Source organism: Alosa pseudoharengus, unplaced genomic scaffold (assembly GCF_046254945.1).
Source record: "Alosa pseudoharengus isolate Yale_2024_CS ecotype anadromous, Long Island Sound unplaced genomic scaffold, YU_APseudo_1.1 YU_APseudo_1.1_scf_6, whole genome shotgun sequence".
Classification (NCBI taxonomy): Eukaryota; Metazoa; Chordata; class Actinopteri; order Clupeiformes; family Clupeidae; genus Alosa; species Alosa pseudoharengus.
Genome location: NW_027468848.1, coordinates 12,865,511 through 12,933,028, shown reverse-complemented (window position 1 = coordinate 12,933,028; position 67,518 = coordinate 12,865,511). Strand labels below are relative to the sequence as shown.

Sequence of the window (67,518 nt, the reverse complement as noted above, 5' to 3'; positions counted from 1 at the left end):
GCTTTGGTGGGGACACATGACCCCCCCCCCACCACCACCACCGCCACTAATTAACTAAAGGTAATTAACAGTCAGTGACCTAGTAAACTGCGATCATATTCTATCATATCACGACTCCCGTGCTGCACTTCCCTGACTCCCTAACCTTGGTTGAAAGATTACAGAAGCTACGTTTAGCTGTAACAATATCTTGTCGTCGACACACCTGCTCACCCCGTCCTTCGGAGGAGACGTTAAACCGAGGTTCTGACTCACTGTGGTCATTAAAGATTCCATGGCACTCATCGCAAAGAGTATAGGGGATTCCCCAGTGTCCTGGCTAAATTTCCAACCTGGCTCATTCAATCTGGCCCCCTAATCATCCCCCAATGTAATTGGCTCATTCACTCCCTCACTCTCCACCTCAAGCTGGTGTGTGGTGAGCGTTCTGGCGCATAATGGCTGCCGTGCATCACCCAGGTGGGTGCTACACATTGGTGGTGGTTAGTGAAGTCCCCCCTTCCATGTGATGCGTTTGGAGTGCTGAGAAAAGCGCTAAATGTAACGTGTTGTTGTCACTTGTCTGCCAGTGCCACCACAAAGCGAAGTAGCCTATGCTTTGACACCCTCACATGCATGTCAGAGAATGCCCCCTTCAGTTTCAGCTAATCAAATGACAGTGTTTCTTTCACTGTCGTCCTGGCCATCAGAATCGGTCCAAATAAGACAAACGAGCTAAAATATTGGTGGGGACAATTTTGTCATCTCAAATTATTGATGGGGACTAGTCACTGTGGTCCCCATCTAAACCTGCGCCCATGATGCTTTATAATGCAGTGGTATGGTATATGACAGATACCCATTTCAGCAACAGAACATCACTCTACTGAGAAAACCCAGTGCTTTAGCTAGAGAGAGGCAGGATGTGTCCTTCAAAGACGGCCTCTTCAAAGCCCAAAACAGACCAAACAGACCGCCACTATTTTCATTCCATTCAGGAAAAACAATTAGGCTGAGAACATGCTTAGCATTTGACTGATGGAAATTTACATTTCACACACTGTCTGTGATGTGAAAGACACACACACACACACACACACACACACACACACACACACACACACACACACACAAATTTACAAATAATGTATTATACATTGAGAGCACTGCACACACACACACTCACAGAGAGAGATACATACATAAACTCTAAAGGCCAAAACAATACTGCATGTCAAAATATGAGTTGCACAGTTACAGGCACAATTCTCTCTCTTTCCCTCTCTCCCTCTCTTTCACTTTCTCTCTCAGTCTCACATACACACACACACACACACACACACACACAGACATACTATCTCTCTCTCTCTCTCTCTCTCTCTCTCTCTCTCTCTCATAAACACACACACACAGACCTCCAAATTAATAAAGTCTACTGTTTAACACAGAAGACACCCTCATTGTCCCATGTGAATGACACGCAAATTAAACATGTATCTATAGATGATCAGTGTGACACTGACACTCAAGGTCTGACCATTTACCCATTACAATCATAAGCTGCAACACAAGGACATGCCACTTAACCCCAAAGTGAGCTCTCAACCATGTCGGAGCCAATCATAGTGTGTCATGAGGTGCTCATTCATGTTTGTTGTATTGGACACACAGAATCATCAAAAGGTCATCACTCAATAGCGCTACAAACAAACCCGGGGCTGCTTTAGCTGTAAGGGTCTCTCAACGCAGACCTGTGCTCTCTCCTGCCTCTGAGTGTTGTTGTAGCCTACACTGTACACTGAATTCCATGCATTTAGGCTACAGAGTTATGAACATAAACTGAGTGCCCACTGACTTACCGACATATATCACTGACATATATTCCAGACGAGTCAGCCAGTAGCCTAATGTAGTAAAATACGTGATATAGAGTAAACATGGTGGCATCGACATGACATCTATTAGATGCAACCATCAGGTTCTAGTACAACAATCAGGGCCTGGAACCAGTTTCCATCTATTTTTTATGACACTATGTTTACTACCTGTAGCACTGCATTTATACAGCTTCCTGTTTTCATGTAATTACACAAGAACGTGCCGAACAGCACCTAGATTGAAGTTTAGGTTTGAGTATTTTTATTCGGTGGTGAAAGAGATCAACAGAGGCCTACCTGTCCAAAAAGGGAGTTAAGAATTGGACGCAAATTAAAGTCAGATTCAGAGGATGCTGCGCTGGATCTCCCGGATCGGCGAGAGGACCTGCTGGAGGATGCGGGGACCGGTGATGATGACGCCGAAGACTGCGCGCATATCTCCACGCTTGAGGACGAACTTGGTCGGGTGTGTTGGCGTGAATCAAAGAAAAACGCCGCCTCATCCGAACCCTCGGTAAAGGACTGGGTCCGACTGGGCATTCGAGGCGAATTAGAGTACTTGGGTCGCTGCTCCGAAGGCGGGTCATCCCGCGCACCTCTGTGATGGTGGTGATGATGGTGATGGTGGTGGTGGTGGTGGCGATGCGAGTGTCTGGATGTCTTGTTGTGCTCCCTCCCTCCTCCTCGGCTGGCATCCTGCCTCTCCGGGAAGTCCTCTTGGCTGTGCGCTGTGAGCAGGGGAGCGTGGGAATTGCGATGGTGTTGAGACTGGTTCTTCGTCCCACGCCTTGCTGAGCTATCCCGATTACCGATGACTGAGGGGTGACACAGGGGTCTTCGCGAACTAGCATCGCATTCAGCCGACCAGAACGACTCCTCCGCGGCAGCGCTGCCAGCTACCTGGACCGTAGGGGAACGATGCTGAGCCCGCCGGGCTCCGCCAGGCTCGGGGAGATGTGTGGATCTTCGGTTTGCGGCAGATGATCTCAGCAAGGAGGTTGTCGATTCGCTTTTAGGGAGCGAGAAGCTCATCCTTGCTCAGTTGATCAGATTCGTCAGCGTTTACACGGAGGCTGATGAGTCGTCTCTTTGAAGACATATCATTGTACTTCAACGATTAAGTCGAATGAACTAGATTGCAGTGCCGTGGCAGTCCAATATAGTCTCGCTCTGACATTTTTGGCGGAGCATGATGCGACCAAAGAAGCCTTTTAAAAGTTGGCCTCTGCCACCTGATAGCTCGGCAACGCTGGACCGCTATTCTTGTACAGGTCGCGTAGAGATGTGTGTGGGTACAGCATTTTTGTGAGAATGAGGAGAGGAAGGGAGGGTAGTGAGAGTGAGGCGGGGTGAGGGGGTGAAAAGAGAGCGTCATTTTTTCTTCGCATGGCATCACTTAATGAATGTCTACATTCTAGGCGCACTCCTGAGCGTGCGTGCGTGTCTCCTATTGCGCAGGAGACGCTTGTCGTGACCTCGAATATGCTGCAGGGTCAGCAAAAATAACGCTTTGTACGGACATAGCAGCACAATAGGGACGCGGAGAATGACCTGTAGTTAATTGACAAGAGTTCATTCAACATTATCAGGCATTATGCTTGTGTGATGATCAAACACAGAGGTACAGATAGTGTACTTTATTTCGAATTAACTCATGCTGCCTTGAACTGTGCTAAACCATTTGATATGAATAAATGTAGAATTTGACAATAATAAACCAATTCTCGAAGCAGGACTATTACTTCATGTTTTGTTTTGCTATGTTGTCTTCAGTTCATTGGAGTTATAGGGTAAACATTGAACAGTATGTGGAAGATTTTGGGGCAGAGTGGAATAAACAGTTTTAAACGTATCTTTTGAAATTGAAGTAGATAAGGATTTGGCCTATCATAATTTGTAATGTCAACTTCACCTTGCTTATCACCATAGGCACCAGAACAAGCATTCTTTGCTCGCCTGTGTGAACAAGCAAGTCTTTGCTTAACTAACCAGTTTCTTTGTTGTATTTTAAACACTAATGACAATAATTAGACTGCAAACTATCTCATTGCCATCCATCCACTTCAAACACTTTGTAGAAATCATTTTCCGCCCAAACAACTCTGCTTTGCAGTAATGTCTCTCATGCTGCAACACTCCCACTCCCCCTCTACGGCCATGACATCCCCACTCCCCCTCTTCCGCCTTGATTCCTGCATCTCCAGAGGTGACGTCAATCCACAAGCAAATCTCCCCCATACACACACACACACACACACTCACTCACACACACACACACACACACACACACACACACTCACTCACACACACATACACACACACATACATGCACACACACACACACACACACTCACACACATATACACACGCACAAGCACTTCGCAGTTGACCCTGCAGCGGTGTTTTTTTTCTGAATGCAAATGCATCAAGCATAAAGTTCCTCTGCAATACCGACCCCCCCACCCCACCCCAACACACACTACCACATCTCTCTCTCTCTCTCTCCCTCTCTCTCTCCCTCTCTCCCTCTCTCTCTGCCTCTTTGGCGCCCACAGACTTCTGCTTCATTAACTTTAGCTCTCTGACTCGGGACAGCTGTGCTCTGGGCTCTCGGCGTCCAGTCTCCTCCTCGACTTGGCCTCGCATAAAATGTGACATGTGAGCAGAAACTTCACTGCTTGCTTGACTGAGCCTGTGACGCTGGTGAAGGAGGTGAGCCGTGTGTCAGTGTGTGTGTGTGTCTGTGTGTGTGTGGTGTGAGTGTGTGTATCTGTGTATGTGTGAGTGCAAGTGTGTGTGTGTGTGTGTGTGTGTGTGTGTGTCTGTGTGTGAGTGTGTGTGTGTGTGTGTGTGTGTGTACGTATATACTGTATGTGTGTGTGAGCGCATGTGTGTGTGAGTGCTTGTGTGTGTGTGTGTGTGTGTGTGTGTGTGTGGTCCCCTCCATGCTAACATTCTGGTATTACACAAACTGATTGAAGATTGCAGATGATGGGCTGGCAGGCCTGTGGTTGTTCTGAGAGTCTTGGCCTGGCTGACATCCCTCATCACGTCTGCACTGTGCTCACTCAGCAGCCTGAGAGGGCCCACAGGAGCGCAAAGTAAGGGTTTACAATCAAATGATTATGTGTGTGGGTCTGAGAAAGAATGTGTGTGTGCTGAGTGTGTGTGTGTGTGTGTGTGTGTGTGTGTGTGTGTGATGGAGAGACAGAGAGAGAGAGAGATTTGGTGAGTGAGTGAGTGAGTAAATGTGTGTGTGTGTGTGTGTGTCTGAAATAAGATGACTGAATATGTATGTGTGTGTGATATAAGTATAGTATAGTATATGTAGTCTTTTGATCCTGTGAGGGAAATTTGGTCTCTGCATTTATCCCAATCCGTGAATTAGTGAAACACACACAGCACACAGTGTACACACAGTGAGGTGAAGCACACACTAATCCCGGCGCAGTGAGCTGCCTGCATCAACAGCGGCGCTCGGGGAGCAGTGAGGGGTTAGGTACCTTGCTCAAGGGCACTTCAGCCGTGCCTACTGGTCGGGGTTTGAACCGGCAACCCTCCGGTTACAGGGCCGAAGTGCTAACCAGCCACGGCTGCCCCCTATATAGGGATATAGGGATAGAGACAGAGAGAGAGAGAGACAGAGAGAGAGAGAGAGAGAGAGAGAGAGAGAGAGAGAGAGAGAGAGAGAGAGAGAGAGACAGAGAGAGAGAGAGAGAGAGAGAGAGAGAGTGTAAGCGAGCAGAGCCTGTGTGTATTTTTGAGTCTGTTTTAAGGGACATACAAATGCACATTTCTCTCTGCAGGTCCAGTCCTGTCAAACCCAATTTGCCATTCTGGAGAGGGCCAGTGATGAACCAGCGGCAGGGACAACGCGTCTCTGCTCACTTCCCTGGCAGCATTACTTCAAAGTGACAGACTGTGCCCAGGACTCTTGATGAGTCTGACGCTGTCCCTAAATTTTGCATCAGACACCATTTTCTTCCTCCTAGGAAGGCAAGCATGCTGTGATTCGGCCTTTCTCAGACAGAGAACATTCTAGAAGCAGACATGTAAGCTACAGGGGTAGACTAAAACGGAACCCAATCTCCTGGGGTTATAATTACTCTTAATAAGATCTCTATTGATTCTGATGTGATCAAGTTTATTAAGGGCCGAGGGCAGGAGTGTATTTGTTTGTGTCCTGCTTTTAAGGGCTTTTAAAGCAACATGATGCAAGAATCTGGTATTTATACCCCTTGTCATAAATTTCCACTGTTGCCATGGTGGATACACATTTCAGTATGGCACAACAAAGTTATTTAGTGCAATACCAAGCATTTTGGGCGTGTGTCAGCATCCGTATAATATTTTTTTATAGTTTTATATTAAAACCGCTATTTTGAGATAAAAGTACTACATAGTTTCTTGCTTTCAGGAGGACTTCTTCTGGCAGCTTATGTTCTGAGGAGGACCAAACCTTGGTAGAGGGCTACGGGATGGTTGTGGCCTGAAACTAGAAATTACAATCCCTAATCCCAACCACAAGTGGGCAATCCCTAATCCCAACCACAAGTGGGCAATCCCTAATCCCACTTGTGAAGAAGGGTATTCAGCCCGAAACGTCACATGTGGTGATTAAAATATTTTAAAACGGAGTTCTCAGTGTGCGGACTAACGTCATTTTTTATTTCTGAAATATTCTGGTCCAGCACCTGTTTGAATCTGGATGTGCGCGTTCTTCTTTTTTGTAATCCCTAATCCCAACCACAAGTGGGCAATATTCATCACAAAGAGCCACATGCTCTTTTAAACTTCTGAGGACAAAGTAAACATCAAAGTAATTCAGTGGAAATTACGAAAGATTCTGGTTTCTTTTTTTTAAAGTATATTTTTTGGGCTTTTTATGCCTTTAATTAGATAGGATAGTGGAGATTGACAGGAAGTGAGTGGGAGAGAGAGTCGAGGTGGGATCCGGAAAGGACCACGGGGCGGGAATCAAACCCGGGTCGCCGGCGTACGGTGCAGGAGCCCCAGCCAGTCGCGCCACTGCTGGGGCCAAGGTTCTGGTTTCTAATGTCCTAGTGACAACATGTGTAAATACATGTGTTGTATTGTGCAAATAGTCGAGTCCAGCACTAAGCCATATTTTCTTTCCAGGGAATTTCTTGTTTGATAGTTAAAAAAAACTCTCATGGAATAATATAGTAAAAAAGTAAGGAACATTTATTCATAAAGCACATTGAAACACAGCTTACACAGTACACATACTAGAGTACCTAAAACAGATAATACACATTATTTACAGTAGACCTCCATACACATTATTTACAGTAGACCTCCATACACATTATTTACAGTAGACCTCCATACACATTATTTACAGATAATACACATTATTTACAGTAGACCTCCATACACATTATTTACAGTAGACCTCCATACACATTATTTACAGTAGACCTCCATACACATTATTTACAGATAATACACATTATTTACAGTAGACCTCCATACACATTATTTACAGTAGACCTCCATACACATTATTTACAGTAGACCTCCATACACATTATTTACAGTACACCTCCATACACATTATTTACAGTAGACCTCCATACACATTATTTACAGTAGACCTCCATACACATTCAAAGACTTTGTGAACTATTTGCATAAGAAAAACATGGGTGGGGGATTGTTACTGTAAAAATCCTTTTCTTTAAATTATCCCTTCCTTGATCATTGTAATTTCTTTTTGATAATTCCATGATCGCTCATTTGTTTATGCCATGTAACGCAGATGAGATAATTTGGGAACCGCCCATTCTCACGCTCTCATTCTATAGTAGAAGCTCTTAATGATGATTACACCTTTTCATAATTACTGTGACTTCAATGTCAAGGCTCAGTGTAAACATGGTCTCCTAAAAACCATGATCATCTTTCTGTGCTGGAGACACTGTATACAGAACAGGGGTGGAGCAAGGGTTTTGTTTGGAGCAAAGGTTTTATTTATCAATATTAGGCTTATTTACACTTATATACTTTCTATTTGATTGGATGTTGGTGTTGGCAGCCATTTTGAAGGACGAACCAATTGGCAAATATTAGTATATGGGTCTACCAAATTTCACAGTTTAAGATGTTGACATGTAGCAGTTGAAGCACACCCTATGGATGGAATTTTACAAAAGAATAATTACAAACTATTTCTGAATTTTTTTTTAAAAGAAATATAATTTTGAAATGGAGCGAGGGATCAAAAATAAAAATGTGAATTTTGTCGACATGGTCTGTAGATGATGGGTAGCAAGATTCGGAAGTGCTCACAGAATCAGAGGGGAAAAAAATATGGAGCCTGAGATATTACCCAAATGTGCTTATTGTAGCTCTGTTTGGACCCCTAAGGAAAGTGTTTTGATCATCAAAGGGCCCCCTAGAAGGTGCCTCCCTGCCCCCAAGCCCTGCCCATGATACAAAATGAAAAAAACTGTAGGCCTTCCTGAACAATTGATCTCTATGCTATGACATGGCAAGTAGCGGAAATGATCATGAATGCTATTTGTCATTGGTTTAAGCGCTGAGTGGGCTCAACTGTTTCAGATGATGTGAAATGTACATTGTATATGTGGGGACTTTTCTCTGTAAAAATCTGTGTTTGCCTTCGGCCCTAAGCCTTTCATATTCCTCCAACATACACTTTTCTTGTTATTTTGAAATGGCCTAACTCTCACCTTTAGTTCCACATCCTGATGTCATCTGAAAGTACTCCTCCAAGCCATTTTTCAATTTAAAAACAGTCAAGCGTTTAAAATCCAAAGTGGAAATGAGGTTTCTTCCCACAGCCCAAAGATGTCTTCTGCGTTTTTAGAAAAACGTTGATGGATTTTCAGATCTAGCGTCATGTGGGTTAAGTTTTGGTTTTTGTGCCTTGTCTACTTGCCATTATGCTATTTGAAAAGTAAAGTACCGTTTAAATAAATTATTCATTATTATTAGAAATCATTATTAGGACTTAACATCTATCTCTATATCTGCTGCTATCTAGAAGGGTATGCATCCACTTACATTTGCTATGGCACTGTGAATTTGAGATTTCTAAACAAACAGATGTGATGGTGAAACTACTTGCAGTAATTCAAACCTAAGGGGTGAAAGCGCCTCTATTCCTAAAGAGGGTCTTTTGGACAAGGTAATTACTGGATTCCAGGTTTAAGATTTCATCATGAAAATGATCTTCAAACAAAAATGACAAAAAGTCTAATTCAAAACTGCCAATGGCAAACATGGCTCCTGAGTCCCATGGGGGATGTTATGAATATTACCTAGAGAGAGGATAGTCATGCCCTAATTTACACGTTGTCCTCTTGGGTTTCTTGCGAACCTGTTTTAACCATGTGAGGCACAGGGTGACAATGCAACAGAGGAGTCTAATTATGGGGATGATAGTGGAGGGAGGAGGGTGTGGCACAAGGGGGCAGTGTTGTGATGGTTGTTGTGCACTAAACCGAACACACTGACGGACAGGTGGAGTGTAATATGAGGGAGAGGATGTGGTGGTGAAACTAGTAAATTGTGCAGGTATTACACTCTCTTACTATACTATACTATAATTTTTTGGAAAACAAGCTTTATTTGTCATCTACCCTGGAGTTAGATAAGAGGAAACATATCCATAAACATAAAATAAATAAATAAATAAATAAAGCCTATAGACGGGGAGGTCAGTCCCATGTCAAGAATATTAGGCATGGGTCAGGCGTTATTCCTAGTGTCTCTCCTTCCCCATAACAAATTATGTAATAAAAAAGATCTGTTTTCAACTGGAACCTGTGGCTATTTAAAAAATGGAGCAGCAAAAGCCATAATAATTTCCTAAAGGCTCCAGAGCAACCTTTGAGAGACAAATTTGAATACCAAATAGGTTCAGTCAAATGAAATGTGACATTTCCACGGTCCAAAATGCTTCTCACGCCTGGAATACAAAGAGGAAAGGGAGAGAGTGTATTTATGGAGAAAACAACTCGCTGTACCCTTACATTTAGTATGAGATCATATGTGGCATGCTATCTATTCCATGGTTATTCGAGGAAAGAATTATGTCTTATCTACACAGATGCTTCTCTCATCCTTTCACATCAAACCGATTCATCAACTCATATCATATTTTTTTTTATTACATTTTTCATGCAGAAAAAATATGGCCATGTATTTGATGAAGAGTATCTTTCCCACTGAATAACATACACGTCACCTCTGAGCAACTCTACCTTGCCTATACTCCATTCTCCAGTTTAGGTTGCAGTGCAGTTTGTCTACATGAGGCAAAAGTGATTCCTAATGCTGTGAGGTAGCCTACTGTTAACTTACCAAGTCTTTTTGGTCTTGGCTTACTTTTTCCAACTCTTGAAATAAATCCCTAATTTGAAATGTATTAACATTTATTATAAACATGGAGGATTTGAAGTCCCTGATCACACATTTGTTGTCATGCACCCAAATTGACTTACTGGTCCCCCCCCCCCCAATGTGCTAAATCCAACCACGCTATCCTGTAAAGTACCATTTGAATGCCATGTTTTGGTCTTGAAGAAGTAGTTCATTCATCAGTTGAACTCGCCTGTCATAAAATGTACCACTGGATCACCTGCTCTAGTGTTCTGCAAATTATTTTTTATTTACTGCTTACAAAAGGAACCAGACAACAGCTAATTTGCACCAATCATTTCTGTACAAACAGGTCAGCACTGTTGAGCTGTGTCGCTTCTCTGGGTTTACTAAAGGTATACCACAGGGCAGATGAAAAAACTTTTTTTTGATTGGTCAATCTGCTAACATTTACATTCAGTACAAAATGTTTGTTCCGAAAAGCCAAAGGGATGGACACAGCAGGTGGGTGTGTATATCATGTCAGAGAAGGATACTTTATGTACACTTGCAGTATAAACAGTGGGGGTGAGGTGGGTGGTGGGACTACGCACAACAAACATAACCCTTCAAACTGGCCTCATTTTCACAACTTCCCTACAATCTCTCCTAACCCTTCTCTTTTTGACCTCTATAAATGCTTTTTTGGCTTTCTCACAGGTTTTATAGTTTCTCACCCATACATGAGGCACCAAGGCTTTTACACCATCTCTTTCATTCTTTCTCACCTTCTCTCTCTACTTTTCTTTCTCACACTCTTGCCCGCCCGCTCTCTCTCTCTCTCTCTCTCTCTCTCTCTCTCTCTCTGAAGACTGAAGATGTAGTCCAGGGCCTGCCTCTCAGCAGCTGGCACATTTGGTTTGGGTGCCAGAGGTACACCATGAAGACCACCCTTGGGCCGTCCTCTGCGGTGCCTGAAATAAATATTGGGTTAAGGGGCAATTGATCATGAAAAAGAATAGATGACATATGTTCAATGTCAAACCATTAGAAAAGAGGAAAAATACACATACATACATAGAAACAAAACAAGGAAAAAGTCATTTTCATTCAACTGACAAGCTTAACTCTATGTTATAAACAAGTATGTTTTTCGACGATAAACATTTTGTCTGATAAAAATCAATGATGAAGCATGTGATGCTTTCTATAACTGATTCACTTCCAGATCTATCTGAGAACCGTCATCATCATTTGGTACTTTCACTTCCCTGTCTCTGTCACGCTCAAACAAATCATGTACATGATCTTTCTGGTACAGTTACCAAAGAATAATTAAGAATTTGTTAGATGCTGTCCCTCTCTCCACCTCTAGCGTGTTCCAATACCACTACCATGTAGCTGTACTGGTATGGTGAGATGATCTCAGTACTTCAACAGCTAGAGTGTGTGTGTGGGCACAGGGGGAACTGAAATGTGGCTATATGTCCCTCTTGAGCTACTAATGTAACACAAAATAGTTCAGTATGGTGTGTGTGTGTGTGTGTGTGTAAGTGAGCGTGCTTCTGTGCTTGTATGTTTATGAAACGTGTGTGTTTATGAAAGTATTATGTGAATGTGTGTGTGAGTGAGACAGAGAGAGAGGGATAGTGTGTGACTGTGTGTGTGAATGTGTCTTACCCTCATGAAAGGCTGTTGCCCTCCGACCAGCATTGCGGCTCTCCCCCAACCACCAGCTCACAACCAGCGGGCAACGATTGTTGGCAACGAAGGTGCGCAGCTGTCCCAGGACCCTCCAGGCGCGCGGGCACCGTCGGGCGTTCACGGCCAGAGGCGTGCCCTGGTTCACCAGGTAGAAGGTCCACCATTGGCCCCGTGGCGTGCTATTGGCCTTCCATCCCGGTGGCAGTGAGGAGGACGTGGCGGTGGGGGGCAGCCGGTAGACGCTCTCGAACTCTGCTAGCAGCGCAGGGAAGCTCCGTTCAAGCAGCTCAACGTCGTGCTTCTGTGCGTCGCGCAAGAAGAAGGGCGCCGAGGGCAGGTCTGGCAGGAAGAAGACCTCCGGCTTCTGGATGGAGGGCCGCCCCGAGAGCAGGTAGCGGCCCTGGTCGCGCGACGCCCTTGTGCACGCGGCCCATGCCCGCCCAGGTGTAGCGCTTGGCGTAGTCCTGCAGGCTGTGGTAGAGCCTCTGGTTGAGCCCTTCAACAGCGTGCGTGCAGCGGAAGCAGGGGACTGGCAGTAGGCGAAGCCGTTCAGCTCCTCATCGGAGCACTATACTGCCCCTTGGTGCCCCTACCCAGGCCAGCTCCGTAGGCGCCGCGCAGGCTGGGCATGCTCTGTTCCCGCCCGACGCGGTAGCAGTACCACACGAAGAGCAGCGCCAGGCACAGGGCAGTGCCCAGCACGCTGGACTCACACTCACGCATTGCCTGCATGCCGCCGGCCACAAGTTCACGCATCCTCTCCATCCTCTCGAGTGATTCATGCTGAGATTTTTCGCTGGCTCTACCTCACCTGTGCACACACACACACACACACGCACACACACACAAGCTGAAAAGGTTGCCACAGCCTCAGCCGCAGGCACGCTACGAATGCCTATCAAATGCGTCTGTACGTAGCTCATAACGGCTTCGGTGTGTCGTCATCGTCTTGCTGCCCTCCCTCCGTTCTATGATTGGTCCCCTAACTGAGGCGAAAATTTGCTCCATGGAATCCAGGCTGCCTAGTAGCGTGAATAAAATCCTGCGCGTAAGGCAGCATGGGAAAACCCAGGCTACTCTCTTGCACTTTCAGACCACACAACAGAAGAACCTTCTAGGGTGATATAACCACCTGAAAGGAAGACGAGAAGCTCCAATCTTCCCTAACAATGGGAAGCACTTCAGGTAGATGTTATTGGATCCAGTTGAGGAAAGTCCTCAAATGGAACCGTTCAACAGAGTCTCTCAGGTTCTCAGATTTTCCTAAATAGCTGATGCAAATGACAGTTTTCAAGTCATCAACCGTTAGAGTATAATTCGAATTTTATTGAACAAACCTCCCAATGATAACAGTATTTTTTTCAAAAATAAAAAAACTCAAAATGCACTGTTCCGAATTATTATGCACAACACAGTTTCAAGACATTGTATATGTTGTTAAGAACTAAAAATGGTCATTTGTTGAATTTGCAGCATTAGGAGGTCATATAAATTATATCAAAAGTTATTTGAATCAAAAACATCTTAACAGGCCAAGTTACATGTTCACATAGGACCCCTTCATTGATATCACCTTCGCAATTCTTGCATCCATTGAACTTGTGAGTTCTTGGAGAGTTTCTGCTTTAATGTCTTTGCAGGATGTCAGAATAGCCTCCCAGAGCTGCTGCTTGGATGTGAACTGCCTCCCACCCTCATAGATCTTTTGCTTGATGATGCTCCAAAGGTTCTTAATAGGGTTGAGGTCAGGGGAAGATGGGGGCCACACCATGAGTTTCTCTCCTTTTATGCCCATAGCAGCCAATGACCTAGAGGTATTCTTTGCAGCATGAGATGGTGCATTGTCATGCATAAAGATGATTTTGCTATGGAAGGCACAGTTCATAATTTTGTACCACGGAAGAAAGTGGTCAGTCAGAAACTCTACATACTTTGCCGAGGTCATTTTCACACCGTCAGGGACCCTAAAGGGGCCTACCAGCTCTCTCCCCATGATTCCGGCCCAAAACATGACTCCGCCATCTCCTTGCTGGCCATTCGCCAACCATCCATTACTCCATCCATCTGTACCATCTACGGTTGCACGGCACTCATCCGTAAACAAAACTGTTTGAAAATTAGTCTTCATGTATTCCTGAGCCCACTGCAACCGTTTCTGCTTGTGAGCATTGTTTAAGGGTGGCCGAATAGTAGGTTTATGCACACTTGCAAACTTCTTGAGGATCCTATACCTTGAGGTTCGCGGGACTCCAGAAGCACCAGCGGCTTCAAAAACCTGTTTGCTGCTTTGCAATGGCATTTTAGCAGCTGCTCTCTTAATCCTATGAATTTGTCTGGCAGAAACCTTCCTTATTATGCCTTTGTCTGCTCGATCCCGCCTGTGCTCTGAATCAGCGACAAATGTCTTCACAGTACGATGATCACGCATAAGTTTTCGGGAAATATCCAATGTTTTCATACCTTGTCCAAGGTAGTGCACAATTTCACGCTTTTCATCAGCAGAGAGATCCTTTTTCTTTCCCATATTGCTTTATCACAGGTGTCTGAGATTGATTTCAATGATCCAAAGAGCCCTGAGACACAATACCATCCATGAGCTTAATTGAAACATGGTGTACACATAAACTATTTGTAACTCACACCTATACACCCATACGCGGTGTGGCTGCTCACATCAGAAGAGGGTTGATTCCAAACAGAGTCAGATGAAGAAGAGTGTATTAGATGCCTTCAGTCGAACAGGAGGAGAATGTGACCCATCGGCAGGAAGACGGGACACATAGGAGAGTTAGAGTCCAGGAGGGTCCGAAGTGTCAGGCAGGGAACTACTGTGGCAATTCAGCTGTTCCCGTTTAGACAAATGTGCGGGGACAGCAGACCACAGGGCATCAAACTCTGCATGAGAGAGAGACAGAGAGAGAGAGAGAAAGAAAGAGAGACAGAGAGAGAGAGAGGGAGAGGGAGAGATGTTGGAGTAAGGAAGCGGGAGAAAACAAGAGGGTTGAGGGAGAGAGAGTGAGTGTCTGTTAGTGAGCGAAAGGAGAAAGAGGAGTGTGTGTGGGGGGGGGGGAAGAAGGTGAGAAACAGAGAGAGAAATATAGAGTTGAGTAGGAGGAAGAGCGAAAGAGTGAGTGGGGGAGAGAAAAAAAGAGAGATTTAAGAAAACAGCACACAAAAGAGCTCTTGAGGTGTACTAAAAAGAGGGAGATAGGCCCACACACACACACATATGCGCCGCACACCTACAGACAAGCTACCACTGATACTCACCCACACACACTCCCCCCTCTCTCCTTTGGCAGTCAAAATGCTCAGCAGTTTATATATGTGACTGAGACAAGGACTGCATGCAGCACAGTCTGGCATTACATTTGAAAATCAGTTGCCTCCACACTGCACAGTACAAAATCATCAGTCACCCGACTACCATTGCTGCAGTTTAAAACACAACCTGACATTAAAAAAAACACACACACGAATGAAACGTAGCAAATTGGCAAAGATCCAAACCCAACATTGGACAAGACCTAAAGCAAATAGACTGACACAAAAAGGCACCATCCATAACACCTACAGATTTGTGGGTTTACAGGGTTGTAGGTTATAGCTGATTGTAGGTTAATGAACGCAAATCGCTACAAAGCCATCGACAGATAGACGGAATGGCTAATCGATATAGTGACGTCTTCTTCCTGGGAAGCATATCACACTAATGGCAAGTCAACAGAGACAAACTCGATCTAACTTTACAGTAAAAATGGATTCTAAGCCAACATCAACATGGCAACCATTGAGTGTACCCTGCCCATACTGGCTAGTAGCAACGTTCAAGACACCTTTATACAACACGCTTTTATACAACTTCCACGGCTGTGCGGTGCGGCATTCAAAAGAGCCAAGCGGAAAGCCGCGATTGCAGAACCCAATGCCACGCACAAGCCAACTCAGAGAGGCGTTACGATAAAATCAGACAATGCGTCTCACCTCACCGAACAGATCGACTTTCATAAACAAAAACGAATGGTTTCTGCATAAACCTCCTTGTCTTTACACGTTTTCCTCTCCACTGGAACATGCAGCTCTCGCAATCTCTATAGTAAACGCTGTCATTCGTCGTCCATTGTGTCGATGAAATCAAAAAACACAATCCCACAACATTACACTATGTGATAGGCTGTGATAGGTGTGATAATATATCAAAATCTGTTTGTATGCCATTATATTTAATCTAATAATAATGATGATTAATCTAATAATAATAATAATAAATAATAATAATAATAATAATAATAATAATACATTAATTATTATTAATTTAATTAATTATTTAAATTAATTAATTTGAATAATTATTAAAATAATAGTATAATAATAATAATACTGCCCGATTAAAAATGAGCTAGTAATTAAAAAGGTGATAGCTTTAGTGAATATGTCAGAAAACTAATTTTAAAAATGCTCCCCAGCTTACTGGGTCACCCACACTGTCAGTCATGTCCTTACCACCCACCTGTGTTGCTGGCCACTAGTGTTGCGGGAAGTTACTTTTAAAAAGTAGTGTTTGCTCGTTACTAGTTACTTCTTTAAAAAGTAACCCCTTACTTTGCTTAGTTATCCTCTATGGAAAGTAACTTTTCACATTACTTGTTATTTTTACGTTACTTTTATGTTGCTCGACTTTGGGCAGAACCAAATATCTGTTCCTAAATGTGTAGGCCTACATAAAGTTCTACTATGGAGGACATAACAGGTAGGGCCTATTTTTTGTGCTCTTTATTATAAAAAAAATGCCACAAACAGAGCACTTGACAAGAAAACAATTGGCTTTATAGGCTTCAACACCACCACTAAAGCCCTATGAAACAATATCAAATAACATAGCCTCGATACATCTTAAGGGCATATAGGTGAACACAAAATACATGAGGGCTTATTAAACAGGTGCTCCTCCGAAATTTGGTGCAAAGCTAGTGCAAATCATATCAATAGGCTGGCAGTTGAGTGGACAAAAGTTTCTCACCATGGCACAGTGTAGGCTACAACTTACACTCACATTCCTCCCCTTAGTTTCAACCAGTTCAAACTTCAAAGTAATGTGAATACATCCATCCCTCAGAAGTTAGCGTTGGCTGCGTCTCGCTTGCTATAATTGCTCTTTATTGCCACCAGCCTCTGTCACGTACTGTGTGGAGCTAAGATTGCACTTCATGCTACCAGCGTCACTGCCGTGTGACTTGGCCTACGTTGTCCCAAATTGTCTCATTCTTTTTCTGATGGGCTGCATGTGGTGAGCTTATACAACAGGGCTAAGGGTCAATTTACAATGAACTTACACTTTAATGCGCAAGCCTGCAGCTAAGAAAGTAGTGTCGCTGTCAAATCTGTCCCTGAGAAAAGTAACGTTGCGCCGATTTGAAAAAGGAACTACGTTACGTTACCAAATTTTCAGTAGTAGCATGACACTTTTTACCCGAAAAAGTAGTTATGTTACTGTAACACGTAACAAATTACACACAACACTGCTAGCCACATACTGCAATGCCTAGTAAGTGCCGCAGTGCAACATAAGACGCGGGGAATGATCCCCGTACAGGGGTCTGCCCAATCTGACATTAGTGCAAACTCATTTTAACTGCCGAACCAGATTGTGTATTACCAAAGTCCTTTTAGGCAAGTCCCTCCACTTGGCGTCCATATTGCAACGCTTTTTGGGCACTTATTGGGCATCTATTTCGGCAGAAATGCGCACGCACAAGGCTTCACAACACCAACCTTGCTCCAGCAGCGAGATCACAACACATGATTGGCACGATGTCTTCAGAACACACCACATGATTGGCTCAATGTATTCACGTGTCGATGTTTTGCTGCGGAAGGGGTGGGATGTGTGTAGACAACTGCCATTTTGGCGTTACAAACTAATTTGTAACCATAACCCCATGCATTTCAATGGAGGATTTTTTGAGTGCTGTGTCTCCTCATTAGAAAGTCTCTGCTAACCCCATGCATTTCTATGGAGGATTTTTTGAGTGTTGTGTCTCCTCATTAGAAAGTCTCTGGTATTACTTAGCTTGCTGGTTTGTTTCTAGGCTACATTTAACCCATTTTACTACGCAGTAGCCTACGGTATCATTCCGACGAATTTGGTCACAATTACACATGGACGGCGTACAATGTAACAAGTGACAATTGCAACAATTGTAAGCTACTTGAAATAAGGATCTTGTGATGCTTTGCGAGCGGCAGCGAGGAAAACCTGGGAAAACCCAGTTGGAAAACCCTTTAGTGATTGTTACGTCCCTCCACTACCTTTGGTGGTGCTGTTTCCTTCACTGTTGCTGTCTCCTTAACCTGTTGAGGAGTACGGTCACAAATATGTGATTAGAATGTTCGCAATCCGAGAGTTCCGTATTATGATGCGACAATTACCCTCAGAGATTTTCCCCATAGACTGTATAAAGAACACTGAAACTATAGATTGTTTGCGTAGAATTCTAGAAGGAACCAGGGAAATAATTCACTCCTCAACAGGTTAATTGTTTGCAGGTGTGACCTGTTAGGAGTGGGCCTAGCCACCCCTTTAAATATCTGTGCAGCCGTGCAGTCGAGGAAGACTTGTGTTCCGATACCACGCCTATTGTTGGTCTTCCTGTGTTGGTCCTATTCTGTTATAGTTAAACTCCCTTTTTCTGTTGTTTTGTAATTTACCCCATTGTTTAAATAAACCCCTAGACAAAACGAGCCCAATTGACATTTTTGTCATTCTATGTTGTGGCCAGTGCGCCAACATGATAGGCCTACATGAGGAAACTTTTTGAGAAATATGTTGAAGGTCCAACACATAACTGTTCCCATGTGTTCCGATTGGATGATTAAAGTTCTCAAGAAAAAACGGATAATTTTGTGGTAAAGTTCTCAAGAAACTTGAAATTGGTGTGAGAGAGGGAGTTCATTGGGTCTTTGTGAGCAACCTACTCATCTTTTTCAAGTCAAGTCACTTTTAATTATATAGCGCGTTTCTCATCTTGCATCTTGCACATATTGCACAATCTCATCAGTGATGGGCAAAATGTAGTGAGCTAAGCTACAAGCTACTCTATGAGCTACTTTTAAAGGAGAAATCTGGTGATTCTTCATTTAGATCTAAGTTTCTTGATGTCACGAGTTCTGTCGGTACGAAACCCCCCCGAAAACAATCGGTTTTACCTAGCTCGAGTTACTGCAGCTAATAGTTAGAGCTTCCAGGCAGCTACAGTGCTACTCTCTGGGGTCATGTTCATGAGCCCCCATGTTCAAGCCCCCAGAGTGTAGTGGTGCCTGGCTGTTCTAACTGAAGCCAGTTGGTACTGGTACTGGTTCTGCTCTGACACATTGGTATCAGAAGTGGGAAGGAGATGATGACACTTTGACAGATTGAAGATCTTATTGAAAAGCTACAGCTGGAAGAGTTCATTGCTCACCTAAAGTGGAAAAAGCATGGCCAAAGATTTCTATTCAAAGAGGCTGGATGAGGCAAGCTGTACAGTATGTTTAAGGAGGCTCATCCACTTTGTCTCCACTTCGGATAACAGCTCCGTCAAGAGCTTCCCCCTTGGGTGACTGGTCATTATAACACTTCTAAAACAACAAATCCAATGGCAGAACAGGTAGGCAGAACAATAGTATCAGAACAAAAACTACATTTCATTTAAATGTAGTTAATTCTATTTAAATACTGTGTACATAATTCCTGTGTTCCCTAATCATATTTTAATTATGAGTGAGAGTGATAAATAAACAATATGGCATTACTGAAGCAAAACATGTAAGGTGCCTAAGACTTTTGCACAATACTTTTTTAAATTACCGGATTTCTCCTTAAAGCTTAATTTAAGCTACATTTTTGGTAACACTTTACAGTAAGGGTTCATGAATTCATCATGCATAAATGAATTCATGATTTATGTATTTCATCCCTTATATCTCATGAATCATCAGAAATTGACATAAGTTCATAGTCTGTCATTCGTGACCTCATACAACAACATATCAACTTAAGCATTAGGTACATCATTATGAATTAGGAACCAAGTCATTCATAAATAATGAATGAATTCATGATAACTCATGTCCCCTTACCGTAAAAAAAGTGTTACCACATTTTCTAAGTAGCTTGCCCATCACTGCATACTCATCTTCGTGAATCTCAATATTCTGATCACAACACGTCTGGGGACATTACTAAATCAGCACCAGACAGAGGCTACATTCATTGTTTTGCACATTTATGATGTCATCACGTCATGATAGTATTGGTTTTACTTTAATATGTTGGTAAATACACACCTATAAAGTATTTTGATACAAAATATGAAGCCATTTTCTTCAACCCAATAAAATACAAATTACAAAATACTATTTTGTATTTGAAATACCTATCTTAAATACATATATCATAAGTACTGCCTATCCCTGTGAATACACACACACTGGGGAAACTCCTCAATCAAACAGAAAGTACATTTGAGTAATCAGAGAGAGTGAGACACTGTGTTCTGAATTATTATTTTATGTCAGTACACTTCGTTATAAAGCACATCACATTGTGGGGCATGTTTGTGCTTCTTTTGTCTAGCTACATACCCCAGCATGTGTACCCCAAGGGTGGGGTAGGCTAGGTTGTAACAAAGGAACACCCTGGATGTAACATCAGATCACAAGGTCTGCGGTGTTCTTGCAGAGGTGTCATTATTAGTGTCATTTGTTCAGGTTCTGGTGCTAAACCAAGAAGGGTTCCAACCAAAGATTCTAGAACAGCTCTGTTCTAGAATCTTTGGTTCCAACTATCCCTTCATGTGGAGCCTGCATTGTGCTTGCAATTACATTAATTATACATTTAAGTTATATATAACATGAGTTTAAATAAATGCAAAACTCCAAAATGTTAATAGAATATACAAAACAGACAAATGCAAATGTTGTAAATTGCATAATGCCCCTTTGTCAAACTTGTGGTCAGTACAATAGTGACCTTTTGTGAATATGAGCTTCTAGTTCATGATTTACATTTCAGGATCTGTTTATGACTTTATGCAGCTGTCTTTGTGCACTGTACCGTGCATTTTATTTTTTATTACAAAGTCTTGTTACTTCTTGTGCTGAAGTAGGCCTGTCCTATCTGAATACTGTGCCTGATGCCGCTTAAGAAATACTCAACCCTGAGTTGCTCTGTGGGGGGGGGGGGGCACACCTGAATGAGCAAGTTCAGAGGAAGCTTCTTTTCTGCGGCTGTCACCCTACTGAACTCTAGCTCTGCATCCCGGTGACATCAAACGAACTAAGCCCCCATCACCCCCGCCCCCGCCTGATGCCTCCTTGCCTGTGCCTGTTGTCCACGACCATGGCAACAAGGAGGCGGACATCCCCCAGCCCCCCCACAACTGCAATACACTATACCACCCATAGTGTGTATTTATTTACAAATGTACATACTGTAATCACACTTATACATAGCCATATTCTACTGTTCTTCATCCTGCACATACACTCTTATTCTTAATACTATTATAATGTTACTGTTTCTGCACTACAATTGTACTGCTACCACACTGCACATAGCTGTACATACTGTACATATCTGTCTATGTGGTTCATACTAAATATCCATATTTATTCCGTTTTTCTGTAATATATTCTGTACATGCATATATCTGTATTGTTCTTACTACTAATGGTACTGCCACTACATTGTATACATTGTTCATATTACATAGCCATATTTATTCTGCTATTATAAGGTAACTGCTAATACACTGCACATATTTATATTTAATTTATACTACTCGCACCTTCTGCAAAACAATTGTATACTGTCTACACTGCACTATATTTCTTGTCCTGTCTATGCACCACTTGTCTATGCTTTGTATATCACATTGCGCTTTTCTGCTTTTTTGCACTTCTGGTTAGACACAAACTGAATTTCGTTGTCTGTACTTGTACTCTGCACAATGACAATAAAGTTTAATCTAATCTAATCTAATAGGCCTACACAAATCAAGTCCCAAACATGTTAACCCTTTTATAAAACATTAAAATAAATAAGGCCTATTGGTAGTCGATGATTGAAATCGAGTCTCTATCATGCATTTTATTATACCTCAGATAGAGATGATAGATATGTAGTCTATGCAATTCTAGAGATTTGAAATACTAAAACACAATTGCCTGCAAGCAAAAAACATGTAAATGCTTGCTTAGCTGTAGCAAAGTCCTTTTAGGCAAGTCCCTCCACTGCAGGCTGCAGGCTTCCATAGCGACACATGCCAATGGACTGTGACTCACTAGCTCCCTCTTTTGTTTATATCGGGTAGTGCAGCACATTGGAATCTGCTCAAGTGATTCATATTCTGACAGATAGCATCTGATTATACACCTCACTTTACCACAAGGCTCAGTCATGAGGGTGTTTTTATGTGACTCATGTTGTTGTATCATATGGTGATACAAAAACAAGTCAATACGGTGTTAAGGATAAACTCATCTGGTACTGTGCTGTACTGTGCAGGTGCTGTGACGCATGCAATTTGGACTAAATTATCTCATATAGGCATGTTTTAACAAATGACCTGGATATTGCCTTCAAAAGTTAGTGTCTCCTAACCGTTTAAATACCTTCTGGGCAGATCACATGAATGCCATGAAATTCTATTAGGTAAATAATTATGACTATATAATATGAGAAAAACGTGTCTCACACCACACTGCCTGTCTTCAGTGAGATGAGAGATTTAAAATACTAGAGGTGATAGTGTGCAATCAGTATTGCCCATGTCTGATTAGGCAGATACCACAAGGGGGGCATCAAAGCATGTAGCTGTAATGACAACTTCAATCGTTTCCAAAGTGATGCAGAAGCAAGCTGTCATCTAATGAAGAGCTGCAGTTCTTTTGAGCAGATAAAAAAGATAGCACATCTCAAACAGATCTCGTTTCAACACCGCAGGACACAAGATCATTAAAATCATGCACCCAACTTGACTTACTGGTCTCCGTCTATCTGGCAATAGCAACAGAATCAGGGTACAGGTTGAAGAAAGTAACAGGGTCAATGGTCTTATAATAACATCATGCCTTTGCCTGGGGAAAGCCTCACTTTTAACATTTAGAATTAGGCCACAAAATCAGGATAGTATGTGTGCAAAGGCTAATCCTGGTTACCAATAGCTATTGACACTTATTATGCACTTCTCAAGTCACCATTGCACTATTGCTTACAAGACATTCAGAGAACTTCTGAGCTGATCTTCTGATCTTTTCGTACCACCGATAAAGCTGGAAACTTGACACTGCTGTTGTCATGTCTTGGTGTATGTTTTTCTCTCATTTGAGGCTGCTAGTAGATATAGCCTTCTGTTATGAACGAATGTTCCTGCATAATGTGGTCTCTGATGTGCAGAAACGTAATGCCTTCTGTATTTGTTAATAAGAGAGTGACTGGTCCTTTTTCTGATTTTGGTATTCCTGTAGTCTGACACAACAAATAAAAACAACAACAAATGAAACACATCCTGAAATGAGTGTAAAGGCAACACTTTTTATTCAACCTACTGATAAAACTGTGACTGTTTTCCAAGTGAGATTATGGCACAATACTGACTGAAGAGAAAAATCTGAGGATTGATTTGCAACAGCAAAGAAACACAAAACAAAATAAAATAAAATCACTTGTTACTTGAACCACATCATCAAACAACTGATTTTTAATTATTTTTTTTACAAAAGGAATGTATCAATACCACAAAAAGATGCAATCAGCTGGTACTTAGAGAAGACTGATCAAAATACGGAACAATTAAGAGTTAAAATCTAGCCCATTTAAGAACTGTAACAATTGTAAACTTTTAAAAATGTGTCAAGTATACGCTGTGCTCCATTTTAAATGTACCAAAGTAGAAAGCAGTGAAAACTGCACACAAACACACAGACCCACCCTCACTCCTTGTAACCTTGCTCAATAACTAAGTGGTCAGAAAATACAGAGGTTACCCAGTAGTCTAAACAGGGTTACAAAAATCACACCCCCATGTGCTAAATCCAACCACGCTATCCTGTAAAGTACCATTTGAATGCCATGTTTTGGTCTTGAAGAAGTAGTTCATCATCAGTTGAACTCGCCTGTCATAAAATGTACCACTGGATCACCTGCGCTAGTGTTCTGCCAATTTATTTTTATTTACTGCTTACAAAAGGAACCAGAAAACAGCTAATTTGCACCAAGCATTTCTGTACAAACAGGTCAGCTAGTAGGACGATGTAACAACAGCACTGTTGAGCTGTGTACTAGCTTCTCTGGGTTTACTAAAGGTATACCACAGGGCAGATGAAAACACTTTTTTTTGATTGGTCAATCTGCTAACATTTACATTCAGTACAAAATGTTTGTTCCGAAAAGCCCTGGCCAAAGGGATGGACACAGCAGGTGGGTGTGTATATCATGTCAGAGAAGGATACTTTATGTACACTTGCAGTATAAACAGTGGGGGTGAGGTGGGTGGTGGGACTACGCACAACAAACATAACCCTTCAACTTCCCTCCTTTTTGCTCCTTACAATCTCTCCTAACCCTTCTCTTTTTGACCTCTATAAATGCTTTTTTGGCTTTCTCACAGGTTTTATAGTTTCTCACCCATACATGAGGCACCAAGGCTTTTACACCATCTCTTTCATTCTTTCTCACCTTCTCTCTCTCTCTCTCTCTCTCTCTCTCTCTCTCTCTCTACTTTTCTCTCTCACACTCTTGCCCTCTCACTCTCACTCACTCACTCTCTCTCTCGCTCAGTGTCCAGGACTGAAGATGTAGTCCAGGGCCTGCCTCTCAGCAGCTGCCACATTTGGGTGCCAGAGGTCCACCATGAAGACCACCCTTGGGCCATCCTCTGCAGTGCCTGAAATAAATATTGGATCATGAAAAAGAATAGATGACATCTGTTCAATGTCAAAACATTACAAAGGAGGAAAAATACACATACATACATGGAAAGAAGATAAGGACAGTAATTTTCATTCAACTGACAAGCTATAAACAAGTATGTTTTTTAGACAATAAACATTTTGTCTGATAAAAATCAATGACGTTGCATGTGATGTTTTCTATAACTGATGGCTTTTATTCACTTCCATATCTGAACAATCATCATTTGGTACTTTCATTTCCCTGTCGCGGTCACACTCAAACAAATCATGTACATGATCTTTCTGGTACAGTTACCAGAGAACAATTAAGAATTTGTTAGATGCTGTCTATCTCTCCACCTCTAGCGTGTTCCAATACCATGTTGTAGCTGTACTGGTATGGTGAGATGATCTCAGTACTTCAACAGCTAGAGTGTGTGTGGGCACAGGTGGGAACTGAAATGTTGCTATATGTGTTCCTCTTGAGCTACTAATTTAACACAAAATAGTTCAGTATGGTGTGTGTGTGTGTGTGTAGGTGTGTGAGTGAGTGTGCCTCTGTGCGAGTATGTTTATGAAACATGTATGTGTGTGTTTATGAAAGTATTATGTGAATGTGTGTGTGAGTGAGACAGAGAGAGAGGGATAGTGTGTGACTGTGTGTGTCTTACCCTCATGAAAGGCTGTGTGCAAGAAGGAGTCGTCAAACAGCAGGCAGCTGCCCTCCGACCAGCATTGCGGCTCTCCCCCAACCACCAGCTCACAACCAGCGGGCACCTTCAGACCTACACACACACACACACACACACGCACACAGAGTCACTCCCACAAAGCTCTGGACAGTATCCACACCCCATAGACCTTTCCTGCAGTGCTCATCAGTGGCAGTGATTTCCATATCAATCTGGGAGTGAGCTCAGCAGAATGTACACAATCACATTCTTCCGCCCACAGCTCAGAACAGGGAAAGCTGCCATGTCAAGCTCCTAACAAGAACATGCACCCTGAGACGAGGCAGCATTTTCTGTCTGTCTGGAAAGAGCTTGGGTTTGTCTTGTGCAGAAGGAGGCTAAAGGTTTGTCATGTCATGTGTAGTAAGATCAGACAAAACAATTCCAAAGCCACAAACTGAAGCTGGAGTGTTTCATCAACATTATGGTGATTCTGCGAGTAAATGCCACGCCCCAGTATGTCTGGTATAGGCGTAATATAACAATGGGGTTTCTTCAGACTGGCTTTGAACATGTAAGTGTACAGAGATGAGTGTCGGTAACACTACTATAGTTCTAAATCATATAAGCTAAACAAGGCATCGGTGCATGCATGCAGTTGGCTATCTCCTTCTTTGGTACCTCAGTGTGTGTGTATGTGTGTGACTCACCCAGGTGACAGCGCAGGCGCACGTTGGTGGGGCCATAGTGCTCAGCAATAGCGGCCCCCGGCGTGATAACCGAGAAGCAAGCGTTGCCGAACACGTTGTTGGCAACGAAGGTGCGCAGCTGTCCCAGGACCCTCCAGGTGCGCGGGCATCGTCGGGCGTTGACGGCCAGAGGCGTGCCCTGGTTCACCAGGTAGAAGGTCCACCATTGGCCCCGTGGCGTGCTGTTGGCCTTCCATCCCGGTGGCAGCGAGGAGGACGTGGCGGTGGGGGGCAGCCGGTAGACACTCTCGAACTCTGCTAGCAGCGCAGGGAAGCTCCGTTCAAGCAGCTCAACGTCGTGCTTCTGTGCGTCGCGCGAGAAGAAGGGCGCCGAGGGCAGGTCTGGCAGGAAGAAGACCTCCGGCTTCTGTATGGAGGGCCGCCCCGAGAGCAGGTAGCGGCCCTGGTCGCGCACGCCCTTGTGCACGCGGCCCATTCCCGCCCAGGTGTAGCGCTTGGCGTAGTCCTGCAGGCTGTGGTAGAGCCTCTGGTTGAGCCCTTCACCGGCGTGCGTGCAGCGGAAGCACTCGGGCGACTGGCAGTAGGCGAAGCCGTTCAGCTCCTCGCCAGAGCATTGCCGCCCCTTGGTGCCCCTCCCCAGACCAGCTCCGTCCGAGGGCATAAGGGAGCCGACGCGGCCCGGCACTGCCAGGCTGCCGCGTCGGTTCTCGGCCACACCGTAGGCGCCGCGCAGGCTGGGCATGCTCTGTTCCCGCCCGACGCGGTAGCAGTACCACACGAAGAGCAGCGCCAGGCACAGGGCAGTGCCCAGCACGCTGGACTCACACTCACGCATTGACTGCATGCCGCCGGCCACAAGTTCACGCATCCTCTCCAGTGACCAGTCCATTTTCACCGAGAGCGAGGAGAACGCTCACACACAGAGACATACACACATGCTCAGTCAAACACACTTGTACTGTTCTGTATGTCTGCAACTCATACATTCATGCTGGGATTTTTAGCTGGCTCTACCTCACCTGTGCACACACACACACACACACACACACACACAAGATGGCAAAGACGAGCTGAAAAGGTTGCCGCAGTCTCCAATCCCCAAGGATGGCTGACGGGACTTCAGTCTGATGATACCCTCATCTTTCCTCCTCGGAGGCAGTGAGCGAATCTTCAGCCTGGAAGACCACAGAAGCCTGTGTTGAGCTCTCCTGCACTTTCAGACCACACAGCAGAAGAACCCTCTAGGGTGATATAACCACCTGGAAGGAAGACGAGAAGCTCCAATCTTCCCTAACAATCGGAAGCACAGCGACTTCAGGTAGATAATGTTATTGGATCCAGTTGAGGAAAGTCCTGGAATGGGACCGTTCAACAGAAGGTCCACAGTCAAACTCCTTCACTACACATAAACTATTTGTAACTCACACCTATACACCCATACGCGGTGTGGCTGCTCACATCAGAAGAGGGTTGATTCCAAACAGAGTCAGATGAAGAAGAGTGTACTAGATGCCTTCAGTCGAACAGGAGGAGAATGTGACCCATCGGCAGGAAGACGGGACACACAGGAGAGTTAGAGTCCAGGAGGGTCCAAAGTGTCAGGCAGGGAACTACTGTGGCAATTCAGCTGTTCCCTTTCTGCCCGTTTAGACAAATGTGCGGGGACAGCAGACCACAGGGCATCAAACTCTGCATGAGAGAGAGAGAGAGAGAGAGAGAGAGAGAGAGAGGGAGAGAGAGAGGGAGAGGGCGGGAGAGAGAGATGTTGGAGTAAGGGAGCGGGAGAAATAGAGAGGGTTGAGGGAGAGAGAGAGAGAGAGTGTGTGTTAGTGAGCGAAAGGAGAGAGAGGGAGTATAGTGAGTGAGTGAGTGTGTGTGGGAAGGAGGTGAGAAACAGAGAGAGAAATATAGAGTTGAGTAGGAGGAACAGCGAAAGAGTGAGTGGGGGAGAGAAAAAGAGAGGGATTTAAGAAAACAGCACACAAGAGAGCTCTTGAGGTGTACTAAAAAGAGAGAGGGAGATACACATGAAGTGACCTATTGGATGCACTCTCTCTCTCTCTTTCTCTCTCTCTCACACACACACACACAACCAGTGATATTCACACCCTCCTTTGACAGTCAACACGCACAGCAGTTTAAATATGTGACTGAGACAAGAGACAAGGACTGCAGCACAGCCTGACATTACATTTGAAAATCAGTTGCCTCCTCCGCACTGCACAGTACAAAATCATGAGTCACCCGACTATCAGTGCTGCAGTTTAAAACACAACCTGACATATAACCTAACACACACACACACACACACACACACACACACACACAAACACACCAATTAAACGTAGCAAATTGGCTCAACCACAATCAAACAAACATCTAACGGCGATTCAAACTCAACATCGGACAAGACAAAAAGCAAATAGACTGACACAAAAAGGCACCATAACACCTACAAATGGGTAAACAATGGGTACAAATAGCCTACAGGCCAAATACATAGAAACGGCAGGGGGAACTCCCACGCACTCTCAGACGCCCGGGCGTTCTGCACATCGATAAATCCAGTAGGCTAGACCCTGTGTACGCTATCATACGGCAACACTCAAGAGGGTAAACAATGATTGTAGGTTAATGAAGGCAAATCATCGACAGATAGACGGAATGGCTAATCGATAGTGACGTCTTGTTGTCTTCCTGGGAAGCATTTAGGCCAAGTCAACAGAGATAAACTCGAGCTAACTTTACAGTAAAAATGGATTCAAAGCCAACATCAACAACAAGACAACCATTGAGTGTACCCCGCCCGCCCGCCCATACTGGCTAGCAACGTCCAAGACACCTTTATACAACACGCTTTTATACAATAACTTCCACGTCTGTGCGGCCATCAAAAGAGCAAAGCGGAAAGCCACGATTGCAGAAACCATGCCACGCACAAGCCAACTCGGAGACGCGTTACGATAAAATCAGAAAATGCGTCTCACCTCACCGAACAGAACGAACGACTTTCATAAACAAAAACGAATGGTTTCTGCATTCACCTTCTTATCTTTGCATCAACACGTCTTTCCTCTCCACTGGAACACGCAGCGCAGCTCTCCCAGTCTCTCTCGGCATGGTAAACGCTGTCATTCGTCGTCCATTGTGTCGATGACACAATCAAAAAACACGACAGATGCTCCGAGATCCACGGCCCACTCTCATCTTAATCCCATAACATTACACGGTGTGATATTATATAAATCAGATTACCTAACGAAATTACTTTGTATGCCATTATAATTAATATAATAATAATAATAATAATAATAATAATAATAATAATAATAATAATAAAATGTATTATTATTATTATGCAACTGCCCGATTAAAATAAAAAAGAGTAGTAGCCTAGTAATTCAAAATGTGATAGCTTTGGTGAATATGTCAGAAAACTAGTCAACTAATTTTGAAAATGCTCCCCAGCTTACTGGGTCAACCACACTGTCAGTCATGTCCTTTCCACCTACCTGTGTTGCTGACCACATACTGCAACGGCTAGTAAGCGCCGCAGTGCAACACGCGGGGAATGATCATGGTACACTGGTCTGCCCAATGCCACATTAGTGCAAACTCATTTTAACTGCCGAACCACATTGTGTATTACTTAGCTTGCTGGTAAAACTGTTTCAATAGGCTACATTTAACCCATTTTACTACACAGTTAGCCTACAGTATCATTCTGACGAATTTGGTCACGATTACGCATGGACGGCGTACAATGTAACAAGTGACCATTGCAACAATTGTAAGCTACTTGAAATAAGGAAGAGCCCAAGATCCCGTGATGCTTTGCGAGAGAGCGGCACCGAGGAAAACCTACGGGAAAATCCTTTATGCATTAGGCAACTTTTTGAGAAATATGTTGAAGGTAGAAGGGCCACCACATAATTGGTTCCATGTGTTCCGATTGGATAATGTCAAGTTCTCAAGAAAAAAACTGACGATTTTTTTGTAAAGTTCTCAAGAAACATGGATTGGTATGAGGGAGTGAGTGAGTAAGTGTGTGTGTGTGTGAGTGAGTGAGTGAGAGAGAGAGAGAGAGAGAGAGAGCAACCTGCTCATCTTTCTCATCTTGCATCTTGCACAATCTCATCATGGGCAAAATGCAGTGAGTTAAGCTACAAGCTACTCTATGAGCTACTTTTAAAGGAGAAATCTGGTGATTCTTCATATAGATCTAAGTTTCTTGAGTTCTGTTGATACGAAACCCCCCTGAAAACTACAATCGGTTTTAGCTAGCTCGATTTGCTGCAGCTAATAGTTAGAGCTTCCAGGCAGCAACAGTGCTACACCCCCATGTTCAAGCCCCCAGAGTGTAGGGCTGTAGCTGCCTGGCTGCTCTAGCTGAAGCCGGTTGGTACTGGTACTGGTTCTGCTCTGACACATTGGTATCAGAAGTGGGATGAAGATGGTGACACTTAAGTATACGTAAGTATAAGTATATATACTCTTTTGATCCCGTGAGGAAAATTTGGTTTCTGCATTTATCCCAATCCGTGAATTAGTGAAACACACTCAGCACACAGTGAGGTGAAGCACACACTAATCCCGGCGCAGTGAGCTGCCTGCAACAACAGCAGCGCTCTGAGAGCAGTGAGGGGTTAGGTGCCTTGCTCACAAGTCCGAAGCATTAACAAGTAGGCCACGGCTGCCCCCAACTTTGACAGACCGAAGATCTCATTGAAAAGCTACAACTGCTCACCTAAAGTGGAAAAAGCATGGCCAAAGATTTCTATTCAAAGAGCCTGGATGAGGCAAGCTGTACAGTATGTTTAAGGAGGCTCCTCCACTTTGTGCCATGCCAAAATGCTCTAGACACAGCAGCATCAGCTTTAGAGTGAGCCACGGTCAAGTCAGCAGCTGATCTCGAGACCCCCATCGTATCTGTATCTACCAGCAGCTTCTGGCAGGCCAGGCATGCCCATCAGTGGCCTGGGTGGGGAATGACAGCTCCGTCAAGAGCTTCCCCCTTGGGTAACTGGTCATTATAACACTGCTAAAACAACAAATACAATGGCAGAACAGGCAGGCAGAACAATGGTATCAGAACAAAAACTACATTTAATGTAAATTTAGTTTATTCTATTGAAATACTGTGTACATATTCCCTGTGTTCTCTGATCATATTTGAGTGAGAGTGAGAAATAAACAATATGGTCCTTATGGCATTACTGAAGCAAAACACGTTAAGACTTGTGCGCAGTACTTATATGAAAAGCTTCATTTAAGCTACATTTAAGCTTCATTTAAGCTACATTTTCAATAACATTTTACGGTAAGGGTTCATGAACTATCACAAATTCATGCATGAATTAACTCATGATTTATGGTTTTCATTCCTATATCTCATGAATCATCAGAAATTGACATACGTTCATAGACTGTCAATTGTGACCTTATACATAAACAACATATCCACTAAAGCATTAGGTATATTGGGCACATCATTATGAATTATGAATCAAGTAATGCATACATCTAGCCCGGTTGAAACCAGACCCTTCTCAGTCGTAACTGAGAGTGGGTCTGGGGAAGGTTCGTTCACAGCCCGTTTTCTAAAGGGCGTTCCCAAACGGACGCCGATCAAAATGCCTCGGACGCAATAGGAGAGGCCAAAAACCAATCAGAGCAACGAAAGAGACAGAGTGACGGAAACACACAATTTGTAACACTGTCTGGTTGTAGGGAGAAGCAGGAAGAATTAACCACTTTTTAATTAAACTGATATCTAAGCGATATATGTAAAATTTGTATTTGGCCTTTCACATTGTGAAGAAGATGCATGTAGAAATTTGCTTCAAATTCAAATCCTGATTATCCTAGTCTGAAACACTAGTTGTGCAGGGGAATGCTTTACACCTTTGTGTTTGGTAAGGTCTGCTGTTTATTCTCTCAGTATGGTTTGTCATGTGTTGAGTGAAGAGTTTGTGAGGTATTCCACTGAGATGAGATAGGGAGATGGATGCAAAACTGTATGTAGAATAGTATGATTAAATTAAAGTTACTTTTCTCGCGAACTGTTTACCACAGCAACTAGCAGCTAACATCGTTTAAAAGATGAGAAAAACCTCTTTCATGTGATGAGTAGGCTACTTCGCCAGTAGGCCTACATGTAGTTCAAGAATGGGTGAATTTATATAAGTATACTCTATTGATCCCGTGAGGGAAATTTGGTCTCTGCATTTATCCCAATCTGTGAATTAGTGAAAGACCCTCAGCACACACTAATCCTGACGCAGTAAGCTGCTTGCTACAGCGGTGCTCGGGGAGCAGTGAGGGGTTAGGTGCCTTGCTCAAGGGCACTTCAGCCTTTTCTACTGGTTGGGGTTCGAACCGGCAACCCTCCGGTTACAAGTCCAAAGCCCTAACCAGTAGTCCACGGCTGCCCAGGACACTCTTTCTTGTCTTTGCATTGTCACTTTCTCCACTGGGTAAAATATTAAATTAAATTGCGTCGCCAAGGCCGTTGTGGCTGCTGTTTCAACCCTGTACCCAGCATGTGTACCCCAAGGGTGGGGTAGGTTGTAGCAAAAGAACACCCTGGATGTAACATCAGATCAAGGTCTGTGGTGTTCTTGCAAATGTGTCATTATAAGTGTCATTTGTTCATGTTCATTTGTCATGGTTCTGGTGCTAAACCAAGAAGGGTTCCAACTATCCCTTCATATATGTGGAGCCTGCATTGTGCTTGCAATTATTAGTTATATATAACTTATACGTTCTCACAAAAATAAACGCAAAACTCCAAAATGTTAATAGAATTTTCAAAACAGACAAATGCAAATGTTGTAAATTGCATAATGCCAAACTTGTGGTCAGTACAATACTGACCTTTTATGAATATGAGCTTCTAGTTCATGATTTACATTTCAGGATCTGTTTATGACTTTATGCAGCTGTCTTGGTGCACCGTACCGTGCATTTTATTACAAAGTCTTGTTACTTCTCGTGCTGAAGTAGGCCTGTCTGAACACTGTGCCTGATGCCGCTCAACTCATGGAACTGATACAGAGCATGGTGCTCAGTAACAAAACAGTCATGCCACTGATACCCAAGAAACAAATAATCAACCCTGAGTTGAGGGCTGACAGATCGTGCAAAAATGCTTTAAAAATATGAAGTGTATTTTGTGCATTTTTCACACTGGAAGTCACTTTGGATGATGCATACTGTATGTGAATTTGAATATTCAATAGAAATACTGTACATTTGGCGTGATGCCTCAATTCCCTACATGACATACTCGTGCTTATTTGGTGTGATGCACTGTATGGGCAAGATGGAGCCTAGAAGACCTCAATAATACAGTTCAGGACCTTTTAAGCTGAAGGAACACCTGGTAGCATGTAGCTGTATTTTCTGACCTTCTCCTCAGGAAGTGTTGGTGCAGACACCGTTGAGCTCCAGAAACAGCTAGAGACACTATGTTCCCTCCTTCATCATCCTTGTGTGGCCAGTTCATTGCAATTGTAAGAATCTACAGCATACCCTTCTGAGAACATGACATTCAACATGATCTCCTACATGTTGATCTTATCAAGATTAACATTAAGGTGTCGCCTCACCCAGAGTTTGAGAAGCTCTTGGGTCAGTCAAGCACCGTCCATATCTGGAATGTTTTTCACATGCTTTGTATGTTATTACCACAAACAAGAGAAACACAAATGTACAAAGCTTAAAGGAACCGTATGTAAGAAATGTATTTCAATTAATCATAAAATGGCCCTGATATGTTACTATAGACATTAAGAAATCATATTCATTTCAAATACTTATATCTATGACAACAGTAGTCCGGACAGGATATTGTCATTTAAAAAGTGAAGTTGCAGCCCTCAACTGATGTTGATGTTGTCATGTTGTGTTTTGGCCTGATGCGCCACCCTCCACCTATCTACTAATCACAAAGTCAGTAGTGTTTCGGCATCCGGGTTGCCAGCTCTGCCAGTCAGGGGGGAGGGGGAGGGGATACACCGCTCTACAGTAGTTTGAAAGTGATTGTAGTACCAGTTTTGGCCACAATCTTACATACGGTTCCTTTAAACTGACTCCTCCATGTGTGTAATTTGCGTAAGTCTTAGGGACTAATTACACTACATTACATTACATTTGGCTGACACATTTTTCACCAAAGCAAAGTCAAGTCAAGTCAAGTCAAGTCAAGTCAAGTCAAGTCTATACTCAAATATCAAAAAAATAATTTTAAATATATGAGCTCAACACTAGGCGTAATTGACTTAGAAGCCATAAAGTCACAAGTAGAAAAAACAGGGACCAAATAACTAACATATTCTTGTCCATTCAGTAAGTAAAAGACTTATATTGTGAATTGATTGCACAATCTTGCCTCCAGTTGCTTTCTAAATTATTTTTTTTAATTATTATTTGTAAACAAGCCTTACCTAATGACATTCCCCCACAGATAACATCAGAAGAAAGTCAGAATAGCCATCTTAATCATTACAAACTCACAGTTGCCTGATTTATCAGATGAATATGACCCAGAGGGGAGAGACTAAGCAAAGAACAAACCAGGAACCGGGTTGGATTTTTAAAAGAAAAACATAAAAAAAAACTACAAAAAAAAAGAAAACTCCCCTGTTGTTGCTACCTTGTCGTGGTGGGGAGGCTTATGTGTGTGCCTCCGTGACCCAGTTTTCAGGTTAGAGGCCAGTCTAAAAGCAGCATTGCCATGACCCATTGGCAGTAGGATGGTTGGATGAAGATTGGGCCTATGTATTTGTCATACATATGAATGGTGTTTCTGCCTATATGCAAATTAGGACATATTCAATAAGTGTGGAGCCATGCGCATATTCAAATTCATTTCAAAAGAAACTTGTCATATAAAAACAATTACTTTTCATATATAGGCCTACTTTTACTATGTAAAGTGTTATTGTGGTAAGAGTAAAGGAAAAAGTAAGCCTATTTGGGTGTATTTCGGGCATATTCATGTATAGCTCATTTGCATATTAAAATTAATTTTCAAATAAACTTGTAAAACAAAAACTTTTACTTTTCATGGGTACTTTCATTGTGTAAAGTTTAATTTTGATAGGAGTTATTTTGCCTTTTTAGTATTGTTGCCTGGCCTTCTTGGCACACATCTCGGATTGATGAGAATTTAACATATTTCCTCAACTAGAATTTCTTAGGACTTTTAGTATGTTGTTCTGGACACCTGCGGGCTGCAAAAAAATATTTTACAATTAGTCTGCGTAAAACGCTACTTTGCCTGGACTAAAAGGCTACAGACCTAGTGACCGTAATCCTCACTGCACCACGCCTACGTTGTTTGAACTGCTCGTCAGAGTAGCCTACACACTAGTCGTCCATTTACATTTTTAGTAGAAATGCAGTGGGGCGGCGTGGGAGAAACTGGTCAATTGTAAGGGAGGAGTTTGACGGTCTTTACTGTCTGTCAGAACAGACGGCAGCGATTAGACAAGGGGTAGCCTGCGGGAGTACATCTTGACCATGGCAAAGCCTACGTTAAAGTTCTGCATGTGTTTATGCTTGGTATTAAACAGCATAGTTCTCATCTGCATTTTGTGCGTGGCTGTCTTGAATAATCAAGGATGTTCAGACGAGGATTTTCGAAAAGCTGCTGTAGCTGCCGACTCAGAGATGTGTTCGAAGATAGGGCGGTAAGTGTATGGTGATGTTGCCGGGTGATTTAATGCCATACATAATTGTAAAGTAGCATACGAGATCACTACCAACTGAAAAGTTTACGCGAAAACGCTGTCATCAGGCTAAGTGAGTCCTTTAACCGTTTGAGTCAAACTGTAGGCTATTTGTGCCAATTGAGAATATGAGATTAAATATTGTTTTTATTAATTACGTGTTCATTTAATTTCAAACGTGGTCGTACTGTAACATGCTTTCTACATTCAATAGCCTGTCAACATATTACGCTGCTGTGTCTTAGAGAAGTTATGATCTGCTTATGGATGATAGGTGGTATTACCATTGCGCAATTAGATTCAATGTATCATTGGTTATAAGCAGCTTAAAATTCTCTTCAGACCAATAGAGGACCAGTTGATTCTAGGCCTACAACTACATTTGTGGCACTTTTGCTTACAGTTAAAAAAAGACATAAGGGGGCATACGAGATTTTTATTTACACTATCATATTGATAACCATTGATATGCCTTAGTATAGATAAGATACCTCACATTGGTTGCCTACATCTTAATGCACTGTTCTGCTCCCACAATACCCACGGTATCCAGGGATACATTGATGCGGGGTGGATCAGCGGTAGATGGCGCTATTGCTACTCTGATCTGCACGTCCATCATTCATCCGCAGAGTATGGGCATCGGCGGAGGTTCAATATTTACTATCCGTGACAAAGACGGTAAGGGGTTTCAACAATTTGCCGCCTTCCAGAGGCGCCTGTGTAACACGTCTTTTAAGTTTTAATTTGTTCCAACAGTTAGTTGGATGTTTAAGTCTACTCAGAATAGCTTGATGCTGAATTAAGCTGGTCACTTTTTTTCTGCAGGAAAAGTGAAAATCATTAACTCTCGTGAGACTGTTCCTAAAGTGTTCAACTCTAACTTGATGTCAAAATGCCCAACATCCTTCAAGCCAATGTCAGGTAGGTCTGAAAGATGAAAACCAAATGAACCATTGACCCAAACAAATTCAGGAATGACCCTCTTAAGGTTGACAATAATATTGAGCAATATTATTGTCAACTTCAGCACTGTGAACAAATAATTACTACTTACCTAATCACTCTGATTTCTGATAAGACACATAGGCTAGGCACACACATAAACACACACACACACACACGCACACACACACACACACACACACACACACACACACACACACACACACACACACACACACACACCATTATAATGTCAACAGGAAGCTACCCTCATTCCACACACTCTTTCACCATACTGATGTTTCACCAGAATGACATGGTCAGAGTGGAAAATTGCTAACACATTATCACAGAAATGTATAACATTGGGTTGGGTTGGGTATAACAGTCTTGAGAGAGAGAGAGAGAGAGAGAAAGAGAGAGAACTGTAGAAAGTAAAAAAAATACGATTACAGAAAGGAAGCAAGTAAATCTAAAATTTCAGAGCTCAGGTCTCTGAATGTCAATGTCCCAAATAAGGCCAGATCTACAGTCACATTTTATGGTAGCTAATCATTAATAGCAGTTATTGTTTTTGGAACTTAAACATACAGGTAGCCTATCATATAGACATTATAGGCACAATTCTATATTCGCTGTATTTTATGTTTATTAGTCTTTCTTTGTGCTGCCTGAGATTTGTCCTCATGCCACTGTACGTCTACTAGAACCATTTTGTCTGTCGTGATATGTTTCTTTCTCTTTCTCCTAAAAGGTAACGATTGGATTGGAGTTCCTGGAGAGATCCGTGGCTATGCGGAGGCCCACAGACTTTATGGGAGGCTGCCCTGGGCCAGTCTGTTTGAGCCCACCATCAAGATGGCCAGAGAGGGCTTCCCCCTTCCCTATGTACTGGGTCGTTTCCTAGTGGTGCTAGACAAGGACAAGACACTGCCCATACGGTGAGATGCACATGGGCAATTCCACGGAAAATTGACTTTTTGTCACATCCATAACGCCAGTGAAATGCCTTGGCATTTGTATGATGTGAATGTTACTATTCATTTTATGTGCATTTTTTCTCATGTACATTCTTCAGCCAAAAATAGCAAATGCTCAAATTTCATGTCATCATTCACATCATACCATACCATCACATTTTATTGCCGTTATGGATGTTACAAAAAACATAATTTTCCATGGAATTGCCCACATAAGTGCGTAGAATCTGTCTCTCCGCCTTGTTGTTTGTGCTCTTCTTCTTCTTCTTCTTCTTCTTCTCCTTCTTCTTCTTCTCCTTCTTCTTCTTCTTCTTCTTCTTCTTCTTCTTCTTCTTCTTCTTCTTCTTCTTCTTCTCCTTCTTCTTCTTCTTCTTCTTCTTCTCCTTCTTCTTCTCCTTCTTCTTCTTCTCCTTCTTCTTCTTCTCCTTCTTCTTCTTCTTCTTCTCCTTCTTCTCCTTCTTCTTCTTCTCCTTCTTCTTCTTCTTCTTCTTCTTCTTCTTCTTCTTCTTGTCTAAGACATATATCTTGTCTTGTCTCAAAGATTATACATGGCGGAGCAAGATATTTAACCACTTCCGGGAACACGGATTGCCAGGGGGGGGGGGGGGTGGGCGTGGGGGGTCAAAATCTCACTTTATGCAGAGCAGAGGCGACTGTTTCATTTAAGTCTATGGCCATAGCTCAGAATTTCACCACATATGCTTAGATCTTGGTTCTATAGAGTTAGGAATGTAAATCCGCAAAGCCCTTCTGGCCATTTCAGGTACTTTTTTTTAGCATTTTTGAGCCTTCAAGTCTGGAGAAAATCAACCTTATTCAGGTGTGCGCCTGTTATTTATTCTGCTGCTGTTGGTCGGTTGCTACGTAAGCTCATCAATACGTCAACGACACGCATCTTTATGCAGACAGGACTCAATAGACATGAACTACGATGAACTATCTTGCTCTGTCATGTATAATCGTTGCTCTCACTGTCTCTCACTCACTCTCCACCCCCCCCTCCCAGACTCTCACAAACCCTACTTTTTTTTTTTATTTATTAACAGTACAACACTCCACCTGCAAATTTACTGTCATCATCCAACAGATAAGTGACCTGTTTTATGTTTTTTCCCTTTTTTATAGGAAATTATTTGTTGACAAAGATGGCAACCTGCTAAAGGAAGGAGATACGCTGAGGTTTGAGAAACTGGCTGATACTCTGGAGATTATTGCAAAGGAAGGCGGGGAGGCGTTCTACAAGGGAGAAATAGCAAGAAACCTTATCAGTGACATCAAGGAAGCAGGTGAACACTCTTCCATGAAATTGTGTGGTAAATGGTAAAGGGCATTTATCTAAACCCGCAGAATTTTGTCCGTACAATAGCTTACAGATTTCTAACAAATCCTCATAGCTAGCCATAAACCCTTGACTGTAGTCTCTAGGGTTATTTACTGTAATTATTTTTCATTCCGGGCCCTAATTTAAATGCTGTGCAAAATCTATTTGTGAATTTCATACCATGAGCAAGATCCCAAGCACAAACATTTGGGGGTCAGCTTGAAGCTCTCACTCATCACAATAGCTTTATTTCATGTACGAGAACTTGGACTATATATAGTATATAATATAATATATACAGCCGTTGAAACGTTTGGGGTCACTTAGATATTTCCATTCCACTCCATCATAGACAGAATACCAGCTGAGATCAGTTGCATTGTTTTTTTTAATCAAGGCAGCATTTTTCAGATTACATTATGTGCTTACATAATTGCAAAAGGGATCTCCAATGTTTTCTCAGTTATCTTTTTAAAATTATATCAGATTAGTAAACAGAATGTGCCTTTGGAACATTGGATGAATGGTTGCTGATAATGGGCATCTGTATACTTATGTAGATAATGCATTAAAAATCAGCCATTTCTTTCTACAACAGTCTTTTACAACATTAATGACGAAAACAAGGTCACTCCAAACCTTTGAACAGTAGTTTATACAGTATATCACTAGGATGGCCAGTGATGTGAATGGTCAAGCATTGACAATATTCAATATTACTGGTGGTGATAAGGTGGCAGGGGGCCCCAAATCAAATTCTGTTTAGGGCTGGCTCTGGTGCTATTAATGAGACCTTACCAAATCCATTTATTAATGCTTGTGTCCTACTTTTCAACTCATGCTACACTTGCTGTGCAGGCTTTGTTCAAACAATCTCTTTTCTCTCCCTGATCTCATTTGATGTTGAATGATTAGGTGGGTCATTGTCCCAGGAAGATTTGAACTCGTTTAGAGTTCAGGTGTTGGATGCGTGGAAACTGCCACTAGGAGACTATGACATGTACATTCCACCTCCACCAGCTGGAGGCGCTATTCTGGGCTTCATACTGAACACCATGAGAGGTGAGCCAGACCAGAAATATATACACATACACAGACACAGACACACACACACACACACACACACACACACACACACACACACACACACACACACACTGTTCCAGTGTACAGTTTTGTGGCAGCAGTGTTTCCCCTATGTTGACTAATCTGTGGCAGGGCGCCATGAAATCAAAACCGGCCGCCTCAGATTCATCTTCTATGTTGTACTATTTAAATTAAAAATAAGATAAAAATCCTTTCATTGAGCTGCACTTTTTACGCACGCAGCCTTTCCTTGCCCCACCCCACCCCGCCCCGCTCTCTCTCGTAAAGAGCCCGCTGCCCCTCCTCTGCATGTGCATTTAACAAAACATTATATTGTTAAAGGATTGTTGTTGCCACATAGAAGCATTGCATAGAAGATGACGGGCTAAATTGCTACTAAATCCGCTTAGCATCGTGACAATGCTGAGCAAATTTGTTCAAAACTGCTGCATTCAAGTTAACTGCTAAGGTTTTATCACAACATAGTACATTGAGGAGACTAAACTAAGTTAAGTTATGCAATCAAGCAGTATCTCAAAGCTAATGTTAGAACACTGTTTGGATGTCGAGTTTAGCATGCTTACTTACAGCTGCTTGTCAATTTCGTTACTCATGCAGGGCTCATTTTATTGACTCTGACACTGAATATTTGCAAAATCTCAATGTAAATGGAAAAGTGTTTTCCAAAACTCAAAAGTGCTTGTCCCAAGGAGAAGTACAAACCTTTATTTTAATTAACTACATAGAAAACGTTATGAATTGCATCCACACATCAGCAGCCCTCACAAACTTCTTAAAGTGACAGGCACTCAATTAGACCTATACACTTCCAAGACAATCTTAACCAGACACCCCCCCCCCCGTGGGAAACATTAGGCAGTGTCCTGTTAACACTACAATTGCACAGGCAAAAGTCTTTCTAGTGTTTCTATGAGACAGGGTTTTCCATGGGTTCGTCAATGCCCTTGGAACTCTTAATTTAGTGGATGTCTGCCTGGCTTTAGCACACCTGATTGAGGTGTGTCATAATAATCACAGTCTCAGAATCACAGAATTAGAAGTGATCAGCCAGTGAGGACCAAACAGATTCTTGCTCTTCTTATCTATCTTTGACATTGAGTATTGTGAATTACAATACAAGCTACAGGAATGTCTGAGTGACATCAATCCACTAAACCTAAAGGTGATGATACATGGGGCAACTTTTTGAGCAATGTTGCTGGGCAACCACATAGCCAGTTCCATGTATTGTCATTGGATGATCATATCGATTTGCCAACTGAAGATTAAAGTTCTTTAGAAAGTCAAGTTAGACTGGAGCTAAAAGTGGTATCGCCAGACTCAGAGAATGGCTGGATGAACTGGAGAAAGGTAAAAATCAATAGTTTAACTCAAGGGGAGGTTGAAAATGAGTGTAATTCCCTAAATGGTGGAATATCCCTTTAAGACATGAGAGATGTCTGGAGGTCTCATCTACTGGAGTGTTTTGTTTGTTGGAATAATGTATGTCACTAGAAATGCATGAATAAAACATGGGTGATTCCAACCCCAACAGGTTACAATTTGACACCAGCATCTCTCGAAGGGCAGCAGAAGATGCTTACGTTTCAGCGATACGTGGAGACATCCAAATTTGCCAATGGACTGAGGAGATTTCTCAGAGATCCAAGATTCACACCACCTGAGGTGTGTATATCTTCACTCAATGATGTTTTCTAAACAAAGTTCGGGAGGAGCCCTTAGAGATGATTGACAGCAATTAACTCACCTGTCTTCCGCCGCCAGGGTATTTAAGCCGGCCTTATCCATACGTCACACCCAGCTGCTGTTACACCCAGATGGGTACTATTTTACTGGGAAACCATGAAACTGCCCTTCTCTATCACTCCGATAATGCTGAGTGATTACTGCAGTTAAGAGGATATTAAATGGTAATGCATTAACACTTACTGTCCAGCAGTGTGCACCAGTCAGAGGCAGTCATTTAGCCAGGATGTTTGCAATGTCCTTCTATCCGGGAGAAAAAATGGAGGATGGGTTGAATTTGTTACTCTTAAGTGTGGCGGATGTGCAAATTTGCTGCAGGAAGAGGATGTTAAAAGAGGTGTTAAAAGTGTTCCCATCTCATAAACTTGCATGTATCTTCTGCTTTGGTGTCAGAAACTAAAAGCATAGATGTTGAAAGTGCAAAAAAAAGCACTGTTTAGACAAATCATATAGAAGCCAGCGGTTCTTCAGGAAATGATAATGTCTACCCATACCTACAGTGGTCTATTTTCAGCTTCAGAGTTTGATTCAGTTTTTAAAATAATGTAGATTAGTGCAAGACATCTAGAATAAACTGTGTTTAATTTCCTGTAAGATAAAAAACATATGGAATATGGTGTTGCATATCCGTCTTGTTATCATACCATCAAAATCACCTCACCTCTCAATACATCTGAAAGCAGATTTGTTTATCAGAATAAACAGTGTGTTTTTGTCAACAAAATCTTGTTTTACCTCTGCGATCAGTGAAGAAGATAATTTACCAGCATAAGAAGAATCTCTTGACACAAACCAGCATTAGATTAAGAAGAAACATTGATTCATAGTCTATCATTTTGTCTGTCTGCTGTTTGGTTGGAAATGTGTTTCACGATTGCCTCCCTGACTCTTGCAACACTCCTTATGAGACACCAGTCCCGCAAAGACATCTTTTAACTCCTTCAGTCATTGTCTTGTTGCCCTTTTAATTTTGTTCTGTCCCTTCTGCCTTAGGTCATTCTTTTGTTTATTGCACTTAGCACTTTATTGTGAAGCACTTTGGTGCGGCTCAGCCATCTGGAAATGTACTATAGAAATAAAATTTGACTTGACTTGACTTGACTTGACATCAGTTTGACTTTGATGAGCCAAACACTGTACTCTGAATGGATTGGTCACTAGGAGTGGGTTAGGGTCAATAACAAGTAGATTTGTTCAGTTATGACTTGTGTAATAGCATCTGACAGTGATAAGCCAGTAATTACACGTGCAGTAGCTAGCTACTGATTTGCTATGAAATATGTCCTAAATGAGCCAAAAGATGTACTCTAAATGGGTTGGTCACAACATGCTTAGCTGACTTCAGTCATAACTTGTGCAATCCACTGATAGAGATACATTGAGTTATTACTTGTGCAATAATGCTGCTGATTTGCTATCAAATATGTACATGCGGTTTCTGTTTCGATGTGCAGCCAGCATTGGCGGCAAGTAAGGAAGAGTTTGCGGAGAAAATAAGAGCGATGATCGATGATGACCGCACCCACGATGACCAGTACTACAACGTGACGCCCTCTATGGATGCCATGGGCACCACTCACGTGTCCGTGCTGGCCGAGGATGGCACGGCTGTGTCTGTTACTAGCACCATCAACCACATGTGAGTCAAAGCAGCCAGGCTAGATCAAAAGTGCCAACTATGCCTTAGTTCTACCATTCAGAGAGATTCAGAGAGATTTATTCATCACATACATAGTTATATTAGTATATAACAAGCAGTGAAATGTAAGTCTGGTTATATACCATATCATACCATACCATATCTACTAACAACAACGGCTTATGTGTAATCATTCATAGAGTAATCACACTCATACTAAGGTCATTACCAACAGTACTCCAACAGCTAGTCTAGTCTGCCTAAACATTAGCTGACAGGAAATCAGTTATGCAATGTCAATCTCTTATAAGTTATTCCATTAACAGTAAAGTGGCTCAGTTTATCTGTTGTAGGAAACAACTTTTATTGCACTTCTGTAGCTCTTTTAAAATATTTATTGTAATCGCTTTTATTGTGTAATAGTTATCTGTATTATAGCAGTCATTAAAGTTGATGGTTAGCCCTATGACCTATCCTAAAATGCTAGTTGTTTATTTCAATATGGATTTTCTTGTAATGTATTTTATTTCCTAACAATAAAAACTAGATTTTGGGATTTTCAATGTGACAGACTGATAAGATTTTCCCTAACTAACTGTTAGGGCCATATATGAGCCTAATGCACTTCATTTCAAATAGCTGAAAGTGCATTGGCACTTCAGAACAAAGAACAAGCAATGCCCATCTTCTGTAACTCGTGCAGACTGTAATTTCTGTGCCTTTGTTTGTGTCTATTCAGATTTGGGTCCAAAGTCTTCTCTCCCAAAACTGGCATCATTCTGAATAACGAGCTGTCGGATTTCTGTGGCAAGGCCAGCAGCATTCAGGCAGGTAATGAGCTGAAAGCCTGACTCATCCTACTGCCATGTTTTTTTCTCTTTAGTTCTTGAGCGAAAAAGCATCTCCATTTCAGCATTGTTTTGATTTTCAAGTACTCCCCAAGTTTACCTAACCCCCACACACACACACACACACACACACCCACACACACACACACACACACATGCATGCACGCACAAACACATGTACTGTGGAAGAATTTTTAGCTTAAAGATGTATAAATACTGAGTTTGAAATAAGGTTTGTCTTTCTCGTTAGTAGTTTATTAATCTCTGCGCAGAGAGGTCTCATAAGCATCAGGCTATCAGGATACAGAGACAAAGTCTGTGCACCCAAGAGACAATCAGTTGTTTTCTCACACACACATTTATACCTCGCACAGTATCATAATCTCATTGTATCATTGTATCATTACACCCTCTCTGCACATACACATGACTTGGTCAATACAATCGGTTATTTAAGAATCAAGGACATTAAGAACGTCATACAACACATGATTTGCCATCGGACCATTAGTTATTGAAACAGAAGTATCAAATAATAAGAACTAATAAGAACTTTAAGAACTAGATTAGTGTCAAACAGAAAGAGTGAATTCACACTGCATTAGAAGTATCAATTATACGGAACATCACAAGCTAGGCTAAACACAGAAGAGTCCATTCAAAAGTGTGAAATCATACAGAAACACAAGTATCAAATCAAAGGTTAAGGTTCCCCTTTGTCATTTTCCCCTCACAGTACACACTCACACACACACATGCACATGCAGGCGCGCAAACACACATACCCACACACACACACACACAAACACACACACGCACACGCATGTACGCACTCACACACACACACACACACACACACACACACACACACACACACACACACACACACACACACACACACAAATTACATTTCATGTAATAGAGATGCAGTAGGTGATAAGTAAGTGGATGTTCATATTACCAAGGACAGGGACAGCCATGCATAGGGATGGAAGTGAGCAAGGTCATGTAGTTTTCCTAGTGGAAGCTAAGTGACAACCACATAGACTTTGACTGGAGCAGTGACCATGATGGCATGGCATTCGACAATCATATTTTCTCGAGGTTAGCAGCGGAGTAAATTTTAATTAGCCGGAAATTAACAGGCCCATCCAACCTCCTCATCCAGGCAAATGGGAAGTATGGAAAAATGTGTAGTTGGTGGGAAATGCAGCTGGGGGTAGACGTGTGTTCTGGTTTGATCCAGGTCTCAGTGAGAGCCAAGATCTCCTGGACCAGAGATGGGTGGTTAGCATAAGCAGCAATGAAATCAGCTTTTTTTTTACTGTGGATGGGAAGTTCCACAACCCAACTGTGAGGCTCCTGTTGCTCTAGGCGAGGTCTAGCTTTAGTGAGCAGAGGTTGGCTGGTTAACGATGCCTTTTGGGATGTTAAACCTTTCTGAGTTCTGGTTTTAGAAGAGATCCCGCACACTGTCCATTCCGCATGCAAACATTTATTAGGATATAACTCAACGTTTCGGTCTCAGACCTTCATCAGGTAAATTACCCGATGAGGTAATGCAGAATGCAGAAGTGCCGTTCACCCTGTTACGACGTGATGAACCACTGAAATTATTTTGGAAATATTATTTTAAGGTACAAAAAACTCTTTGGTGTTGCTTTAATTTGGAATGTGGTCCTGGAAATCAGCACAGTACCAGTATAGAGCAGAGTGTAGTGCATTGGAGAAATACAATACATTATTCGACATGTGAAAAATTATCTGCTCTGTGGAATATACTTACTATTTTGTCAAAGTAAGTTTGCATATATATTGTGTGTGTTGTTGTGTGTGTGTGGTATAATTTAGTGTTGGTGCCTGTTTCATAGGTGAACAGCCACCCTCCTCCATGTCCCCTACCATCCTCTACTCCAAGTCTAAGAATCACACCATGGTAGTTGGGGGATCAGGGGGTAGCATGATCATCACTGGTATGGCTCTGGTGAGTACTTCATCAACACCACATTACAAGTACACTACAGGTCAAACATTTGGAGACTGCTTCTCTTTTATCGGTCTTTGTATTTCTGACTATTTTTTACATTGTAGAACAAAACTGAAAATAACACACAGAGCTATGAAATAACACACCTTGGGTTATGTAGTAAACAAGAAAGGGTGCACACAGCTACATGTTTTATATTTTAGGCTCTTCAAATCAGAGAACATTTGCTGTGATGACAGTATTTCACACTCTTGGCATTCTCTCAACCACCTTAAGTTAGACACTGGGAATAGTTTTCAAAGAGTCCTGAAGAAGTTCCCATACATGTCGTTCACTCATGTTATCCGAGAAGAATTCAAGATGATCATCTCACAAAGCTGGTTATGATAATGCCAATAATGTGCAAAGCAGTCCCAAAGGCAACAGAGTGATTAGAACTCGAACCCACATAAAAGCTTTTTTAATAAAGCTTTTAACCTTCAGTTGTATTACTAGATCAGCCTATAATGTTTTTATCATTAGATTAGATTGTATTTGTGTTATTAGATCAGTGCATATCTAGAGAGAATAATGTTTACTTGTAACTTGAGTAATGTTTAATGTTTATGTCTGAAAAGTTAGTTCCTGTGCTTGCTCTCCGTGCTGTCCAGACAATCATGAACCATCTCTGGATGGGAAAGAGCCTCAAGGATGCTATTTCTGCTCCTGTGGTGTTTGTGGACTCCAAAAATAAACTAAGCTTTGAGCCAACATTTGACAAGGTAATTAAAGGTTCTATGGATCTTTCATGCTCTTTCATGGATCTTTCATGCTGATTGTGTGTGCCTGCTGCTTTCCCTTTTTGAGAACTTTCGAGAAAGTTTGCCGTTGAGAACGCAACGAAGTGCAGGTCTCTAGAATCTTTGATGGAAAGCCCAGCATTAATGTCTAGGTGCAAAATAATCTGGAGCACTCCATCCCAGGTCTCTAGAATCTTTGATGGTGTCTAGGTGCCAAATAGTCTGGAGCACTCTACTCCAGGTCTTTAGAATCTTTGATGGTGTCTAGGTGCCAAATAGTCTGGAGCACTCTACTCCAGGTCTTTAGAATCTTTGATGGTGTCTAGGTGCCAAATAGTCTGGAGCACTCTACTCCAGGTCTTTAGAATCTTTGATGGTGTCTAGGTGCCAAATAGTCTGGAGCACTCCACTCCAGGTCTCTAGAATCTTTGATGGTGTCTAGGTGCCAAATAGTCTGGAGCACTCCACTCCAGGTCTCTAGAATCTTTGATGGTGTCTAGGTGCCAAATAGTCTGGAGCACTCCACTCCAGGTCTTTGGAATCTTTGATGGAAATCCCTGCATTAGTGTCTAGGTGCCAAATAGTCTCCAGGTCTCTAAGCTGTCAACTTCTTTCCACATGAATGAAAGAATGTTGTCCTACCAGTGATAGCACTGTGACTGTGTTAATTCGGACACTACTGGTCACGCCTTTCCACTTCACAATGTCAGGATGACTAGTCAGGAAAACTGGTTTATATTATGGCCTGATTTACAATTCTGCTGTTTGTTATTGTTTCCAAGCCAAGTGAGCAGCTATGTACAACATAGTCCAGATCACAATATCCCTTGATCACTTCGCAATGTCAGGAGGACTAGGCAGGAAATTTGGTTCAGACCCAGTTTGGGATTGTTATTGTTATTGTTATTAAGTAAGTATAGTATATATACTATACTTACTTAATAACAATAACAATAACAATAACAGTTTTCCTGAACTGTTATTGTTATTGTCCCCAGCCAAGTGAGCAGCTATGTAAAAACATAGTCCAGATCACATTATCACTTGATCACTTCACAATATTTGTGGTGGCATGTTTACAGAATTAACTTGAATGCAACAGTTTTTAACAAATTAGCGCAGCGTGGCTATGATGCTAACCAGATTTAAGCACAATTTAGTACAATCTGGAAAAATCATTGTGTGGTGGTCAATGTTGATATTGTGGTGGGCCACCACAAATAAGTCAATGTATGGGAAACACTGATGTGCTGTCATGATGTTCTGTCCTCTCCTTGACAAGACATTTAGAAGAACTGGACCTTCTTAACATTGCATATTCCCACTCAAAATCCTTTTGTTTGGTTCATGTACACTCTTAAAACTAATGTGTTGGAAGCAACGCAAACTGTGTCGTCCCTATCTGGACATAGAGATGTGTTAAAAACAACACAAGTTATGTAGAGTGTAGTTCTTTAGTATTTGGTAGTTCAACAGAAACATTTAATTTGGTAATATACCCGTGATAAACACTAACAGTGAATGAAAAAAGTAAATTATTCCTTATGTTCCTTGAGATGTTCCTCATGTTCCTTCATGTTCCTTGACAGGTTGTTGTGGAGAAACTTAAATCTTTTGGCAACAAGGTGGAGAAGCGGGAGATGTTCTTCAACGTGATTAATGCTGTATCCAAAAAGGATGGATGCATCACTGCAGTGTCGGACGATCGGAAGAAGGGAAAAGCGGCTGGATATTAATTGTTCTCAACACACTCGTGGATTAGTAAAAGAAAAAACATTCTAAGGGCTGTGCGTTCTTGTTAAGCGAGCAAATTTATCAACCAGGAAAAGATAAACCCAAGGAGGCTTCTGGGATTTAACGCACAAGTCAAACCACTACTGTCCTCTGACTAGCCTTGGTGCAGAATAACGTGATAGAAAATCACTCGGCACATTAATTTACCTCAGGAATCGCGTGGCACAGATTACAGATTCAATCCATTTCAAGATCATATCACTTCAAGTGACCTACACCACCACCACCAACCTGGTAAATGCTTGAAAGGTTGTGTGAGGTGAATGCTCTTGAACAAAGTGAATGCTCTTGTATTCCTGTTAGTAGTGAGAGGTTGTCAGAGATAAGCAGCTGGCAGTAACAGTTGTGCCTTCACTGTGGGAAAGAAAGAACAGGTTTCTATCATATCTGATCACTAAATTCCAACCTGTAGTTAAAGGAAAACTCCAGCGATTTTTCACATAGATCTCCGTTTCTCGAGGTCACAGAGTACTGTCGATACGAAATAAAAGGAAGAAAATACTCTTTGGACATGATGTTAAAGATGCCCGCAGAGTGTAGCACTGTAACTGCCTGGCTGCTTTAGCTGTTGGCTGCAGCAACTCGAACTTTGTAGGACTGATTTTTGAGTTTTATTTCATACTGACAGTTATCAGTGACCTTGACAACAGAGATCTATGTGAAAAATCGCCAGAATTATCCTTTAAAGGCCAAGACATCCCTCATCATCGTGGCATTAGTATCGGACAAGGGTAAAACATTGTTTTAAGTTTCTAGTGTGCACCCATGTGGCCATTTTGTCTTGTAACCACAGTTTAATGTATGATTTGTCTGAACCAATGCACTGTTAGGACATAAGGAAAGATTACAACCACTCCAGGTTTGAAGATGACAGTGGAATGACTGCTTTTGTAAACGTGGGATACAAAAGTACCTTTTTTATTATGCAGTGAATGAGTGAAATATATCGTAAGGCCATGAAACTGAAATAACTGAAATATGATTGATCGTTTGGAGAAAAGGCTAGGTACTGTATGTGAGTGCAGACAATTAAGCCTGTCCAGATCTGTATGTAAAATATCTGAACTGCCTTGATGCAAGCATCTATATGTATTGCAGTCTATCATTGTAAGTTGTGCAATCAAATCTTATCTCAACCGCACACAAATACTCCTTTACTTGTAGATGCAGAGAATAGAGAGATGATACATTTGTGTATTTAAATTGCTTGACCAATGTGCTGGGCTGTTGACTGAAAAGTCATGGGTGTGAAGGTGAAGTCTTTTGAGGTTTTCCGTCCCTCAGGATGTTGTCCTGACTGAGTCATAGCTATGTTTAGGCTCAAACTGCCGATCCTTCATTTGAGGAAGAGGAGACACGCTTTGCCATATGGTGGGGTGGGAGTGTGGGCGTGGGGACAAACTTGTCTCTTAACCCTTGGGCCACACGGAATAGGCCTCAGCTTGTCTCTCTCTCGCTCCCCCTCTGTGTGTGTGGGTTGGGGGCGCAGGTGTAAAAACCTGAAATATGAGAATCTGATTGACAGCCAGGCAGTAAATCAACACAGCCTGCCACCTGCGCGGCATCCTTGTTTTAAACAAAAAATAAAAGAAAAAAAAAATCTGTCACCATCCTTGTCTTCCTCATCACACACACACAGACACGCACACACACACACACACACACCAGCTTGCTCTCTTGCTCTTAAACTCTACTCAGCATTCAGTCCCATCACTTGCTCATAGTATAACTGCAGGCACACACACAGACACAGAGGGAGAGGGAGAAAGTCGTGCCATGTGTTTGTGAGACGCCTGGAGAACAGGATTTAGCCTGTGAGTCACCACTGCAGGCTTAGCTGCAAGCTGTTTCCTCCACTCGTGGATTTCTGGAGAGTGTGACTGTCACTCCTCTGCTTACGTCTTGTGAGTGAGTAGGGTTGTGTGTGTGCATGTGTGTATGGGGGGGGGGAGCATATTATTTGGCATGGTGTTTTGAATGTGTGTGGGGTTTTCTCTTTCTTAAATAAAATATTCTCATAATGGGACTTAATCAGTATTTAAGGAAGTCTTTCTTTAAGGCCACCATGGCCGGCTGTTAAACATGAACATATGATGAATGTGAAAATGTATATGTAGCATAATATCTATTTAAGCCAATATCTATTGTGACTTAATCATATTGTTATTAATATCATTACTTCATTCATTAAAAATGTAAAAGTAGGCCGATGTATGTTTCTTTCTTTTTGAAATCTGTACTACCATGAGAATTCCTGCGTATTTCTCAGAAATTACTGATAATTCTACTCAAAACAAAACTGAATTGTAATGTACAGAACCTGCTCAGATGAGCAACATTATGTGTGCTGTTGTAGTATATGGACACACAAAAAGGATTTGTTTCAAAATGTTTAATAACAAGCATGGCAACAAGCATAGCATAAAGACAATGCATGTTTAAAAAAATATATATGGAAATGTATTTTTCCCAAGATACTATACATTTACTGAACCACCCCCATCTTACTCCATATTAAACACTGAAACTTCCGTAACAATGCCCTCTGCCATGAAACTTGCATGAATGCATTAAAATCAAGTCCTAGCCAATCATAATGTATCGTGACAGCTTATGTCTCATATTACCTCCTGGAGTCAACATGTGTTGTACTTCCTATGGGTTTAAAAAAAAAAGGATCTGAGTGATTGAGTCAGTTCTGCAGCTGCCTTGGTAGATGCACCACGTACTGTCTGAGGACTCGAAGGGTTTCCCAGCCAAGAGGAGAGCGAGGGAGCTTATTAGCGCATAAGACTAATACTCACACGAGTGCCACATTAAAAAAGAAAATGTATTTTCCGAGGAGTGACATTGTCGATGGTAGACCTTGTCAGTCTAACCACACTTCTCGAGAGTTGAAACACTTTCACATATTATGTTTCATGACAGAGGCAGTCACATTCGAGGTAGGGGATGGGGTGGAGAAATAAGCCTTTCTTATTGCCCACCCTCTGCCCTCACCCACAAACCCCTAAGAAAAAAAAAAACATCTATTGACACAGGATGTTTCTCAAACTGCAATGCACACAAGAACACAACTAAATCGATCTCTTTGTACCGTATGCTGCCACTGTTGTCATTGGGATGTGAGGAGTACAGTGAAAGATGTAGTCATATAAGATACTCATATACAGTATATGTTCAGATGACTCCAGGTCTGGTCTGATAGATCATAGATCCATGCCAGATCAGGGTCTGATCTATTCAAAGTGACCTGAAACAGACGATTCCCATTTGAAGAAAACGTGTTATTGCAGATATAAGGTATTGAGGCTTTCCTGACAGAGAAACCTAACAGACACGGAGGGGACACGTGTTGCCTTGCAAAGATTGAGTGGTAATCCATTACCGTGGTGGAGATAACTAGTGTTCCATAGAAATGTACAATATCAGCTAAAAAGACAGGATTTGCCTCAGGTAGGTACTTGAAGACACAACAACAGCAATAGTCCTCAAGATCCCCATCATTGCTTGACCCTAACATGGGGCTATGTATCACAATACACCAATATGTACTACCATTCAAAAGTTTGGGGTCAAATTTCATTGTTTTATTGTTGATTCTTTGACAAAAGCAAAGTTTGAAGGACACAGTTCTTATTCCAGTGAAAAGAAAGTGATTTCTAGTCGCATAGATTATTATGTTTCCCATTCATTTAGCTCTTTTCTGTTCAAACTCGTTTCATGCATCTTTTCATGGAAAACGAGGAAATTTTAAAGTGACAAGGAAATTTCAAACTTTTGAACGGCAGTGTACCTCAATAGGAGGGGGTTTATTGGGTCATATGTTGTGTCAGGATTATAGTTTTGCAGAATTGGCCTCTGCAGCATTCTGTATTAGCTTTGGTAGATTAGGCAACTGTGGTTTGTGGTCCCGTTTTCAAGCCAAATGAAATGAAGTAGCAGAGGTCCGGTAGATTTTGCAAGTGTAACTAGGGGCTTGAGGTGTCCAAGTGAGAAGAAATTCAAACTCAAAACAGAAAAGTTGCATTTGTTTTCATTTAAATCCCATAATCTGTACAAAAATTATCTATGTATTCAAAAAACAGTGAAGAGCCCTCTTATGAACATTACCTGTGCAAACAGTTTACAGTAAATCACTTATTTACCTTATAACTTTGGAGTTGAGTGATACATAGTTGAAAAGTAATTCAAATAATTTTGAAAGTTCTGCAGCAACATTATTGTTCTATTTTCTCTGCTCTTGTTTGTGTACACTAAACGTATGTGTGCTGTTCCATGATGATCTGACGTTTTTCTTGCGCGATGTAGCAAGGGCTTGCAGAGGGTTGGGGGTCACATTTATAGAGATAGAATCGTGATTCTATGTCTATGGTCACAATGGTCAACACAGACAAATAAGGGTCTCCCAAACACGTCAGTCACAGAGGACGCGCACTACACCACTCTCAGTTCGTCCAGTACTTCACTTCTTTTCCAAACACATTAAATAAATGTCAATAAAATTATTGATAAATATTTATCAATATAGGAGGAATGAATTAAAATAAATACAAAAGAAATCTAAAAATAAATACAAAGAAGAACAACTTGTTCCTGCAAAGGCCATTGCTGATTTCCTAACATTAGGAGCAAAACAAATTAGATTCAAATGATGAGGAGACTCGCAGATGCAGAGTTTAAAAAGGCTGATTCATCATCCTCCCCTGAAGGTGTTTGGAAATGTCATCCCTGGCCCAAATTCCATTTGCGATATTGTTCTCCTCTCTGAGGTGCTGGGCTAGGCCGATTGAGATGGTAAAGAAAAAAAAAAAGTGACGAGAGGGGGGAGGAGCGGTATCAGTAGCCGGCCGGATAGCCACCTTTCCTGGGGTCGGACTCTGCACAGATCCGGTCTCCCTGACGTACCACGGCTTGGACCACTGCCCCCGGAGTCCTGAGCAACTCGGTCACATGGTTCTTCTGGGCCAGTCCATCAAGAACACTCTGCAATACATTGTGAGTTCATTTACAATATGTTTAGGGTATATTAGATACACAGCAGCATGCGTACATGCCTGAGTGTGTGTTGTGCATTCACACACACACAAATACACACACACACACACACACACAAACACACACACACACACAACCACACACATACACAGACACACACACACACACACACACACACACACACATACACACACACACACACACACACACATGAAGAACCAAACTAAAATGAAAGAAGCCTAACCGTTCAATCTACAATCTACTCAGAATGTCCTACCTTCTCAAAGTTCTGTTCCACCACTGTCATATTAGGGTTGAGTTGGTTATGAACTCTCGGCTCTGTAACAGCTTTTTTCAGGTCATAGTTAAAAAACAAAGAATTCAGAATTACCTGCAGGGAGACAACAAGAACAAGAATAGACACATCAGAGTCAAACATCACATTCAGTTATAAATGAAAGGGTTTCGATACAATAACAGACACAGGCCATGAAGCGTAACACTGCTGTTGTTGATGTTGTCAACATAGTTTGGAGAGACAGATGGGATATGAACACAAAATGTTCAGCTCTCCAGACATTTTTAAAAAAATCTACATAAAGTATTTATTTTACAGAGACAATACACAGTATATGGTCAAGCCAGAGTAGGCCAATTTACATGGGTCATCCCTGGGCAGGAGTTGCTGTTAGGATTTAAGAAAATAATACATAATATATTGGGAATTAAGTTGCTATGTTCTGAACGTCTGTATTTTACAGCTCTGATGCAACGTGACAATTAATTTAAACTTCGAGTTTGGCAAATTAATATACAAGTGTGATACGGCCAAAAAACTGGAGCTACTTATTAGGTGTACAAATAACCTACGGTTATTTCACGTTCTAAAGAACACATGCCAATCGGAAATTCAACCAAGCAGTGTATTAAAATAAAGGTTATGTATCTTTTGATGAATTCTACATTCCATGTTTGCAGTGAGTGTCAGCCAAAAATGATTAAGCTTTTAATAAAGGAGTTGCACAGCTTAGATAGATTTAGAGCAAAAATGGAAGTAAAAAAGGACTGATATCAAGCAAATGTCAAATTTCAGATTCTGCGAGGTATTCTCGAGTTTGTCTCTCAAAGTCTTTGCAGTCATCCATGGTTACCAGGGCAGTTGCTGTCGTGATCTTTGTCCCACCAGAGGCTCCAACTACCATTTTGACTTTGTTGTGTTTGTCAAAGATGATTGTGGGACACATTGAAGACAGAGGCCTTTTGCCTGGTTCAAAAACAAAAGAGAGGAAAGGCACTTTGCATAAATACAGATTAGTCCAAAGGGAAAAATAACCAGCCAGCCATACCCATCACACTAGTCACAAGTGGTCTTAATCAGGAGGAAAATCTCTTATTCAAAATTAGCCAGTGTCCTGAACTCTTCTTGGTCAAGTTTGGCGAATAAACTCCTAAACTAAAAGAGAGGCCGGCTTATACAGGATTAGCCTGCAGTGTAGCCTATATCTCAAGAGCCTCGGAATGGGAGCACGGCACAGTCACTTGAGGTTCAGGATTCCTTGTTCTTTCTACTATTGTGTTAGTGGGTCACTGGGCTATTAGGTGTACCTGGCTGAATGAAGTTACTGGGAGAGGGAGGGACACCAAAGCCATTGGTCATATGCGGGGAGCTGAAGTCATCCATCTCATCGTTGAAGATGATTCCAGTCGACCTGGACATAACCTTGGAGCCAAAGCTAGGTGAAACATTAAACATGACCTTATTTACAATAGCCTGTAGTTTCAAATATAGATATATTCTGGAGAATGTAAAGATATACAGTAGGTTGGTGTGATATCCCTGTCGTAAAGTGGGAAAATCTGTGATGAAATAGGCTGTTAAATTTAGTTTGAGGTTAGAAATATATGGTCACAATATGTATCCTACCTACTTGAAGTCTGTAGCCTAATATTATTTATTTTTTATACATTTGTAATAGGGCACATATAAATCTCAATGTTTCCTTACTATAGGTTGATTGTGCTGGTGGCAGCTACTGCACTGCCATCTTCAGCTATAACTGAGAGGTGTGCAGTCCCGTGGTTGTCAGGGACAAAGTACTCAGGCTCATAGTAGCTGTCGGGGTGAGTGGTGTCGTCTGTGATTTTACTCCTGATCCCGTCTGCAAAGTAGTCTGAGGTCATGTTATGGATAAGCTGAGGAAACAAAATAAAGAAAGGGTGTGAGCAGTAGAGAGAGGAAGAAAGAACGAGTGAGAGAGAAGTAGGAAGGGAAATAACAATACACAAATAAGCAGGACATGTCAGAGGAGAGAGGGGTGGAGAAGAATTATGATCACATCAAAATCGTTATTTTTAAACCACTAAGAAGGCTCGGCACAACATGAAACTTTGCTTGAAGTATCACCAGGGTCTACACATGAGCTCGAGCATTGAGAACATTGTTTGTGTACACAGAGTTTACTAAAAAGAGGTTTTAAAAGAGGTCAAAGCCCGCTCTGCTGCCAGTCTCCATTGAGGGGGTCAATGTGGAGGTGGTAAACACTTACAAGTATCTGGGGATACACCTAAACTGGACTGGTCAGCCAACCCTGAAGCACTCTACAAGAAAGGGCAGATCCGGTTGTACTTCCTGAGGAGGATGCAGTCCTTTAATGTCTCCAGCAAGCTCCTCTGGATGTTTTACCAGTCTGTTGCCAGCGTCCTCTTCTATGCTGTGGTATGCCGGGGAGGAAGCACTAAGAAGAGGGATGCTGGGTGACTGGACAGGAGTGCATCACTTAATAAAGGGTTTTAAAGGACCCTGAACAAACTGATCAACATTTTGGACAATGACTGTCATCCACTCCATAGCACTATCACAAAGCAGAAGAACATGTTGTGTTGAGCCTTCTTAGTGTTTTAAAAATAACGCCATAGTCCATTTAAACCGAAAACGACAATATGGTCAGTCTTAACCCTCCTGTTATCCTTGGGGTTAATTTGACCCCAATTTGATTGATAAGACTGATGACAATATGGTCAGTCTTAAAAGTGCCGCTTCCGTCCTAATTACTGCTTTTACTGAACCTTTGATTCGGGTAAATTCACAAAAAGACCCTAGGTTGCATTTTGGCGAGTTACGCTTTAAGGGAGATAAAGCATTTAATAGCAATTATGTCAGTACAATATCAATGATCAATAATGAAAATAGAATATAATATAAAATAGAATGAAAATAGACAACATATATAGAATAGAATAGAATAAACAGGATATAAAGAGAGGAGAGTATAGATCAGACTCACATCAGTGATATTGAGGTAGCGTGGATCTCCAAGCCTGCTTCTTTTGGCATAGGCAAAGCGGAAAGCCTCCACAATGCGGTGGTAGGTCAGGGTCTTCTTCTCAGATGTGGAGACGCTGGTATCTGAGAAGTTGTAACCTGTAGGTAAATGCAATAGAGGAAGATTCCATTGAAAATAAGAAAATAGTTTAGAGTAGTCTAGAACTTAAAAACACAAACAACAGTCTTACTTAAAAACATTGTTATATCACCAGTATTATTTGATAGAGAAGCTACTACTACTACTCTCTTGGCAGCAATGGGTTATTGCACAATTGTTGTTGATTGTTGTGTGTAGCAAACACTACACAGGAAATAATGTAAACCCCCGTTTCAGGGGTTCTCAAGCAATGCTTTTTTTCTTCTTTCCTTTGAGGTCTGAACAGATTTGTTTCGTGGTGTTTTATCTCTCAAATACATGAACACTACTGTGTTCCCCACTCCAACCCATCATTTAAAACGAGGTAGAATGTCTGGTCGATAAACAGGGATTGACATTCGGTTCTGGTAGAAGAGGACAGGTGTCCTCCAGTATACCCACTCCACCATTTCAGCCCAATTAGTGGAAGATCAAAACACAAAAACCTTCCTGAATAATCAAGAGGCTTGCATTTGAATGCCTCAGATAACCGGATAAATAATGGGTTGAGTTTTTAGAGGCAGGATGCCAAATGAAATGCATAAAAACCGCTTGAGAGAAAGGATGGATGTGCATTATTCAGAGCACATGGTTCTCAAGAAATGAGCACGGTCTGAGATTTAATTAAAGTATGATGGGGCCATCCTAATGAACTTGGGATAAAAGCATGAATGAATAAATGTGAATGTAAATAAAAACATGACCATTTCTCTTTTTTTGTCATGTCTCGCCATCTGAGGTGAACCCTATTGCCATGTCTCGCCATCTGAGATAAACCCTATTGTCATGTCTCTCTGTCTGAGATGAACCCTATTGTCATGTCTCGCCATCTGAGATGAACCCTATTGTCATGTCTCGCCATCTGAGATGAACCCTATTGTCATGTCTCGCCATCTGAGATGAACCCTATTGTCATGTCTCACCATCTGAGATGAAACCCCAGGGGGGTGCCCCCATAGCCCCTATAACCCCTATATATATTATCCCCTCCTTAGCACTATTGAGAGGGCGTTGCTCTGCCGAGCACATGAGGAACTATTAGGGCAGCCGTGGCCTACTGGTGAGCACTTCGGACTTGTAACCGGAGGGCTGCCGGTTCGAACCCCAACCAGTAGGCACGGCTGAAGTGCCCTTGAGCAAGGCACCTAACCCCTCACTGCTCCCCGAGCGCTGCTGTTGTTGCAGGCAGCTCACTGTGCCGGGATTAGTTTGTGCTTCACCTCACTGTGTGCTGGTTGATTGGGATACATGCAGAGACCAAATTTCCCTCACAGGATCAAAAGAGTATATATATAGGGGGTTATACTTATACTTATATAACCCCCAGGGGGGTGCCCCCATAGCCACTAGCCACTATAACCCCCAGGGGGGTGCCCCTATAACCACTATAACCCCCAGGGGGGTGCCCCTATAGCCCCTATAACCCCCAGGGGGGTGCCCCCATAGCCACTAGCCACTATAACCCCCAGGGGGGGTGCCCCTATAGCCCCTATAACCCCCAGGGGGGTGCCCCTATAGTCCTCCCCTCTCCTCACCGTCTACGATGTTGAGTATGAGGGCCAGCACAGGGCCACTGGAGGGCGCGTCGGGGACATGCATGGTGTACTCGCCCACACTCAGCCTCAGGGGACTCTCGTTCAGCACCGGTTGGTACTCCAGCAGATCCTCTAGAGTGATGATCCCACCTGGACATGGCATGAAAGACGTTACATTAAGTTACATGATGTTACATAATTTGTCAGTTAGCTGACCAGAGCAACTTAACTGTGACCTAACTACAGGGACAAAAAATTCAGTACAGTACATTTTCATCAATATATCTTTTCTCTCATGGCCTTTACTCATGGCCTTAACGTGAGTCTCATCTTGCGCTATTATGGTTAGGCTACTACTACTACTACTACTACTACTACTAATAATAATAATAATAATCATAATTAATTATTATTATTATTATTATTGATGTAACTACACCGCCATCATAGGGTATGTTTCACTTGACATTTTAGAGCAGCTTTTGCTCAAAACTATTGCAGATGGCCTGTTGTTCTGTAGCTTGTCCCCTCTCCACTGCAATCAGTGAAATGGTAGCTTCAGTCAAAACAAAATGGAGACACACTTCAATATATTATTATCATAATCAACTTAGGGAAGGTCACTGGCAAACATGCGCTGCCATATAAAAATGGCAAATCATAACAAAGTGAAAGATTATGACTATGACTTTCAAAATGTCTGATTTGCACTAAAACATTGTCTGATTTGCAATAAAACATTGTTTCATTATTGCGGTTTGCTAATGCGCAAAAGCCGTTTTTATAGGCTTTTGGCGTTATACTCATCCATTCATCCCCAATCACAGTTTTTGCTGCAGATGTCTGAGAAGCACAAATGAACTGACCTTAACATGAGCTCCTTAAATGTTGTCCTCTGTGTTCTTTTTGCAGTTTACTAACTAACAAAATCACTTTTTAAATCATCTGTCATCCTTTATCATAGTCTCTACTACAGATCCCCACTAACACAGAACGTTTAGGGAATGTTTGGGAATGTTAGTTTATGGTTCTCTAAAGGTTATACTGTATATGTCTGGGAGGCACAGTGAGCTGACTGACCTGCAGTCTGAATGTCGTCCACTATGCTCTGAGCCATGGAGCCATTGTAGAAGACATCAGGACCCTCTTCAGCTATCCTTTCATAGGTGTCGGCGAGCTTAGGAAATTTTATGATATCATTTTCTTTCAGGAGGTTTTGTTGTGAGTCACAAAACACTTCACTGGATCATGAAGGGAAATGGAGAAAAGCAGAGAGAAAGAATGTCAGAAATCCAGTAGTTTCCTTGAAATAGATCATAACTTAGGAACTGAGTTTGACTCCTATAATCAGTTAAACAGCACTGCAAAAAATCCTAGAATTCAAAATCTAAATGAGATAAATAAGCTTAAATCAAGTGAATATGTACTTATTTTTCTAATATTTGCTTAATACAAGACATTTTTGCACTTCATTTAAGTTTTTTTTGCCTTGTACTTGTACTAACATCTTGTTCTATTGGCAAATCTTGCCAGATAATTATACTTATTTTAAGTAGTATTTCCACAAAACAAGAAAACTTTCACTTGCAAGATTTGCCAGCAGAGCAAAAAGATTTTCACTTATAACAAGGTCAAAATGGTGTCTTGTTATAAGCAAATATTAGAAAAATAAGTATATATTCCCTTGATTTAAGCTTACTGTATTTATCTCACTCAGATTTTGAATTCTAGGATTTTTTGCAGTTCAATTTTCAATATCCCACCTGAATGTAAAAAAAGTATTGATCTGTTTTTTTCCCAGCGTTGCCCATACATTACAAATTAGTCTTTCAAAAGGTTTTGAGACACCGCTGGATCATTTTTGCCTGACTCACCACAATGCCACATCACTCTGAATGGAGTCCCCGTTCTTGGCGATGGCGTTGGCCAGGGCTGTGCCCACAGGGAAGCCGTAACGTGCCAACGCGATGCTGGGCTCAAACAGTTCCCGCCAGGGCAGCCGCCCATGCCGCCGGTGGGCCATCTCATAGCCCCGGATCTCCCCAGGTATGGCAATGGAAAGTCCACCTGTTCACGAAGAAACCCACCGTACAGTACACACCGCTTCACTGACTGTGTGTGTGTTGTCTCCGTGTGTATATGTGTGTGTGTGTGTGTCTATGTGTATGTGTGTGTGTGCATGCATGTGTGTGTGTGTTTAAAGCAGCAGCATTGAGAACATTGTTCATGTACACATAGTTCACTAAAAAGAAAGGTTTTGGGCAACTTACTCCTTCACTGGCAAGATGGCGGCGAGCAGAGTTTTTCAAAACCTTTCTTTTGTACTATGTGTACACGAAAAATATTCTCAATGCTCAAGTTCATGTGTAGAGACACTGATGATACTTCGATCAAAGTATCATATTGTGTCGAGCCTTCTTAGTGTTTTAAAAATAGTGATTTTGACGCGTTCATGTATCAAAATAGTAGTGCCCTTAGGATTCCCATTGAAAATGCAATTTCACCCGAAAACGACAACGCGGACTTAAAAGTGCCGCTTCGGATGTAATTATGCTTTTAAACAAAAGTTTGACTTGGGTACATTCACAAAAACATCCTAGGATGCATTGTGGCGAGAGTTACGCTTTAACCAGCCTTTTTTAGTTCCAGTGTGGTACTTCCACATGTGACTACTTTGCCTCAGATAACAGGGCTCATGTTTCAGACTAGTCACACTGTGCCTTTTCATGGCTCATCTGAAACAGCTGAAATGCACATGCTTAATAATAATATTTTTGTAACCTTTACCATTTTTAGCTATAGGCTAACTGGTCTAACCCACTTCCAGTGAGTTATGCTAAGCTAGGCTAACAGTATCAGACTGAGTTATTGCACGCACAGAGAAGAGAAGGATATATATCCTCTTATCTAACTCTGGGGTTGGCGGCAAATAAGCTAATAAACCAAGCCATTAAGCTCCCCAAAACTTGGCATGTTCCTTTAATGCAGCTCTTAAATGGCCTACAAAATCATATATTAAACTGTCAATCCTAACCACAGCAAATGCAATTAAATCTGATCTAATACATTCATAAATCCAATAACTGTCTTAATACATTTTGCAAGAGTTTCATTCCATAAGTAAGGTCTATAAGTATAAGGCTTTTGTTACATATACTCAGTGAGGACTTTAGACTTTGTGAGTTAATGCATTTCTGTTATCATAGGAGAATCTATTAAATTACATTCTTTATCAGACTGCAAAGGAAGTGCCCTCCTTGGCAGATCATTCCCGCTGCTCTTATCTGGAGCTGATTACAAATGACAACAGCAACTATGGCATGCATCAATCTCTCCTTTGTTTATCAGTGGAGACACATTCAGAGCTCAGTCAGTTACTCAGGGCCAGATGAGGCTTATGGGGGCCATACCTTTACGAGACAGCTGGGTGTTGTTACCGAACATGTCCTCTGTTGCATTCATGGGTGCAGTCTCCCTTGCATCAATGGTCTCCACCTTTCCTATGAGAGACAATATTCTTCACTGACTCATTGCATGACAGTGGCGTGGCACTGTAACTAACTACAAGTGATAATCCATTGCATAATTTTCAGTGTCGACACAGTAATTCAATGTCACTGTTAACACACAAGGATACGCCTATGAATGTATTTAGGGATTTTGCTGACTAAATTATGAATTGATTGATTGATTAATAAATTGATCGGTTGAATAAATTAATGGAAGAGTCTATGAATGAATGAATAAATAAGTATTTATTTATTTATTTATTTGGCTGATTTTAAAGTGATCGATTGACTGACTGACTAATTGACTGATTGATTGATTTATTGATTGATTGATTAATTAAATAATTGGACCACAATCAGACTCACCCGTGGATGCATTGTAGATGGTGAAGAAGAGGCCGCCTCCGATACCCATGCTGTGTGCATTAAGAAGTCCCACACAGAGCAGGGCAGCGATCGAGGCATCCACCGCCGAGCCGTTACGCTTCAGGATGTCCCTGACAAACGGCATTATTTACAGAGGCAATGGATTAGGAGTGACCGATAGAGACATTAAGGAGGGTATCACATGACATACAGCATAGGACAAACAAGAGGGACAAACAAGGAACATATTGAACATACTGTAGAGGCAATCCTGAGAGAAGATAATCTTACAGCTCAAGGGCACCAAAGTGTTCAAACCGAGTTCAAACCGAAATGTATTATTTATTATGTACGTTTTTTTTTTTTTTTTTACAAGAAGCAATGCATCACTTTGATATAAACGCTGGCAGTTAAACGTGATAATAGCCTAACAGCTTCAATGTGAATAAATTGGATGTGACAATAAATTGACACTAATCATAAACCTTGTATGTTTTCTTTCAAAATTATGCTTCACAAGGGCAAGCCATTTAATCAATGTGACTACTAACCATTTTTTACAGTGTAGCGTACTTTCTCTATACAGACATTCCTGCGCCCTTTGCTCACCTCCCGATCTCCGAGCACTTCCCCGCGTCTGCGGCCACTGCTGCCTTGGAGTAGAAATGGTCCAAGGGGCCTGTCGGCCGCTTGTTCCCCACCCCCAAAAAAACGCCCAAGAAGAACCCCACTGCAGCCACCAGTAAGACCACCAGTCCAGCAACAAGGGACTTCTTGACCATTTTCCTGTGACAGAGGAATAGAAGGAAGATGGGTAAAAAATATAGCCTGCCAGTCTATGAAGCATCCTTTTCCCCTTTCTTACTATGTCAATCTCATCCTTGTATGTGTGAATGTATGAGTGAATATGTGTGCGTCTGTGTGTGTGTGTGTGTGTGTGTGTGTGTGGTATCTTATAGTGTGTGCAATTATAATTCACTCTGTGACTAAATTCTTTGCACACAAAGTCCCATTTTGTTATTCTTCACTCAATCTGTTGCCATCTTGTTTGGCAATAAATTAAAGCTTCATGAGAGTCAAACAGATTGCAGAGAAAATACATTTTCTGTTACGCTGTCATGGTGAAAATAGGAGAACAGAGGGTCAAATTTAAAAAAAAAACCTCGAAATCTGTTGAAATTTGGCTTCCTACCTTGAGAAAGTTTCCATCACTGTCTTCTTCGATGAAGGTGCCACTACTTCAACCTTTCTAACTGCATGCAAACATTTTTGTGTGGGTGTATGGTGACAGCTTGACAGCTCTGTTTTTTAGTCTGAACACCTGGTGTCTACGCTCGGTCAGACAAATTAGAGACATTACCACCACCAGCGTCATAACATGCGTTTAGAGGGAAATTATGGTTTGGTGCGTCAGAGTGCTGAGCCAAAGAAATGTCCAAGACATTATTAATATACTGTCGTCATCATCAATGGATTCTTCTCTTTGAATAGTGACAGATTACAATTATGGGCTATAGACCTACAGCTCTGTTAGTATCTCATTGTCATGTTTTCTGAACTGGGAAATAACAGCTCTGTTAGTATGTCATTGTCATGTCTTCTGAACTGGGAAAGAAACATAGTGGCCATCCTTCAACCTGTCTTACCTAAATTACCTTACACACCTCACACCCCACACCTGAAATTATAACACTCTCCATGAGATTTGTTTGATCTCAATATAGCCTAATGCTGTTACAGTGACCAAAGCCACCAATGTACTTGGTATGTTAGCATACTGTAATTAATTTCTCTACTTTTGGTTACAGTCTTCAAAGCCACAGTCTTTCAAACAAATTAGTACGTCCTATGGTGTGCCTGTGTGTTTGGGGGTGGGGGAGTGGAGTGGTCTACTGTGGTCTTTTCATGTAATTTGATGCTGATGCTGTGAGAAAAAAGGTAATCAGTTTTTCAATTATTTCTTTGCCAACTATCTGTTTCCAGCAAGACATAATGAAAGCCACAAAAATAGCATCACAATTACCTCTGCCAAGGAAGTTGTGTTTTGGTGCAGTTTGTCTGTCTTTATGTCATGAAATGAAATGGAAAGACTATCAGACCGATTGTGGAACTTGAATGATGTAACGTGGACCAATCAAGAACCAATGGAATTCTGGAATGGATCCTGATCACAAGGTGGATCAGCCAATCATTTCACACTCTTGAACATTGTGAGATACAGGACTTGGCCTTGAGGAGGGTCTTCACTTACCGACAGGGGTTTCAAGGGTGCTGCTCTGACAGGGGCCCCTCATAAAACATTACAACCTACATATGCAGTAGCCTACTGTGCAAAAGTCTCCAGTACTTTACATGTTTTGTTCCAACAAATAAGGACCATATTGTTTATTTCTCACTTTGTTAATTAGTATACGACCAGATAACATAGGAAATATGTGCACAGTAGTCCATTTAAATACACTTACAATTTAGTTTTTGTTTTCATACCAGTCCAAGGCCACTGATGGGCATGCCTGGCCTGCCAGAAGCTGCTGGTAGATCCAGCTACGATGGGGGTCTCGAGATCAGCTGCTGACTTGACCGTGGCTCACTCTAAAGCTGATGCTGCTGTGTCTAGAGCATTTTGGCATGGCACAAAGTGGAGGGGCCTATTGAAACATACCGTATATCTCCGGTGACCCTCTTCATTGTATTCTCTGGTGATTCCCTGGCTTCATTGTATTCTCTGGTTCATTGTTAGCTTGCCTCATAAAATGTCTGATGAATAAATCTCTCTGAATCTGAATCTCTGAATTGTAATATAGATAATGAGAAATAAACATGGTCATCATAACATTGCTAAAACAACAAATCGAATGGGTGGCTAAAACTTTTGCACAGTAGGCTTACTGTATATTAGGTAGGCTACATTATTTCATTGTGCCAAACAATTCTAGCAACACCATCTGCCTTTTTTTTTAAACAAACAAATAAACAAAAACAAAAAAACCAAGAAGGTTCCAAATAAATGTACTCGTATGACTTCTTTAAAGGCAAATCAGACTATTTACCATTCACCTATCTGTTTGGGATGGTTTGTTTGACTGTAACTATGACTGTGAAGTCTCACTCTTTCAATATGACATCTTTACCCTTTGAAGTAATTTGAACTCTCAATGTCAAAAGCCACTGTTATGTCTGAATAAGAACTCTCAACAAAACGTGAATTATGATTCATTTCTCATATCACGTGATCAGAGAGATATTGACGATTCAAATTTAACTGGTATTGCCTGTAGGATTCTTCATCAGTTTTTTTTTTGTGCAAAGCCTCAAATTAAAATGTCTATCGTGCCTATCCCCTCTATTTACAACTGTATTTTTTTCTCAGAGCACAGACATTTCACTCACATTTTCCATTCAACTATGTTATCATTCAAGGTAACAAGACTGCTTTATTATTGCTATGGTCAGAGTGCTTGTGCAACAGCTGGCCATCGATCGCATTCAGTCAGACAGACCAGATGGCTTCTTTTCCTTTCAAACATAGCCTATATTCGTTTTGGAAAAGATTTAGGTTAATCAAATTTATTTTTTCTTGAATAGTTAAGGAAGCTCGTTAATCTTTCACCAGTTCCTTCCACGATCGCGTTGTCCAAACGATTAGAAATTGGACATTTAAATGCTTGGCGAATAGGGCGTTCACACATGTACACGCGCAGTAGAGGATGTCTGTGATTGGGTGTGTGCATAGCGAACCGCGCGTGGTACTGTGGAGACCCAAACAGCATCAACAGACAAGCAGAGAATACCAAACCGAGACAAGCCTCCAGCACCGACACACCTACTAGTAATACAGCTTAGAAATTGACAAAATATGAAAATGTCAGCTTGTTAAACTTGCACCTCGTAGCTTGCATCTCAAATGCACAGGAGAACTAGCCGTCTTTGTATCCTTCAACGTTTGTGCACAGGCTAGACAATAGTATTGCTGCGTGTGCACACCCGAGTATATCACGAGTGATGGGCTTAAGTTAAATCAGGCAGAAAAAAATAACACAGAATGACTGCGTGTGATTATTATGGTCATCACGCAAGGAGTCATCAAATTGACCGGCAAGTGCAACATTTAGGATAGTCTATCTGAAGCTTCAGCATGGGTTCTCGTCTGAGCCGTCAGAACAGTCTGGACAACGATAATTTTTCAAGGAGGCGCCGCAAGCATCTCGACAGCACGGGAGAAAGCGACAGGAGTGGAAGTCGTGGCAGCGGAGACTTCTTGTTTACATCGCTGATGCTGAAGTCGGACAAGCTACCGGGGATGCTGCGCCGAACCAACCACAGTCCCTACGTGCGTCGAGTCACCTGGATCCGAGAGATCCAAAAACTGCTCCGTGAGCGCAAGCTCGAGCAGGCGACAGACGTGCTGAAATTATTGAGGAAGGTAAGACCAGCTGCCCCTGCAAAGAACAGTCTGTCTGCGACACTCAACCTTTACAATAAGTGTGAACTATAACAGCTATACCAAAACATTTTTTTCTCCAAACCACCAGCTATATAGCCTGCA

At 41.9% G+C, this 67,518-nt stretch overlaps 5 protein-coding genes and 1 pseudogene across 8 annotated transcripts in view; 2 read left to right on the top strand and 4 right to left on the bottom strand.

The window, feature by feature from the left end:
* The window catches only part of LOC143105895 (calcium-binding protein 1), a 19,702-nt gene extending 16,682 nt beyond the window's left edge, over positions 1-3,020 (bottom strand). The window contains exon 1 of the mRNA XM_076270028.1: positions 2,154-3,020. Coding sequence (XP_076126143.1) covers positions 2,154-2,888 — 735 coding nt within the window. The 5' untranslated portion in view covers positions 2,889-3,020. The remainder of the gene's footprint in view (positions 1-2,153) is intronic.
* Positions 3,021-10,654: 7,634 nt separating this feature from the next.
* Positions 10,655-12,674, bottom strand: LOC143106130 (aspartate beta-hydroxylase domain-containing protein 2-like; annotated as a pseudogene).
* Positions 12,675-23,464: 10,790 nt separating this feature from the next.
* On the bottom strand, positions 23,465-30,011 carry asphd2 (aspartate beta-hydroxylase domain containing 2). 4 transcript variants are annotated; one of them, XM_076269822.1, is made up of 6 exons: positions 29,268-29,489; positions 27,682-27,912; positions 27,483-27,576; positions 26,224-27,398; positions 25,514-25,627; positions 23,465-24,835 (listed from the first exon to the last, which is right to left on the bottom strand). In XM_076269822.1, exons 4-6 carry the CDS (start codon positions 27,110-27,112, stop codon positions 24,726-24,728), a joined length of 1,113 nt encoding a protein of 370 aa, XP_076125937.1. In that variant the 5' UTR covers positions 27,113-27,398; positions 27,483-27,576; positions 27,682-27,912; positions 29,268-29,489; the 3' UTR covers positions 23,465-24,725. The 4 variants fall into 4 exon arrangements, with proteins under 4 accessions (XP_076125937.1, XP_076125935.1, XP_076125934.1 ...); XM_076269820.1 differs by lacking the exon at positions 29,268-29,489 and adding an exon at positions 29,736-30,011 and having other exon boundaries at positions 26,224-27,912; XM_076269819.1 differs by having other exon boundaries at positions 26,224-27,912.
* A 5,703-nt stretch (positions 30,012-35,714) lies between these two features.
* On the top strand, positions 35,715-51,237 carry ggt5a (gamma-glutamyltransferase 5a). The gene is made up of 12 exons (XM_076269818.1): positions 35,715-35,918; positions 36,511-36,638; positions 36,786-36,881; positions 37,657-37,843; positions 39,008-39,168; positions 40,119-40,265; positions 41,845-41,975; positions 43,511-43,695; positions 44,435-44,526; positions 46,415-46,527; positions 47,181-47,291; positions 48,899-51,237. The coding sequence occupies exons 1-12, from the start codon at positions 35,749-35,751 to the stop codon at positions 49,043-49,045; spliced, it is 1,668 nt and encodes a 555-aa protein (XP_076125933.1). The 5' UTR covers positions 35,715-35,748; the 3' UTR covers positions 49,046-51,237.
* Positions 51,238-53,942: 2,705 nt separating this feature from the next.
* ggt1a (gamma-glutamyltransferase 1a) lies at positions 53,943-63,754 on the bottom strand. Its single transcript, XM_076270262.1, has 12 exons — positions 63,582-63,754; positions 62,973-63,103; positions 62,508-62,597; positions 60,972-61,164; positions 60,178-60,338; positions 59,098-59,247; positions 57,386-57,522; positions 56,107-56,294; positions 55,707-55,834; positions 55,253-55,365; positions 54,379-54,492; positions 53,943-54,089 (listed from the first exon to the last, which is right to left on the bottom strand). Exons 1-12 carry the CDS (start codon positions 63,752-63,754, stop codon positions 53,943-53,945), a joined length of 1,725 nt encoding a protein of 574 aa, XP_076126377.1.
* A 3,353-nt stretch (positions 63,755-67,107) lies between these two features.
* The window catches only part of lrrc75ba (leucine rich repeat containing 75Ba), a 28,123-nt gene continuing 27,712 nt past the window's right edge, over positions 67,108-67,518 (top strand). The window contains exon 1 of the mRNA XM_076269797.1: positions 67,108-67,395. Within this exon, the coding sequence (XP_076125912.1) occupies positions 67,108-67,395 (288 nt within the window). The remainder of the gene's footprint in view (positions 67,396-67,518) is intronic.

Coding starts and splice junctions, on each gene's coding strand:
- asphd2 (XM_076269820.1), bottom strand. CDS start 27,112: ATGGACTGGTCACTGGAGAGGATGCGTGAACTTGTGGCCGGCGGCATG. Junction 25,628..26,223: donor GCGCCTGCGCTGTCACCTGG/GTGAGTCACACA, acceptor GTGTGTGTGTAG/GTCTGAAGGTGCCCGCTGGT. Junction 24,836..25,513: donor GCACACAGCCTTTCATGAGG/GTAAGACACACA, acceptor TATTTATTTCAG/GCACTGCAGAGGATGGCCCA.
- ggt5a (XM_076269818.1), top strand. CDS start 35,749: ATGGCAAAGCCTACGTTAAAGTTCTGCATGTGTTTATGCTTGGTATTA. Junction 35,919..36,510: donor ATGTGTTCGAAGATAGGGCG/GTAAGTGTATGG, acceptor CACGGTATCCAG/GGATACATTGATGCGGGGTG. Junction 36,639..36,785: donor TACTATCCGTGACAAAGACG/GTAAGGGGTTTC, acceptor TTTTTTCTGCAG/GAAAAGTGAAAATCATTAAC.
- ggt1a (XM_076270262.1), bottom strand. CDS start 63,754: ATGGTCAAGAAGTCCCTTGTTGCTGGACTGGTGGTCTTACTGGTGGCT. Junction 61,165..62,507: donor CACCCAGCTGTCTCGTAAAG/GTATGGCCCCCA, acceptor CTTCGTGAACAG/GTGGACTTTCCATTGCCATA. Junction 54,090..54,378: donor TGGAACAGAACTTTGAGAAG/GTAGGACATTCT, acceptor AATGTATTGCAG/AGTGTTCTTGATGGACTGGC.